The following is a 55,554-nucleotide window of genomic DNA, read 5'->3' on the forward strand; positions in this document are numbered from 1 at the left end:
ATGTTTTCTCACATTCCACAAAAAATTTTACTTTCTTCTGTAAGCCTAATACCAGAAACTGTATTGTATCCAAGAATCAAGGGACCCCATTCTCTCCAGATGTGCTCTAGAGTATTTTTCAGAAATAAAAAAATAATCATATCTGTTAGAAAAATAAAACTATATTTATAGGAGAGGCCAAGTGAAAAGTAAGACAATCTCATTTGCTTTTGGATCTATTTTTTTTCTATGGAAACATTTTGGCTTTAAAACTGGGCTGGTTCACATGAAATAACTACAGCTATACATAATTTTGGTGAGGAATCCTAATTTCAATAATCCTTTGATACAGTGATGACATTAATAGAATTATTATTCTGTAGAAAAAGTGAGCACACACAAATACTAACTTATAACTTGATGCTGCATAAAACAAGAAAAATAGTTATGGCCCTAATGTAGAAGTGGGATTGGAGACAAGGGGAATATAGGGACATTCATGAAACCTCCAAAAAAACCCTGCCAAACTTCCAGCATATAAAGATATTATTGGTTAACAGCAGAATCAGGAATTGTCCACATACTCATTGACTGGAGGTATAATATAGTGTATGTTCAAGTCATAATGTGACCACACTTTACATTAAAAGCATTATCTTGTACTTTTCTGTGGTCTTTCCCTCACCCTTATACTGCCATACAAGAGTGGTAATCAGCATTCTACTGCTGAAGGCTATGAGAAGGGCACAAGGACTTCCCACAGAGAGTACGTAACCAAAGATAAGCCAGGCTGCTGCTACAGACAAGCCATGTCATCAGAAAGTCTTTCATAATGTTTTCGTCCACAGTGGGTACAAACCTTGGGTCTACAAATGAAACTCACAAGGCTAGGAAAATAAGGTGAAAGCTTGCTAGCTTCACATAACTCATAGCAAAATTAAAATTAAAATTCTGCAGCAGTCTATTGGTTTGACACTAATAATGCTTTGCAAGAAAATTCAATGCTCAGAGACAAAAAAAAATCAATCGGAAAAAATATAACTAAAGAACATTTATTTGTTTTTCACTAAGACTTTATCTCAGGACATAATTAAACTGTGTCACCACCTCCCACTCCAACTTGAAGAAGGGTTAGTACAGTGAATGTTATAAAGCAGATACGAAGTTTTTAAAGGATTGTAACCAACATTAACTGACAAAGAAAAACTTCCTTCTAAATCATAACAATGTTTAAGTAAAAAAAGAGAGGAGAAAAAGGGGGGGATGGGAGTTCAGATTGAACAAGATCCTCACATTTCATCTAACACATTCAATCCTGGCTAGAGTGTACCAAAATGGAAACAGGGTTACTATAATACAAAACTTCCACTACAGATGGCTGTACACACCTGTGTTCCAAGCCCACCCCAACCCCCAATGCTTCCAACACAACTATTTCCCCGCCTGTTGGGCCTGCCGACGAAGGAGCACGTAGATCTTCTCTTTAATCCAATCTTTGTTATAAGGCTGGTATGTCTGGGTATCAGCTCGGTAACTGAGGAACAGAAAAGTAATAAGCAAAGTTATGATGACTGACTATTGTCATGTGTTGTTTTTTTTTTTTTAAAAAGAAAAAACCCAAATTACAGCTGCTAAATGCTGGCACAGATACACACATATTCATACATGAACTTAATAGAAATGTAAAAGAGCTGATTACATAACACATTAAATTTTTAAGCAATATCAACTGTAGATCACTTAGTACAATTTTTTTTTTTTTTAAACATGTCTTTATTGATTTCAGAGAGAAGAAGGGAGAGGGAGAGAGAGAGAGACAGAAACATCAATGATTAGAGAGTTGTCATTGATTGGCTGCCCGCAGCCCGGGCATGTGCCCTGACCAGGAATCAAACCTCCATCTCCTGGATCTTAGGTCCATGCTCAACCACCCGGGTGGGCACTTAGTACAATCTTAATAGCAGAAAAAGAAACCAAGGCCTGGAGATCCTGGAGATCTTAAATGAAATGCTCAATGCGTTTATCCATCTACTTCTTAAAAGAGTATGAAGAGTATTACCAGAAACAGTGTTCTTTCTCCTACCTAGTTACTATTTTTATGGTTCCTTTAGTGATTAAAAAATAAAAACCAAACAGTAGTACCACAACTTCAGATTTGCTAACTTTTTTCCAAATTAACTAACAACCCTTTAAAAACATGTTACTGCCACAAAGATTTCTTCCCCAAAAAGAATTAACAGAAGGAACCTCTTAACCTATATTTTAGGATTTGCTTTTCTAAATAAACAATGCTAGAGGCTGGCCAATAGGGAATTATTAGAAGACATGGCAAGCTCAAAAATGGCTCTTATCAGTAGAGAAGGGTCAGGAACAGCATTAGCAATGACACTCCAATGGGACTCTAGGGTTTTAGGAGTGCAAAGTATCACTTAATAGCCAATAAGGTATCTTTAGAGGACTCAAAAGATAGAAACATTCATCTGATCTACAACTGAAAACTAGCTGGGTAAGCAATAAATTCATTTTTGGAGTAAAAAACTAAAAAAGATTGCACAAATAAAAAGCATATCCCAGTGTTTCAAAGCCATGTATACCATCTGGTAGAAACACTGCATGGCATCCAAGAGAGGTAAAGGTGCAGTTTGCCTAAAAAAAAATACCATAGGGATACCTTAGGACAGCCATTTTTAACTGGTGTGCCGCAAGAATTTTTAGAACTTGCAATACCTGACTATTTTAGGGGCATTGACCTCTTTCCCCTTAGACTGTCAAATAAAAAAATGACAACAGCCAACAGTATAATAACCGTCTGGTGGGAATGAATCAAAATTATACTTTTTTTTTTTTTTGGTCAGATAAGCAAAAAGTATACTTTTTGGTGTGCCACAGAATTTCAGTTATTAGTTTATGTGTGCCATGAGATAAAAAAGGTCAAAAATCACGGCCCTAGGAAAACAAAAAATCTAATTTATCAATTATTGTTTCATTTTAGCCAGAAGTTTCATTTTTTACCTTCTTAGCAAAAAGTTACATAAATACCAATTAAGAAGTTGACAACTTGTGGGTATAGCTTTAAGTGCTTATCTGAATCAACTCAATCCTTTTTACAGCCCTGTGGGAGTAGATACAATTATTACCCTTTTATAAAGAAGAAACCAAGGCTCAAAGAAGTATAGTGACTTATTAGCTGACTTTGGGCAAGTAGTAGAAGATTCAATACTCCTGAGCAGAGTCCTCACTGATAACCACTGAACTCCAATTTTTGGTAAGAGAAACAAACTCCAAAGGCATTGTCATAGTCTTCCCCAGTGGGTTATTAAAAGTGCACAAGCTTTCTACTTTTACAAAACGCTTAATCAAATAAAAAGAAACATTTGGCTTTTTATTAATGCCTGTTTGTTACAATGAAAAAATTCTAAAAAGTAAAAAAACCAATTTTCTTTGAATATCTCTTTTTCATGCTTCCTAATTTAAAAAGTACTAATCTAGTCTACTTCAAGGAATGGTAAAATAGACAACAATATTTATATTAAAACTGGAAAAGAACTAAGATCACTTTAGTAGTGAACATTTAGGAATCCATCAACTTACGGGCTATTTTCCAACTCAAGAAAAAGCAATAATGCTTTCTTTATGGAAAGCTGTGTGTTGATGGCTGTTAACTGGTGCTTGAAAATGAGACAATTAAATGTTAAGTACATTTATAAAATCCCAAGCTGTTGACACAGATGAATCATTTAGCCTAGTGTTATGCTCAATGACCGCAGGTTCATAGAAGAACAGAAGCTATGAGGGCTAAGAGGTGAAACTAACCAGTGTCTTCACTGCTATCAGGTTGTCTTCCTCGTTAGGAGTACCTCCTCATTACAATAACTAAGACTAAAAATGTCCCTTTTATCTGTAAACAGATAAAAACAGCCTACATATTCAAACAGCTGTTATTTTCAGATGTCACCACCAAGTAAACTTAATAACAAGTACACAATAATTTACAAACCAAAATTGGACTTGCCCTGGCCAGTGTGGCTCAGTTGGTTGGGTCCAGTGCACCTAAAGGTTGCCGGTTCAATTCCCCATCAGGGCACATGCCTGGGTTACAGGCTCAATCCCCAGTAAGAGGGAGTATAGGAGGCAGCTGATGGATGTTTCTCTCTCCCTCTCCGTTCCTCTCTTTCTCTCTCTCTCTAAAAAAAAAAAGGAGTAATAAAAATAAAAATATATTTATTTTTTTTTAAAGTCTATTGATTTCAGAGAGAGGAAGGGAGGGGGGAGAGAGAAACATCAATGATGAGTCACTGATCGGCTGTCTCCTGCACGCCTCCTACTGGGGATTGAGCCAGCAACCCTCGCATGTGCTCTGACAAGGAATTGAACAGCCATCTCCTGGATCATAGGTTGATGCTCAACTGCTGAGCCACACTGGCTGGGCAATAAATATATTTTTAAAGAAACAACAATGAACAAACCAAAAATGGACTCAATTCCTGGTCTAAGGAGTAAACAGCTTAAGTCACAATCCCTGAAAAAGGGGAGGGGCAGGATGTGCTAATTATCATAATGACATACTTGCAGTGTATCTCTTAAAACCTTTTTTACTTTGTGATTTTCACTGTCAAAAAACCCCAACATAACTCCTCTTTATTAGTTAAAAGTACAATTTAACTCACTTGTGGCATTTGAAAACTATCATTCTAGTTGCGGCAAATTTTAAATAACCAATCGACCAGTAATTAAAAACCCTGCTCTGACTTTGTCACTCTATGTAAAAATAGAGTTCCTCCTATCTAGCCAATACTGCTGTGCTAAGCAAGCACTAGATCCTCACAGGTAGCCCTGTGAGGTAAATGTATCTAAATTTTCCCAATGAGCAAATTAAGGATTAGCAATATTAAATTAACTTGCCCCAGGCAGCCAGCCAAAGACAGAGTCAGCATTCAAACACAGCTATGGCTAATTATGAAACTCCAGCTAGCTCTTAACCAAAACCTCAAGGTGACTAAACCATCATCCTTAGCTTTAAGTAACTCATCACCCCATTCCCTGTTCTCAACATTAAATTCTAGAAAGTATGTATGTTATGGGTGATTTCATATTCAGTAGAGGAGTCTGCCTCTCAGTTCCTTGAACTCTTCTTTCAATGATCTTGTCCCTTTTCCTTCCTTGGTCAGGTTCCTATGCAGTGGAACCTTGGTTCTTGAATTTAATTCATTCTGGAAGGCTGTTCAAGAAGCGATTTGTTCAAAAATCGAATCACTTTTTCCCATTAAATAATGCAAATTGAATTAATCCATTCCAGACCCCCAAATGAGTCCGTTTTAACCTTTCTTGTATATAGTACATGTCTAATATACTGTTTATAATCTATAAACAACAGTTCTTTTCTTAAAATTATCGAACCCCAACCTACTAGCCTTAAACAAATCATTCAACACTCATTCCAGGGGTGTCTTTCAGGAGGTCAGCATGCAGCATTTTCACTTTTTCATATAACACTGCCTTCTGAATGCTATCACTAGTTGCTTTTCGTTTATCCAAACCAATTACTATTTTTCTACTTCAACTGCCAGTGATGTTTCATGAGGACTTTCACACCCTTAGCAACATCAGCACTCTTGATGGTTCTTTACCTTTTAAAATTGTGCCAATTGTCCATTTCTCCAGCAACAAAAAGAAAAAAAAAAAAAACAACCACGAAAATATTCACAGCACATTTCCTGAGATGTTAGTTTAGCGGCAAACCAACTTGCATCCTCTCCTTTGTGGCCTGAGAGATGCCTTTTGTCATGCTAACGTATCAGCATGAAAGAGTTGTCTGGTCTTGTCCCACAACCAACCCCAAGTGAGACATTTTTTTCCGTGAACTTGGTGGAGAATCGAAGAGATGGCAGACCTTCGAAGACAGAGATTTGACTACCTTGTCATTACTATCAATTTCAATATCCCAATTTCAATCATCTCACATTCAACAAACCTTTGACCCCACTGGGACCTATAATTAATTGATCCTACCTCTGTCTCCACCCCACCCCAACCCCCACTTACATTTATTTCATGGTCACTCAGTCCCTTGCATATACCCTCAACTTTTAACAATGTATTTGCTAATTATCTACCTGTAACTATCGGGTTAAGAGTCACTAGGCCCTGGCCAGATAGCTCAGTTGGTTCAAGTATGGTCCTGCTATGCAAAGGTTTCGGGTTCAATCCCCAGTCAGGGTACATACAAGAATCAACCAATGAATGACTAGGTGGAGCACCAAGTTGATGTTTCTCTCTCTCCCTAAAATCAATCAATAAATAAAAAAAAGTGACTAGGAAAAAAACCATTATCACAATGACTTATTTCATTTTAAATTCATTACCAGATACCTCATAAATCACACATTTCCCTAATCCCTCCACCCTCCTAGATTACTTCCTACCTCTTTTCACAAACCTGTAACACCTCCTCCCTCACCCTTAACTCTAAATGGTGTCCATGCTTCCTATTTTCCTGATAACTAATTAACAATCAGAAAATAATTTCCCCAAAGTTCCACATCTGCCTGCACTCCCTACTTTAGTATTAATTAACTGTCCAAGATCCTAACTAAAGCCATCAGTCTCTCACTATCTACTAGATCATATACCATCATTTCTCTGCTCTCCTTGTTGGCTGCCTACAATTCTACTTTTCTCATTAGCATAACTGCAGCTTTGCTGGCCTCTTACAGCTTTCTGAGCTTTTTATATTAAAATTAGGCCCTACATATTTTTCACCACTGAAAAACATTTACTTCTAGCACAGTATCTGGCCCGAAAAAATTTTAATTTGACAAATTTCTGAAAATAGAAAACACATGGGTTTAAAAAGTCTCTAACATACCAAAATATACACGGTTAACATTGGGTAGGATTAAAATTAAATTCCATATCAGTCCTGCATATACTTACATTTTAAAAATAGTGTTATGAAGACAAAATAACCTTAGTTTAAATCCAAAGTCAACTGTGTTAAGGACAAAGACTATAAGGCGGAAAAAAACTAAGAAAAAAGATTGTTTGGTTTAAGAAACAAAGAATCAGGACTTTGAACTTCTTAGTTTGTATCCTCTCTGCACACTAACTGTATTAATTAGCAAAGTTCTTTAGATTTTCCTGTGTCTTTATCATCTTTATATTGCCAACTTAACTTACGAGCCATATGTAGATGAAATATTAATTACTACCTAGCAGTCAAAATGCAAAGATCAGTGTCAGGCATAGAGTTAGCTCCCAATACCATAAACCACCTCAAACAGATGAATAAACAATAGAAAAATACAACTTAAGAGACATGGTGGTAAATACTTACACAAGACAGCTGAGGTCTGCCAGATCATCAATAAAATCAAACAACTGGCTGATATCGTATGTGATAGAGGGGCTGTTGGGATTCATTCTCTTCAGATGTTCTTCATACATTTTACAAACGCCTAAGAGAATGGGGGAGAAACCAAGATCTTACAATTGCATAGACTTTGGATATCAGTAGTGTTATATGATGGTATCACAATACTTATTTTGATAAACTTGGGCTGGGAAAAGAAAGTAAGCTGGTCACATCTGTTTTAACTGTTACTAGTAATTTTATAAAAAGTGTACAGTGCTTGCTTTGGCAGCATATATACTAAAATTGGAACGATACAGAGAAGGTTAGCATGGCCGCTGCGCAAGGATGAAACGCAAATTCATGAAGCATTCCATATTTAAAAAAAAAATTTATAAATTCACCAAAATGTTGGTATTTTGTGCCTTGATAATAAAATAAAATGATTACTTCGAGCCACTGGATCTAAAAGGACTTTAAAGACTTGTCATATGATGGTTCAAACAAGTGAGGACTAAATTATGGGTCTTATCAGGTTTTTCAATAAATAAACATTCCTAAAGCCTCAGAGTAGAGAAAATTACCACACTTGGGAATGATAGATATTTTTCTATTTTGCTTTCAAAATTTGATGCAATGCAAAAAAGATACCACACAGACAACAAAAAACAACCTCCCAAACAAAAAACAAAACAAAATTGGCAATGAGGAGATTATCGTAACAGTATCTAATATCCTTGATTCCAGATTCAGAGACTTGACTCCATTTCCTGAACCCTGTCAAACGAAGATAATAGTATCTTCATAGAGCTGTTGTGAAGAGTGTGAAATAATGCATAAAAAGCACTATCACATGGAATAAGCACGTAAGTATTCAAATATAAGTAATAAGACAAAATGAGCGAAGTCACTGATAGAAATCTTATAGTAATATAATTATCTAAAGAGTACATTAACTTTTTTACTCAGTGACACATTCCTCTCATTCCTACAAAATGCAAGCGTAACCTTTCAGTCCATTCCTACTTCAAACACTTACACTGTCCCACAGCTACTATCGTACTTAATGGTGAAAGACTAGATGCTTTCCCACTCAGATTAGGAAGAACACTACAATATCTATCTGTTCTTGCCGTTTGCATTCAACATTGTACTAGAGGTGTTGGTCAGGGTCATTTGACAAGAAAGAAGACAAAATAACAGGCATTCAGATGGGAAAGGAAGAAGTGCAAAGATCTCTGTTCACAAATGACATGATCTTGTATATAGAACATCCTAAGAAACCCACACACACACAAACCTATTCGAACTAATGAATGCAGCAAAATTGAAGGACCTTTTGTAAGATCAATACACAAAAATCAATTGTATTTCTATATCCAACAATAAACAATCTGAAAAGAAAATAGCTCCAGGCCCTAGCCGGGTAGCTCAGTTGGTTAGAATGTCGTCTCCATACACCAAGGTTGTGGGTTCAATCCCCAGTAAGGGCATATACAAGAATTAGCCAATGAATGCATAAATAAATGGAACAACAAATGGATGTTTCTCCCCAACCCCCGCTCCTCTCTAAAAAAAAAATAAATAAATAAAAAATAAAAAAAAATCAACAAATTTTTTTTAAAGAAAAGTTTCATGTATAATAGTATAAAAAATGAAACTCTTAAAAATGAATTTAATAAAAGAAACAAAACATACAAGAACTACAAACTGTCATTGAAAGTAAAGATTTAAATAAATGGAACAATATCTTGTGCTCAGGGATTGAGAGACTTAATGAATATTATGATGGTAATACTCCCCAAAATGATCTATAGCTTCAATGCAACCCCTATCAAAAGTCTAGCTATTTTTGTAGAAATAGACAAGCTGACACTAAGTTTGATAGGAAATAAAAGGGACTCAGGATAGCCAAAACAATTTGTTCCAAGAACAAAGTTGGAAGACTCAAACTTCCTGATTCCTAAACTTACTATAAAACTACAGTAAAAGTTGGAAGACTCAAACTTCCTGATTCCTAAACTTACTATAAAACTACAGTAATCAAGACAGCATGGTAATACTTATGCATAAATACAGGCATAGAGATCAATGGAATAAAAACAAGAGTTCACAAATAAACCCATATACTTATGGTCAACTGCTTTTTCACAAGGATACCAAGATAATTCAATGGAGAAAGAATGCCTTTTCAACAAAAGGTGCTGGGACAACTGTATGTTCACATACAAAAGAATGAAGTTGGGCTCATATCTCACAGCATATATAAATATTCACTCCAAATGGCTCAGACTCCTAAATGTAACAGCCAAAACTATAAAACCTTTGCAAGAATCCTCATGACTGAGTAAGGCAATGGCTTCTTAGCTATGATAGCAAAACCACAAGTAATAAGAAAAAAATATATAAATTGGAGTTCATCAAAATTTAAACCTTTGGTGCTTCTAAGACACTATAAACTGGTGAACAAAACAGATCCAGAGACATTGAAGCATGCAACAGACTGATGTATTGGGCGGGTGGGGGGCCTCAGGCAAGAGATTAACCAAAGAACTTATAGGCATATATGCATAACCCATGGACACAGACAATAGTATGATGAAAGCCTGGAGAGGGGGCAGGAGGGGAGGGTGTCACTGGGGGTGGTGGTGGCAGGACATCTGTAAAACTTTCAACAACAAATTTAAAAAAGAAAACCTTTGCAATAAATATATCTGATAAAGAACTGTTATCCAAAATATACAAAGGACTCCTAAAACTCAACAAAAAGAAAACAACTTGCTTGGCTGGTATGGCTCATGAACCAAGAGGTCACCGGTTAGATTTCCGGTCAGGGCACATGCCTGGGTTGCAGGCTCAATCGTGCAGGAGGCAGCCAGTGTTCAATGTCTCTTTCTCACTGATGTTTCTATTTCTCTGTCCCTTTCTCTTCCTCTCTAAAAGACCAATAAAAACATATTGAAAAGAAAACTCAATTAAAAAACTGGCAAAAGGCATGGTGCCAGCTACCTAGAAGCTGTCTCTAATTATTATAAGCAGCTTTTCCCCCATAGGTCTATCCATTGTTGGACCCCAATGAACAGATTTTAAGTAGAATCCAGTTAGCTTTGGATAGCAACAAATTCAGGACATGCCTAGCAACCCAGCAGCAGCAAAAACAGTGACTATAAAATCTTTATAGGAAAAGAATGGGCAATTTGTTAGGAAGGATGCAAGGCATACACAACTGGCTTAAGTGATGTAATGATTAAATATAAGAATGAATGCAATTAGTGATGATCTAATCTATGTGCTCTCATCTAATAGTTCACTAAGAGCTAATGGTTCTTTTCAGGATGGTGTAAGCTTATCAAATGCACAACAATTATACTAATTTGGTTCCATTTGCCTTTATTCTCTGATTTTTATTTTCTAACACCATTCCTAAATATCTACTTCCTTTGCTCAAATGAAGAATCCAAGAAATCTGAAGGAAAAAACAAACCCAGTTCCTAAATGAGATATATTCTAATAGTGAATGCCAGGAAAAAAAGATTTCTACCCCTTGACTAGTGTTTAAACTCACCTTCCATGCATTCATTCACTGATTCATAGTCAGCATAAGTTCTGCCTTCGGGCCTCTTCGTAGGCTGTACCAGTAAAATGGTGTGAGACTGCGAGGGAAAATGTTATTTCAATATAAGGTTCTAATTCATACTTGAGAAATGCATAGTATGATATAAAATCCTTCATGGCAAATTTCACTATTTTCAATATTTACTGCATAAAAGCAAGGATTATAAATTACTAAAAACAAATGACCAAATTTACAAAACTGTCGTCAAAATGATTATTTTTAAGTGGCAGTGCTTTCCTGTTACCAGTTTAAGATCATACTACTTTCCAAACCAGTTTTGGTTACTTTCTTCTTATTGGAGCTATTTTCAGAACATTTTGGTTTTATTAAAAATCCACATATACTTGTCTTACAGTTTTTTTCTTCTTCTGGACAGATTTAGTCCCTGATTTCCTTATGGTCCTCTTTCTTGGGAGAACAACCACTACAAAATATGTTTTAAAGTTATAAATATATGCACAAAATATAAGTACATTTAGGCAAATATACATATTTATATAAACTTATTTGCCACAATAGAAAAATAAGATTGTGAAACCTGGTTAGAAAAAATTTTTTTTGCAGAATTACCTTAATGAAATTCCTATTCTCAGGTTACCAATCAGCTGTGATTCACTCCAATGAATGTTAATCTGGCTGTTACCTTTTTTCAAGTCTCATAAACATGAACCCTATATTCTCAGTAGTTCCACTGAGGAAGAAATACTCCAACACATTTTGCTCATTAGCTTTGAAAGAACCTAAAAAGTAAAAGTATTTAAGACTTTTGAACCACTAATAGTTCATTTTTTAAAATGATTTTTAAAAAAGTTTTTATTGGTTTCAGAGAGAGGAAGGGAGAGAAACATCAATGATGAGAGTCATTGATCGGCTGCCTCCTGCACGTCCCCTACTGGGGATCTAGCCTGCAACCAAGCATGTGCCCTGACCGGAATCCAATCGTGACGTCCTCTCAGCCACTGAACCACGGTGGCCGGGCAGTAATAGTTCGTTTTACATACGAATTCTAATTTTTAATCCTATAAAGAATTATCACTGGTATTTATCCAATGAGAATGGGTTGATATTAACTGCTGTCACTTTCTCAGATTTTAATCTAAGCACTTTAACACAATACCAAACAGTGACACAAATGGCAAAGAAGGAAACTCAGAGATAAAATGACTTGCCCAACGTCACATAGCTAGTTATGACAAAACAGGAACTGGAAACAATTAGTAGTCCTCTTAGACTATGTTGGGTCAAATATTGAACTATCTTAATTTAGAAAAGTACAACCTGAAAAAGTGCCTTCTTAACAATAGCTGCATAACTTATGAACAGTAAGTAACTGCAGCAACCAGGAAACGAAAGTTGAAGTAACCTCTTCAAGCTGAAGATGCCCTATGAGCATCTCCTTTTTGTGGATTAAAAAAAAAAAAAAAAAAAAAAAAGAAGCCCCCTCACCCACCCACTCCACTAGTATTTGGGTCAGAGTCTAAGGAACCTGGGCCCTCAAGCTGAGCCTATCTTTTCAGCCTCCATTTCCAAAAGAATGCAAATACGGGTAAGAACAGGCTTGAGGGCTGAGAGTAACTCCACACCAGGCATCTAGGGAGTATTGGAAAAGAGAAAAAAACTGTGTGTGTGTGTGTGTGTGTATATATATATATATATATATATATTTATATATATATATTTATTTTTTTTTTAAAGGCAGAGCACAGAAAAGTGAATAGTTGCGAAAGCACACTACAAAGCAAAGACGACCTTTCCTGGCCCACACCCTGGGTGCAATAAATTCAAACTGTTAGCTTTGGGAACAGGTTTTCAGACATTCCCTGGGCCATTGTTTCCACAGGAGGCTAGGGCGTTTGAAAGGAAAGAACAGCATCCCTACGTGTGCCTCTACCAAGCAGCCATCGGGAGAAAGCGCATCCTTGGCACCGCACGCCCCGCCCGACCCAGCAGGAGGGCGCGCAACCATAGGGCGGACCCGGGCTCCAGGGCCTAGTGCCAGGCCCAGAGTCTCCGCGGCGGGAAGGGGAAGGGTCGACCCACAAGCCGGAGGGCCGGGAAGCAGCACGCTCGCGCTAGATGGGTTGGGTAAAAGATGTAAGGGGTAAGGGGTACCGGGGAGGTTAGGGGTTCGGGGAGCCGCAGCCCTTTCTCACCATCGCGCCAAACTCTTTCGCTACAGCCGCCGCCGACACCACCGCCACACACGAGCTTAACCACAACGCCGCCAACAGCCAACCCCCGCGAGAGGAGCCGACGGAAGTCGTCAGAAACGCGCCGTGAAAAGAGTCTTTGGACCATAGAGTCTCACATACTTCCGGCAGCTAGAGGAGATTCCGGCTCTGTTTCAGCCATCTTGGATAAGGGCGATGAGATACATAGGAAATCTTTCGGAACGTGAAAAATAATTTATTTTCAACACTCTTGTCTTCCGTACTCTCGTTGTTAAACAGACGGCTAAAGTGATCACCGATGTAGACAGTGGCGCAAGTCAGGTAACTGAAAGATTTCAGCAGCCCTGCTCCAAAATGGCGGCAGCATGAGACTCCCGGGCCATAGGTCGGTTGTTACCCGGAAGTACCTTGTTAAAGGAGGGGAGGGGAGGCAATCCGGAAGTGGATGTAATGAAGGGGTGCCACTTGGCGGCCATGGCTGCCGTAGTATCGGCGGCTCCGGGTCAAAGCCCAGCGGAGTGGAGTAATATGGGCAGCACCAGCTATAGGGCAGAGACAGCTTTGTATCGGATTCTCTGCTGAACCCCTAAGACCCTTCGTTAGAGACTTACAGGACTCCTTTCCTCATTCGAGACTCAAAGGAGAGTTTGCCGGGACTGGTGGGCTGGTCCCAGCCTGGGGGGGATCACCGGCAGGGTGCCCTAAAGAGCTAGGGGTGCCGGGAGAACGAACAAGTTCGCTTGGGTTTTCCTCCTTTTCCTGCTGCTACCTGCATCGTTGTCTGTGGGAAGAGTGGGTCCGTTGTGCCACCCTCATTCCGACCATAGAAGATAATCGTTCGCGTGTTTTCCCCATTGACTTTTCCCCATCTCTTTTAACCCACCGGAACCTAGTGACCGGCATCTGAAAACCCAGGGGCTGGGGACCTAAGGTTGCTGAAAGTTCTCTCTGGTGCTAATATCAGCAAAAAGGGGCTGTTCCCAGGTACGTTGAAGAGAAAGGTACCCCGTGAACACATCTGCTGTTGGAGAGGACGAAAGAACCGGAAAGCCCCTCCTGTTCTCTTGGAATCTACACACGCGTTTAAGAACCTTTTGAAACCACTGAAAATTTGTCCGGTGGTGGTGGGTGAATAAAGGAGGGCAGAATGGATGATTTCATCTCCATTAGTCTGCTGTCTCTGGCTATGTTGGTGGGATGTTACGTGGCTGGAATCATTCCCTTGGCTGTTAATTTCTCGGAGGTAAGAAATTCGCAATTTTTTGTCAGCTGTCAGGATGGCTGCTAGGAAGTAGTGACAGTTGTAAAGGGAAACTGCTTCCCTAACTGTATGTACTTGGGTTTGTCCAAGTACATACAGTTAGGGAAGCAGTTCCCTCTGATCTCAGAGCTAAAGGTCTTATTAAGGAAGACTGTCTTTTAAAAAGATGCGTAACATTTAATAATAGAAACAAACCTCATATACAGCATTAGAGTTCTTATTTTGGGTGGGTGGATCCACTACAGATCCTGGAGTACTCCCAACTCCCTGAAATTGCATACAAAAATTTGGAGCTCTGCATTTTCCTGGAGAGAGGCACCGTAACATTCTTTTGATTCTCAGAAGTTTCAAGGAATGAAGGTTCCGGATTGCTATGGAGACCTATAAATGGTTAATGTTGTTTGTTCATATGAATTAAAATCAATATAACTTCTCTTTGAGAAAATGAAGCATAGTATTTTTGGAGAAAGGTAGTTTTTTGGATACATGTATTAGGAAGAAGAAAAAGTGCTCTAGAAAACTTAAATTAGGGCCTGGCCGGGCATGGCTCAGTGGTTGAGCTTCGACCTGGGATCCAGGCGATCGGAGTTCGATTCCCGGTCAGTGCACATGCCCGGGTTGCGGGCTCGATCAATGACTCTCTCATCATTGATGTTTCTATCTCTCTCTCCCTCTCCTTTCCTTTCTCTGAAATCAATAAAGATATATTTTAAAAAAAAAAAATTAGGTTGTTCTTAACTCACATTTCCTTTTTGTTGTTGTTAATCCTCACCAGAGGATATTTTTTCTCTTGCTTTTTCTGAGAGAATGGAAGGGAGGGAGAAAGGGAGAGAGAGAGAACCACATGTGAGAGAGACACATCGATTGGTTGCCTCCCATACCAGCTCCTACTGGGGCAGGGAGGGAACCTGAAACCCAAGTACATACCCTTGACCGGGAATCGAACCCGAAACCCTTCTGTGCACAGGCCAAAGCTCCAACCACTGGGCAACACCACCCGGGCAACTCACATTACCTTTTAAAGAAGAGCATTAAAATGAATATTCATAGTTGTTTTCAAATCTATTTGCTTAGAAATGAAAGTTTTGTTAATGTGTTTTGACATTTTGGGTAATTATTATTACTTGAACAAACTTTAACTAAGTGGGGAAAGAAAGATAGATGAAAGCATTGTTCAATGAAAATGGAAATAGGTTCTTCAGGTTGCCATAAAGGGTGCACAGTGTGCACAGTGCTCAAGGATTTAGGGAGAAGAACTGCTACATTGGGGGAACAGGATTTCATGAGTATGACCTGGGTTCAGTAAAACATGCCCTGGTTTTACTGCCAGTCCTGAAAATGCTTTCACAGGACAGGGGGAAAGAGAATGGCCTGAAGTAGAAAGGAAAGGTATAGACTAGGTTGAGGTAGGCCTTGAAGATAGCCTGTGGATGGGAAAGGTGAGATGAGGCCAGATGATTTTGAGACATAGTTAAGCCCACAGGCAGATGGAAGGGAGGCTTGAATTGCTGCTGCTCCTTTTCCATTTCCTTTTTGTATCTTTATCCCTCAGCATCTAATACTAGCATTGAGCTAAATTTTTTGAGTACATACATTACCTAACTTCATTTTATTAATTAATTTATTTATTTAAAATAATATGTAATTCTCTTTCTCTCTCTCTCTCTCTTTCTTTCTTTCTTATTTCAGAGAGTGGAAGGGAGGGGGAGAGAGAGAGACATCAGTGATGAGAGAGAGTCATTGATTGGCTGCCTCCTGCACACCAGCCACCCTGCCATGTGCCCTGACTGGAAATCAAATTGTGATCTCCTGGTTCATGGGTCCACATTCAACCACTGAGCCACGCCGGCTGGACCCCTAACTTCATTTTAAAATTGCAACGAGATACAAATGAGGAAATTGAGACTCAGATTATGTAACTTGGATAAATTCATGAAATATGTTAGAGTCAGGGCTGTGTGTTGTGTTGTTGTTGTTTTTTACTTTTTTATTGAATTTATTGGGGTGACATTGGTTAATAAAATTATATATGTTTCAGGCATACAATTCTATAACACATCATCTGTATATTGTATTGTATATTCCCCACCCCAAGTCAAGTTTCCTTTCAGAGCTGTTTTTTTTAAATCTAGGTTTTTCAGACTCAGCAGTTTGTAGCTACTGTCCACTGTGGCAAAGGTAGCAGACTGGTAGCCCATGTACCGGATGTAGCTGGCAGACTTACTCTGTTAGATTAGCAAAGCATTTAAGTTTATTATTGTTGTTTTGTCTGTGTTCCCTCAAGACAACAGTTGGCTAGAGCTGAGTAGCGATAGATTTGTTGATGTACTCCTGTGAGGCCTGCTGAACTCCTTTCAGCTACCTGTCTGCCAAGTACTTTGTGAGCTGCTGTCCTTCCTCTCAAATGAACTATATTTTCTTATAACTACATTAGAATTGAATTGACATTAATAGGGCTGACATTTGTGAGCTTAAGTTGGTTCATATATTTAAAATTTATTGAGGTGACATTTATCAAGAATTATAATTCAGTCCTGGCCTGCGTGGTTCAGTGGTTAGAGCGTCAGCCCGAGCACCAAAGGGTGGAGGTTTCAATTCCCTGTCAAGGGCATGTACCTGGGTTGCAGGTACGATCCCCGCCCTGGTTGGGGAGCATGCAGGAGGCAACCTCTCAGTGAGTCTCACATCCATGGTTCTCTCTCCCTCTCTCTCTCTCCCTGCCCTCCTCTTTTTTTTCTCTCTCCCCCTCTCTCCCTCCCTTCCACTGTCTCTGAAAAGTAATGGAAAAAAGTATCCTCAGGTGAGGATTGACAAAACAACAACAAAAAATTATAATTCAAATAAGAAACTGAGAAAATTTCTTATTTCTGTAAAATGCTTAGTTGTTTTCCAATTTCAGTATTTTCTCTAACTATCTTGAGTGATTTTTGCAATATGCAGATATATGCTATTTTCTTTTCCACTGAAAGGAAATGTGTACATGAGTGGTATGATAAACCAGGCCATTAGTAAAGATAATTAGTGCATTATGTCATTCTAAATTGATGGTCCTGTGGTTTTTTCCAACTGTAGGTCTTAAAATGCTATAAATCAGCATTTGTAATATCTTTATTACAGCAGGAGCAATGCATTTTGAGCTGTTAGAATAAAATGAAAGTAATATATGTTGGAGACATTTTAGAACTTGTTTTCTATCTCCTAGGAATTAAGCATTTTTTCTAGATAAATTATACTATTATTATCGACCAAAGTATTGTGAGATTAGTGAGATGATAAATTTGTAAAAATAAACTTTGTTCATGAGTCTGGGAAGCACAATTTCTACCCTTAGAAAATAGCTCCCCAGATTCCTAGCATTTCTTAGGGATGAGTGTTATAAATAGGAAGACCAATAAACCTAATTTGTTTTACAGTTCACTTTCATTTACATGAAAAGATATGCTTTTTATTCATGTTCTTAAGCTAGACTCTAACCACTGAGCAACCCAGCCAGGGCAACCAGCACCTCAGTTTAAAACATGCAAATGTCTCAGCAACTTGTTTGTAATAGGAGAGGCCTTGCTGGGGCCTGGCATTCCTATCCATGAATGTTACATTTGCAGAGGCCAGGGCTAGTCCTCTAGTCTCCCTGCCTGATAGTGCTTTTCTTAGTATTTAACTTTATTTTCTTCATTATACTTATTCTCATTTTAAGCTGTGTTTTGTTTTTCATGTGTAATAGTTTTGTGTCTAATTACGTTAACTGATTCATTCATAGTAAATATTATTAGGGCTTTGAGTTACCACCAAATCAAAGGTTTTTGTCTAAAGAACAGATTTGTTCAGTATGCTTTTTTCTGGTATTTGGTTCATTTTAAAATAGGTTTGACAGAGTTGCACTTTTAAAGACTTTTGCATTGTCTGGTATGTTATCCTTTTATTCTCTTATGATCATGCAATAGATTTTACATCTGTTTGGAATTTGATTTCTAAATTCTAACATTTTAAAGTTTTCATTCTCTGTAGTTTACTCATTACTGGAAAGCAATCAGTAACTTTATGTCTTTTTTCAGATTATTTTCTTATAAGGTTATTGCTTCATAAGTATCTTTGCTTGATTAAGTTTGGATCAAATAAAATCTCAGTACAATCTGATTCAGTATTATTTTCCTGAAAAACTTTCTTTTCTCTAGGGTATTATATGGATAAACATCATTGAAACTTATGTGCACATTAGTATTAATAATAGTTATTGCTTATGGAGCTCCTTCTGTGCACCAGGCACTGATATGCATTATCTTATTTAAACCTCAGGATGAAACTGAGAGATACTTTTAAACCTCACCTTGCAAGTCAGCACACTTGGGGCTTGGAGAGATCACAAACACTAGTAGAGGTGGGATTAGAAAATAAGTCCGTTTGATTACCAATCCAAAGCACTTGACCATTAGATGACATTTCTTTTCCTAATGAACTCTTTGCAAAAAAGGAATGAAATGGATCTAAATTGGCACCTTTAGCTCCTCAAATTAGGAACTTTTAAAAAATATTCTAAAACCTTAAAAAAGGTTTTTTTGGAGGTTAGTAGCCTGAAATGTCCAAGTGTAATACATCTGAAGCCCAGTAGGAAAACAGTCATTGACATTTTGGAGTTGGAACAAAACAGCTGGTCATCTTCCCAGGCCATGATGAGAAAATTTTGGCTTACCCATCGGCTTAACCACAAATCTCCAAGCTGAAGCTGAGACCCAGGAGCCACATCTCCGTTTTTCTTAGTCGTTGCCTTTTCACTGAATTTAAGAGGCTCCAGAAACCTCAGTGGCGACCCCTTGTGGGCCTCGGTGCGCGATCACCGGTGGCGGGAACCAGGGCTCTAAACCACAGAGCCCATTTGCAGAGAAGACTGTGGGAAGCAGCTCCACGACCCAGATGCCTGGGGGTCCCAACTTAAGAATATTCTTAACATCACTATCATGTTATCTTTCACAATACCTCTTATGCGTTGTGCTTAGTGTAGCAGAATTGAAACTATAGAGGTAAGCAATCTTCAGTTAGCATTGAAGCCTGTAAGAAAGAACTGTCTTAAATGCCCTTTAAATTAACACCTGCCAAACTGGAATCTGAAGCAATTTCTGTTTTCAACTATCCAAGATTAATTTCACACTTTATATTTTCATAGTCTAGTCATTTTTAAATTGTGCTGTTTAAGAATTGACATACTTTTTGAGGGTAGAAGACCTGAAATGGATTCAGAATGCTTCTGTATGTGACAGTCTTAACCTTTCCTTTAATTGAAGAATTCAGATGTGAAACTTTATTAAATGATAAGGTTTATGATCCTCAATAGCTCATTTTGGAATTCTAGGTAACAAGTAGTAATGCTAAGTGTATTTTAATCCTCCTTGAATACTAATATCCAGTGTTTAACTTTATTGAAATAAAATAGAAACAGGTGTCAGTTGGTCTGGAAATTGAAATTCTTCCCCAATTACATGGATTTTTAAGTGACAGGGTTTGGGGGTTAACTACTAGATAATTACATCAAACTATTGCGAACCCTATATTTACCTGGGGGTTAATTTTCTATTAAGCAAAAAATTTTACTGTAGCTTCTGCACCTTGTTGTATATTCCTTTCATTAATTCTTTATGCATTTGACAAAGGCAAGTTGGGGAAAGAAGACAGGTGCTAAGAGCAAAAAATGAAAGTGAAATGGGTTTTATAGAGAAGCAGTTTAGCGTATTGCTTGAGAGTAAAGATTCTGGAGCTAGACTACCTAGGTTCAGATTGCGGCTCTGCCATTTGCTGGCTGTGTGAATCTGGGCAAATTACTTGAACTTCCTATGCCTCTGTTGTAAAGTAGGGATAATAGAAGTACCTACCTCATTGGATTGAGTTAATATATGTAAAGTGGTTATAATAGAACATGCTTGGCATAGTAAGTACTTAATAAATATTAGTTATTATAATAGAGATGAAGGAGAAGAATATTGTTAGCACCTCTCTTGTATAGAACTTGTTGATCAGAAACCTCATTAATCTAAAGGGCTAGAAAAGTCTGATTAGCTAAATAGCCTGAAGAGCAAGCGTTTTCTTGCTCTCTGCTGTCCTTGGCACTCACTTGGTTCCTGTATAACTTTTTATGTAATTACAGTAGGCTAGTATGCCAGTCATCAATTTATTGCCTCTCAGCTCCATGTTCACTCTCTATTAACTACTTTGTAAAAATAGATATGGGCCCTTTAAATATTTTTCCTTTGCCAAGTGACACAATGTTGAGCCTTATCAATAGAGGATACTGGAGAGGAAGGGGTTTTCCTTCTTAGTTCTGCCTGCTTGCTCAGCAGACTCCTAGACAGCTTCTCTGGCACCAGTTCCTTCATACAGGCAGCCTCTACAGTGTTCACCTTCCCCAGTGCAGGCTTCTGCAGCACATGTGGCTTCTCAAGCCTCCAGCTAGGCTTCTCCAGTGCCCAGCTCCTAGACTGCAGGCAGCTTTTCAAGCCCCTGACTCCTGCTGACAGTACCTGTCTTGGGAGGCATTATAGGAGTCTCTAGTAAGACATTTTACCATGAACAGCTTTCCCTGAAAGCCTAGAGTGCAGATTTCTAGCAAGTTCCATCACTGTGGCACCACAAAAACTTCTTTGCCTGTAATACTGTCACTTATAATAAGAAATATATATTTGGTCTTCATCCCTGATTTTGGCATGGAACATCTAACATCCTTGGAATTTCCTAAGTGATGAGCGCCGTGAAGGTGTCTTTAGTTATGTGAATGAGGTGACTTCTCAAAGGCCACTAGATAACCTAAGGATAAGGGCTGGTTGGAGGACTGGGAAACTTCAGTCCCACTGGGGAGGGAAGAGGGGCTGGAGGTTGACTTGATCTCCAGTGGCTAATGATTAAATTAATCTCACATATGTAATGAAGCCTCCATTAAAAAAACAACCAACCACCACCAAAAAATGGGGTTCAGAGAGCTTTCAGGTTGGTGAACACATGGAGGTCCTGGGGAGTTTCACACTTGGGGAGTACATAGAAGCTGTGTACCCTTTCCCCATACTTTGGCCAGTGCATCTCTCCCATCTGGATGTCCCTGAGTTATATCTTTTAATAGTGAACTAATGGCTAGTAAGTAAAATGTTTCTCTGAGTTCTGTGAGCCATTCTAGCAGATTAATCGAACTCAAGGAGAGGGGGTCATTGGGACCTCCAATATATAGCCAGTCAATCACAAACACAGTCGACAACCTGGACTTTTGACTGGCATCTGAAGTGGGGGGACTTGGGCAGTCCTTTAGGACTGAGTTCTTACCCTGTGGGATCTGATGCAGTCTCTAGGTAGGTAGTGTTAGAATTGAGTTGAATTGTAAGACCCCCAGCTGGTATCCCAGTGTTACTGGAAAGGGGACTGGAAAGAGGGTTGGCCTAAGGCTGGTGGTAGTGTGTGGGTTCTTGACTTCATGCAGGGAAGATTTCACAATACGAGTCCAGGTGATTTTGAGAGTATGTTTATTAAAGTTGGGGACAGTGAAACAAGGAAGGACCTAGGATAGAGGAAGCAACTGGAGAGAGCCTAGGCAGAGCTGCTTTGGCTCCCTAGAAATGCTATGGTAAAGAAGTGAGCTGAGGTGGGGCTGCTCTCAGCTCACTGGAGAGTCAAAGAAAAGGGGGCTTTGGGGACAGGTTTAGGAGGTTAGCCCAGGATAAACTGCCGCTGCCCGTTACTCCCCTGGTTGCAAGTCTTATGGGGTCCTTTAGAGTTTTGGAGATGAATTCCTGTGGAAGAAGACGGGGGAGGGAAAGGTGTGGGCCTGCTCCCAGGAGGGAGAACAGGAGGGAGAGGCTTGCTGGGTCCTTCATCTTGAGGGTTTTAAAGGCTGAGAGTTTGCCTGGCCAGGCAAGGCTCAGTGGATGAGCTTCAGCCTAGGATCCAGGAGATTGCAGTTCAATTCCTGGTCAGGGTACATGCCCAGGTTTCAGGCTCGATCCCTCGTCGGAGGCGTGCAGGAGGCAGCCGATCAATGACTCATCATTGATGTTTCTCTCTTTCCCTCTCCCTTCCTCTCCCTGAAATCAATGAAGATATATTAAAAATCAATCAATCAATCAATCAATCAATCAAATAAAGGCTGGGAGTTTAGGGGAGATCTTAGGGGAGGTTCTAAATAGAATATTCATCAGCTTTTCCAGGTGCCCCCTTTCAGGGTCATGGTATCCACTGATTGGTCAGCACCAGGGCAGGGAGTCTAAACCTCATGATCAGCAATATGCCAGGGGAGGAAAGGCCACTCGGGGGGGGTAAGGTCCAGCACCACTTTTGCCTGTTGCTAGGCACCCGGAGCTTTCTGCCCTGCTGACCTCCTTTATCTGGTTGTAAAATGCTTGGCCAGTTTGTACAGCTGCTCTGCCTCAGTTTCCCCATTCCACTTGCCAGGGAATTTTCCTAGTTTCTTACCTGCCTCACCAGCATTACTTGGTGTGGGGAAACATGCCCCTCACACGTGTCAGAATTGGTCCCAAAACCTTTCACTGCCGTTCGTTGAGCCCAGCCATGCCTTCTCCAGCAGGGTTTACACCTCAGCTCTGGTGGGATTTCTTTGAGCACTCTGTCTGGGCCCTAGGGTAGTCACTGCTCCTTTTATATGATACTCTTATATTCCTTAGAGTTCTCTCTTACAAGCTAATTTCTCATTACTTCACTCCCCAGTTACGGTTCTTTATATTAAATTTTCCCTGTTCAAATTACTTTATAATTTCTCTTTCTTGATTGGACCCTAATACAACTAGGTAATGGGTCATAAGATCAAATAACTACTGAGGCTAAACAGTGAATCAGGCCGGGAGTAAGATAAAACAGTTAAAGTTTAATCAAGATATGTGGTAATGCCCTAGCCAGTTTGGTTCAGTGGTTAGAGCGAGGGCCCGAGGACTGAAGGGTCCCGGGTTCATTTGCAGCCAAGGGCATGTACCTCAGTTGTAGGCTTGGCCCTGTTCAGGGTGCGTGCAGGAGGCAACCAATCCATGTGTCTCTCTCACTTCGATGTTTCTCTCTTTTGTGTCTCTCTTCTTTCTACTCTGTCTGGATAGCAATGGGTAAGGATTAAAAAAAAAAAATGTGGGAGTTGGCTATCAGTGTCAGTGCCTGGGAGTCATTAGGGAATAGTGAGAACTGTGGTCAACTGAAGAGCATATGCCATTTGATGACACCAGTCCTGCTGTTGCCAAATCTTCCTACTTTTCAGAAGCTGGAAATAATGGATTTTTACATGAAACAACCCATGACTACATGATTTCTAAGCTCTTTAAAAACTAGAAACAGCAAACTAGAAGGGATAGGGGAACAAGTAAAGTACATAACAAAAAGGGGGAGACTATAAAGCATTTCAAATTAGTACAAAAACTTACAAGTGCAGTTGTTTAGAACCACTTAATAAAGGGGACAACATCTCTGTTTACATAGGGGCCATTGTGCTCTCTAGTCCAACCACAGTACAATATTTAATGATAATAATAGCTGCAGTGTCAACTTAAGTGTTAAGTTCTGTGTTTCTCTTAGCAGTAACCTTGGAAGGGAAAAATTCTTGTCCTGTTTATAGATGAGGAAATTGAGCCTCAAAGTTTACCAAGTTCAAAGTCTCTATATAGCTTCTAATTAAATGATCATTCTGTTTTTTAATAACACCTGGTTATATAGTAGAAGCTCTTTGGAAAATTTAGAAAATATGATAATGGGTGAAAGAAAAATAAAATCATCTCCTATCCCACTGTCCAGTGAGAATCACTAGTAACATTTTTGTTTTCTTTCCATTCTTTTTTTTTCTGTGTATGCATTTTTAACATGGTTGGTTATGTGGCATATGTATAATTTTACATTCTCCCTTCTTTTACTTGGTAGTATATATAACATAAGCATTTTTCTTTATTTTGAATGTATTCTACGCATTTTTTTTTTTTTAATTCTCACCTAAGGATATTTTTTCCATTGCCTTTCAGAGAGAGAGAGGGAGAGAGAGACAGACAGACAGAGGAACATCAGTGTGAGAGAGACACATTGGTTGCCTCCTGCATGTGCCCTGACCGGGGCCAGGGACGAGCCTGCAACCGAGGTATGTGCCCTTGGCCAGAATCGAACCCGGGACTCTTCAGTCCACAGGCCAACGCTCTAACAACTGAGCAAAACTGGCTAGAGCTGTTCCAGGCATTTTTAATGCCTGCATTACACTCATTTATTTTATTGTGCACTTAATTCGTTTTCATAATAGTGTTGAATGAGTATTTTTGTGTCTGATGCTATCACCATATTTCAGATAATTTCTGTAGTGGTAGAATGACAGGATCAAAGGGCATAAATGTTCTCAAGAAGGTTCTTAATCTATATCACCAGGGGTTTTTTTAAATGTGTTTTTCCCCCCCAAAAGTGCAAATGACACTGTAGTCTCACTAACATTGGGTATTATCATTGTTAATTTTTAAAACTCTGTTTGCTAATTTGATAGAGAAAAATGTATTTTTGTTATTTTAATTTTCTCAGTTGAACATCTTATATATTAATAACACAATATTTGTTACTAGTGTTTTCCCAGGTTCTTTTCCAGTGGGCTTTTGTGTTTGTTTTTGTAGTCACATCGAACAGTCTTATGGCATTTCCATTTTTGTTTAGTTCTTTTATATTTAGAAAGGAGTCTTATACAAAAAGAAAAGGAATTAGTTTTGTTTTCCAAAATTGGAGGAAGTAGCATTAATAAAATATTGCTTGTTATTACCTCTATGTTAAATGAATTAGGAAAGGGGAAGCCTATTTGATGCTGGCAAAATGGCAGATATCATGGCGTTGTTCACTTGAACTTGTAGCCTAGTATCTGGGTTTTGTTTTGTTGTTGTTGTGGAGAAGGGGCTTAGAAGCTCTCCTCTTCACGCATGCTACTGATGGTGTTAAAGATTAGCAATAAAGGCAGTTAACTCTGTGCTAAGTGTGCTAATATCCTACTCCTACATGATGATAGTAGTAATAGTAGTCATCATCTCAGCTCCTTATAGAGAAGGACACTGAACTTGCTCAGGGTCACACATATGCTACCCAGAGGCAGGAAACTTTTGACGTCTTGTCTCAGTTGTAAGGAGTTGAAGAGCAAAGTTCATATTTGAGTTTCCTTCATTGCCCATTACTGACACTTAGCAGATAATGTAGTTAAGTTGACATTAGGAAGTATCTCCTTGAAGCAAGTTTGTGAGAATATGGAGAAAGCCTTTGTTGCTTCAACAAGAGTTCTCTGTACCCTATGTTTCATCTTTTCAGTGCCTAGAGCTTTGAAGGGATCAGTTTTATAACAAAAGATGCATCTTTAATTTTTTAGGAAACTACAGTTGATGATTTCAGTACTAAAGTGAGCATGGTACAAGGGGGGTTGAAATAAACTATTTTCAGTATTAAAAGCTTTAGAAATTATTTGCTTATACTTAGTGTAACCAAACAATTTACCGACTGTTTCTGTGAACAAGGAAAGAAAAACCACTTAACTATCTTGGTGTCTGCCGGAATAAACTGACTTCAAAGCTGCACTGATAGTTAACGGCAAGGAGTACAAGCTGTTGCTTTAAATAATACGTCTGGTCAGTCCTTTGGCTCAGTCAGGCTGCAGCTGTGAAGTTGTAAGATGAGATGCATAAAACCAATGCATTGCACAGTTCATACCTCTCTTGGGCAAATATTTCATTCCTCTGACAGAAGCCATCGCTCTGGGAACGCACTTTTCATCTTGAATTGCACTTGGAATTTGTAGTTTTTCCTTCAGATACACCCTTTTAGTGATTTACCATAAGCAAAGGAGAGACCCTGTCAGCATTTTAACTGTGACATACACACAGTTTTGAGATTGAGTCCCAAGTCGTGAAGTTGTATGAAAGAATACAGCTATACAAATAACATGGAGCCATGTCTGTAGTGCTTAAAATAAGTCTGATTGCAAATAAAATGATTTAGGTAGTTAAGAATTTTTTAAAAATATATCTCTATTGATTTAAAGGAGATGGGGGGAGAGAGGTAAAACATCAATGATGAAAGAGTCATTGATCAGCTGCCTCCTGCACTCCCTTGACAGGACTGAGCCTGCAACCCGGGCATGTGCCCTGACCGACAATTGAACTGCCATCTCCTGGATCCTAGGTTGATGCTCAACTTCTGAGCCACGCCCGGCCAGGCAGTAGTTAAGAAATGAAAAACAAAAACAAAAAACTGAAATGACAACCCATGACAATGATGTTTATTTTTTTGACTACTGATTCTCTTCATGAAAACTGTTGTCTGTAGTATTGGTCACTGTGAGGTTAGTAGACATTTACCAAGCTGATAAAAGTTAGATAAGATAAAAATGTTTTATATCACTTTGCTGAAGATTGAAACAGTGGCTGAACATGTTTTGAGCTCCTTGCCAAAATAGATGTCATTTAAGGTATTTGCATTAATGGGACAAAGGACAACACGTTTACTGTGATGGAATCCTGTAGTTCTTTATTATAAGTACTTGAATAAGCATAAATTCTAAATCAACCACTGAAAATTCTTGATATGATTATACTTAGAAGGAATATGTTTAGGCCTATTTTCCAGCACAAGTATTCTAAAGAGGTTCCACTATATTCATTTATCTCTTGATATCAGGGCCACTGAAGTGGTGGGTACCAAGTCCCTAGTGCCTTCCATGGTGCTGGGCATTTAATTCTTTTTGTGTGTGTGTGTGTTAATCCTCACCCAAGGCTATTTTTTCCATTGGTTTTTAGAGCAGAAGGGAGGGAGGGGGAAGAGAGAGAGATATGAGAGACACACATCGATTAGTTGCCTCCCACACATGCCCCGACTGGGGCCAGACATCAAACCTGCAATCCAGGTATGTGCCCTTGACCGGGAATCGATGCTCTAACCACTGGGCACACCGGCCAGGGCAGTTCATTCTTTTAGTAAATACTTAGGGAGAATCTGTTGTGCACCAGATACTATCCTATAAACTACGGGTTCAGCAGTAAATTCAAAACAAAAATCTCTGCCCTCACATAACTTAAAATTTTGGGGAAAGCTATTACAGGGACATAAAAACACAGTGTTCAGTGGATGTTTACCTTCATTTGGTAAATAACTGTGCTGTACTTAATTTCAGAATAAACTGAAAGCATAATACAGTAATTTTAGCTCACATTGCTTTCCTCCAAGGAAAAGATGATTCACTCATGTTTACCTTGATAATCTCTTCCTACAAATTCTTATATTCTTTGTTTATAAAATTTGCGTATTATAACACAGTTCATGCTTACATTGTAGATCAGGGTTTATAGACCAGTAATATTTTTGAAATTGGGCAGATAGGGTTGCCAGTTTTTAATTTTGCCAAATAAGGACGCTAAAAATAAAAACTATTCTCATTATTTTTTAAAAGAAAGGATATTTTCAGATGAAAAAGTAGGTAGGACAGACGTAATCTCAGAATGAGGAGGAGTCCTCTGCATTGAAAAAACAAAGCCTTGTGGAAAGCACATCACATTGTCCTTATTTCTCTTATTTTGCCATGGCCCTTTAGAAACTATCAATAGAGTACAATTATAACTAGTTAAATTTTGGTTTTCGTCTTGGTGTTGCTCAAGGATTCTGCTGACTCTCACTATTTAAAGAGGTTGTATGAGTGAGTGTTATCTTTTTTCAGAGGTAAATTTTATATGATGCATTGTATGTGTTGTGCCATGTGATGGACATTGTCTTGGAATGTACAGGGCAGCAGAGTGCAATGTCAAATCAAAATATGCCTCTACCTTTGAGTTTCCATCTATATATTGAGAAAGGATTATTTCTTACATTTTCTTCTAGTTCTTAAAAACTTGGATTCTATTTTGATAACTTTGCTAGTTAGTTTTTTTAAAATATGTGTCTAAAGATTAATAAAAATTTTTATTCTGTCTTTCTAAAAATTTGCATCAAACTCCTGTTCATGTTCCTTCAGCTTAGCATTTAATTGTTCACACATGATTAACAGTGTAATTTTATGACTATGTGTTCTAAAGATTTACCACTATCTGTAATGACATTAGCTCCATATAGAGATTCAACTATTTTCTAGTGTGCAAGGGCCTTTGAGAAATTCTTATGAAATCTGTTGCAGTAGATAATAGTGAAAATTTTTGGAGAGACTTTTAGTATTCTGTGTAAACCTCTGACCTTGGTTTTAAAGAGCTGCCATGAAGAAACTGTTAAAATTGAATCGTTTTAAAATGAATCCTTTCAGAGGTTTTAGCTGAGTAAATTTCTACCCAGGAAAATTTTTTTTTTGGTAGGTAATTTTGTAGAGTAAAAGGTACAAATCTTAATACAGTTTGATGAATTTTGACAAATGTATGGAGGGATAACTCACATTCCAATCAAGATTTAGAACATTTCCATCATCCTGATGAAACAACCTGGTGCCATTTTCCAGTTAATCCCCCCTGTGTCCCCTCACTCATCCCTCCTGCCACTGTTGAGATTTCTGTTGTCATAGATTCATTTGGCCTGCTTTTAAACTTCATGTAAATGAACACATACAATATGTATTTTTTTCCTGTAAGGCTTCTTTCATTCAAACAACAAGATAATGTTTTTGATCATTAATGTATTTGTATGTAGCAGTAATTTATTTCTTTTTGTTACTGAGTACCATTGCTTTGTGTAAGTATACACAATTTGTTTATCCATTCTCCTATTGATGGACATTTGATTCAGATAAAGCTTCTAGGAACATTTTATACAAGTTTTTTTTTGTGGGCACACATCTTCATTTCTCTTGGTAAATGCCCCAAAGTGGAATCTCTGCTTTAACTTTATAAAAGATTGGCAGTTTTTCAAAGTGGTGGTACCATTTTATGCTCCCATCAGCATTGAATGAGAGTTTTAGTTGCTCTGTATACTTGCTATCATTTAGTGTTGCCAAGTCTTTTTTTTCCATCCTCATTGAGGATATTTTTTCTTCAATTTTTTCATTGATTTTCAGAGAGTAAAAGGGGAGGGAGGAGGGGGAAAGAGAAGGGGGGGGCGGGGAGAGAGAAACATCCACTTGAGAGAGACACATCGGTTGGTTGCCTCCCGCACGAGCCCTGAGCACAAGCCCTCACCATCCAGGAATCGAACCTGAAACCCAAGTAGGTTTCCTTGAGTGGGAATCAAACTCTCGACCGTTCAGTGAATGGGCTGATGCTCTAGCCACTGAGCCACGCTGACCAGGGCTAGTGTTGTCAGTCTTATGAATTTTAGCCATTCTGGTAGGTGTGAAGGGATGTCTCATTGTAGTTTAAATTTGCATTTTCCTGATGACTAAATGATGTTGACTAAATGAAGCCTTTTCATGGGCTTATAAGCCATTCATATATCTTTTGTGAGGTATCTGTTCAATGTTTTACCTATTTTTCATTGTTTTAAATTTTTATTTTACTAAGTTGTAGACATTTTTTATATTTTGAATACAAGCCCCTCATCAGTGTCTTAGGTTGGGTTTCCAGGGAAACAGACTCTGACAAGGAGCTAAGGCATGTGGGAAGTTCACTGGGGAGTGCTTTTGGGGGTAACACCTGTGAAAGAACGAGCAGGATGAAGCGATGAAGTTGAACAATAGTTCCGTTGCGGTAGTGCCCTCAGCTCGCCCCACAGCAGGCTCTGGAGCTGGATAGCCCATCAGAGATATCCTGAATTAAGGCAAGGGGATCAGGCTTTGCACCTCCCTCCAGATAACCCAGTGGACTAGTCAGTGGATGCGGACTGCCCAGGGAGAGGGAAGTCACTTCTCTTTGGCCCAAGGTCAGTTCCTTAGAGGGATTCATCTGTGAGCCATCAACACTCCCAGCAGCTGGAGGAACAGGTGTCTCTGAACTGAAGGGGGCTGATGTGGACAGTGTTACCACAGCATCCACCCCAGATATATGTATTGCAGACATTTTCTTCCAATATGTATTGTCTGTTCATTTTCTTAATGGATCAGCAAACATTTTAAATTTCGTTGAATTTTTTTTCTTACTGTGTGTGTTTTTGTGTACTTGCTAACAAATTTTGCCAACCCAAGATTGCAAAGGTATTCTGTCTACATTTTCTCGAAGTTCTTGAGTTTTAGGTTTTATATTTAGGTGTATAATCTATCAAGAATTAAGTTTGTATATGATGTGAGCTACCATCAAAGTAATTCTTGAGGACAGTCAGCTTTTTCTCTTTCAGGTACATCATCACTTCCCTTAATTTGCAAGAGCAGGGGCATCTTTCATTTCCATTGCCCACAGTAGAGCATAGCCAAAATGCTGACAGGACAACTGTCTAGCAATTTATTCATTAGTTTGAATTGTGCAGTTCTGAAACTCAGTCCCTAAAATGAAACGCTGTGCTCAGTCCAGTTCAGTTTTATCATTTTTTTGTCCTTCCTTAGGAGTAAAACTTTACATTCATGAATTTTTTTTTAAAAAGTGACTTTATGAGTTGATTGGGGAGAATGATTAAAAGATTAATTACCCTATCACTCCACACAGAATGGAGCTGTTTCTCCGTCTTGTGTTGTTCATGCTCTGAAAGTTTGTCTGAAATGAATGCTGTGATTAGCAACATTGGTGAGTTCAGTAACTTGGAAAAGGCAAAGACTCTTAGGATAGCTCAGTATTAAATATTAAAATAGTAACACCAGTTGTTTGTTTTCGTTTTTCTGAAATGCTTTAATCACTTTCTTCTGTTTCCTCTTATATCTTCACAAGACATCTCGAAGTATTGTTACTTTACAGGAGAAAAGTTGAGGTACTGAGTTGTTAACCACGTTGGCTATGGAGTCAGTTGTATCTCCCACGCCAGTGCCCCAGCCACTGGATGCATTCAGAATACTCTCCATTTATTAGTTAATAATGGCCATCCTAAATGTATGAAGGGCTCACCTGGCCTGTGTGCTTGGATTGTGGGGATTCCTCTCTTGCTATATGGCAAGTGTTAGTTGGTGCTGACAAGCAACTGTAGTTCTCTGGTTTTCAATAGACACACAGTTAGCTGTAGATCCCTTCCTTCTTCCCAAACGAGGAGGGAGTATATTTCAACCAGCCTTTCAGTTAAGAACTCATTTTCCCATAAAGACTACATATATAGGGTGTCCCAAAAAATGCATACACACACTTTGAATCATTATAAAGGCGATGCTTATTAAAATACATTTCATTTTCAAAATTGAGCTATCAGCTATTAAAGTGTGTATACATTTTTTGAGACATCCTGTATATTTCCCCAGCTTCATAGACACAAGTTCAGTAGTACACCAGAGGTAATACAGCCACTATTATTTCTGCTAACCTCATAAAGGAAACTAAAACAGAGAAGTGAAGTACGTGATATACCATTAAATTATTGAAACTTTTTCATAAGCAGCATACATAATTACCTCATATAGTTTTTAATGTCATTTTTTACACTGCTAAAACTCCAGGAAGCCATATAGGCTGCACCATTGCTTCAAGAAATTTTGAAACGTAATCCTTTTTATTGTGTATATCAGATGGCAGTTCTCAAAGAAATCTGAATAAAAAGAAAACTTGGGATTAAGTTGGATTAAAACTCTAGATCATTTACCTCATTGCTTTTGATGACGGTTTTTTACATGTATCAAGTTGTTTGTCTTCATTAAATATCTGCAGCTTTTTGTATGTCAATCATACCTCAATAAACGTTTTTTTAAAAGACTTTGGAACATTTTAATATTGAACTAAATACAATTTTTTGTTGTGTGAGTAATACATGTTCATTTTAGATAAATTATAAATGTTTTATAAATTATGTTGTAGCCCTGGCCAACATGGCTCAGTGGTTAGAGCGTCAGCCTGCACACCGGAGGGTCAAGGGTTCGATTCCTGGTCAGGGGCGCTTACCTGGGTTGCAGGTTCGATCCCTGCCCCCAATCAGGGTGCATGTGGGAGACAACCAGTGGATGTGTCTCTCTTGCATCCATGTTTCTCCTTTCTCTCTCTTTCTCCCTCTCTTCCCTCCCTTCCATTCTTTAAAAATCATTGGAGCCCAGCCGGGCGTGGCTCAGCAGTTGAGCATCAACCTAGGATCCAGGTGATTGGGGTTCGATTCCCGGTCAGGGCACATGCCCGGGTTGCAGGCTCGATCCCCAGTCGGGGGCGTGCAGGAGGCAACTGATCAATGACTCTCTCATCGTTGATGTTTCTCTCTCTCTCCCTCTCCTTTCCTCTCTCTGAAATCAAGATATATTAAAAAAAAAAAATCAATGGAAAAAATATCCTCACTCCTCAGGTGAGGATTAAAAAGAAAAAAAGTTATGTTATAAATTATATTTACATATTATGTTTCTAAATTATAAAGAAATGTTAACATTTAGTTTACACTTGTACTTACATAAATACTTTTTGTTAAAAATACAAAAACCATGTTGTCTGCCACCAGCTTTTTCCTCATAGCAATACATTATGACTTTTTATAGCCATAAGTAGACCTATATCATAATTTTTAATGGCTGAGTTTTATAGTACTGTGATGAAATTTATTTAGCTAATCTCCTTTCTTAGACATTTAGGTTATTTTAGGGTTTGCACTCTTAATAAGTGTAGCGGTCATCTTTGCATAGTGATTTCTTCCTTAGGGCAAATTTCTAGAAGTGAAATTGCTAAATCCAAGAATTCACATTTTGAGACTTTAAATCTAAATTGCCAAATTGTGGTCCAGATAGGTTGCAGCAGTTTACATTCTTTCCAGTGTTAGACAAGTATGCTCATTTCTCCCTATCATGGATAGTAGACAAGTTTTCCTACATCATTGCCATCTGGTAAGTTTTAAAATAGCACCTCCATGTTTTTAACTGGCATTATTCATGAAACTGACCCTTTTTCATTTTCACTGGCCATTGTAGATTTTGGTCTCACAAATGAGCAGAACTCACAGTCTTGATTAGATACTTCAGAAACTTTTTTTTCCATGCATTCATCAATCTTTTCAACAGTTTCTTTTATTTTCTTTCCAGGAGCGACTAAAGCTGGTGACTGTTTTGGGTGCCGGCCTTCTCTGTGGAACTGCATTGGCAGTCATCGTGCCTGAAGGAGTACATGCACTTTATGAAGATATTCTTGAGGGTGAGAGGGAAAGGCCTTCTTTCAGATATGTTATTGACATTGAGGGTTGAAAGGAGCTTAATGATATTTTTTTCTGAAGTAGAATTGATATTTGCCATAAAAGTCTACCCTGAGAAGAGTTCTTAAAATATATCTTTTGATATCTTTGACATTGAACACATCCTTAGCAGTTTGTGATTTGAATGCCCCAATTCATGAGTAACATTTAAGATTTATTTGCAGTAATGCATGAATTTCAGGCTTTCAAAGTATGACTGACCTTTTTAAATGCCTACTCAAAAACTTCCCAAATCCTACATGATAGTTATTTTCAGTGTTTTTTAATTGAAAAACTATGTAGATATACACATTTGGATTTAAAGACTCTTTATAGTAAACTTTGCAGATAATTGGTGACGACCCCTGCAGTAAAGGACAACTGAAAAACTGAAGAGGACTCTCCTGACGCTAATAACAAGCAGAGAACAGTATAGCTGTGTGAGAGTAAATGCCGGACGGTCGGCTTGGTTCACTCACCTGCGAAATAATTTGGTCCTTCACACCAGCTTGAAAACATGACTTGATTCAAATTTGTGATTCAGCAAAATCAGGTTACTACTTGTCATGAACCTTCACAGATACCTGTGAAGGATTAGAAAGCAAAACTTTTAAATTGGTGAGCTGAATCTTCTAATGCCAAGAGTCTACTGGACTTTAAGAATAGTATAAAGAGGTATGCACCTTCCAAATTTTGTGCTAGATACCCTATAACAAATAGTTTTTCAGATCTCAGTTGAGGAAAAGACCTGTGTCCTTTATCCAGAGTGGTGATGCTCTTATACCTGGGGTATGCATGTGGGCATAGTGGTAAAGTGTAAGGATTTGGGGGATCTTACTGCAAAATAAGACTGAGGCTGAGGATTTGTCAGCTTTAGGGGGAGAGAAGTAACCAATCGGAAGCCTTGGAGCAGTGGTTTCCACTCTTTTTGATCACACATCCTACTGGGAAAAAATATATACATACACTATTCTATTGATTTACTGTGTACATTATAAAACACATGGCTAAAATTATAGAAAAATGTAAAGTATGAGATTTAAAGTAAATATGTATTGATCAGTATTTTCTTTCATATCCCAGTGGGTCAGCCTGACTTTTTCTGGGTGTGATTATTGCACTGTAGTGATCAGATCCTGGTGTACTAGGAAACAAAAAGGGGGAAAGGAAAAGAAGGGAAGGGACTTCCCTCCCCACCAATACCTCTCAGCAGCCCCTTTTCTTGGTCCTTGGGCCAGAAGGACAGGGTTTCTTTTTGCTGCCTTCTCTCCTCATGATATTGTTACTTTATGTAGTAGTCTTCAGGTACATTTTTTGAACACTTTTTGTCTTAATCAGTACATGATTGCGGCTATAGTGGATTTACTCCATTTGGACCAGCACCAAATGAGTCCCATCATTCTTTATTAAAAGTAAATACTAATACTCCACTCTATTAAAAAATTTTGAGGTAGCTCAGCCATGATACTAGCTTGCTTAAACTAAACTGTCTACAAATTTTTCACATCTCTCTTCATACTGATGAATTTAGTCACAATCATTTTCGTCTCTGCTACTTTATCTTTTTCTCACCCCACCTTTTCCCTCTCTTTATTTGTATATCAAACGAACTTTTCTCTAAACTACAAGAAAGGAGTTTGTTTATATGTTACAACAGCCTATGGTTTAGTTCTTCCGTGGACCTTGCAATTATGATAATTAACATTTTTTCAGAGCCCAGTATACCATGTTAATTAACTGAGTGTTCTGACACTTTAATAAGCACTATTAAATACTAATTTATGTAAAAAGGAATCTCTCACATGTTCTTCTCATAATTATAGTTCTAAAGCCACTGGAATTAGGTGATTATCATCATTCATGTGAGAAAACTGTTTTTTTATAGAAACAATTTTTAAGAACACAGTTTCTTGAGTACTGCAGTGCTTGTTTACTGTGGAGCTAAAATTTGAAACCACCATAATTCTTTGCAATGGGTTTAGGAAGGCAGGCTTTTGGGTCAAAGATCTACATATAAATGTGATGTATTCGTAAATAGATAATCATCAAAACTGTTGTCGTCAGGAATGATTCAACAGTCCCACTAACTTCTCCAAGAATGCCACATACCAGATTCTTTAGAGAGGTACATTTACCATCTTATGGCTTTTCTTTTTTTTTTTTTTAGAAGTATGTGTCCATCAATTTACTTTTTTTGTCTTTATATATATCTTTATTGATTTCAGAGAGAGGGAGGGAGAGAAAGAAATAGAAACATCAATGATGAGAGAGTCATTGATTGGCTGCCTAGCCCACAACCGGGGCATGTGCCCTGACCAGGAATTGAACCGCGACCTCCTGGATCCTAGGTCGATGCTCAACCGCTGAGCCACGCCAGCTGGGCCATTCTTACCGCTTTTCTATGTCATTTTGCTCTACACTTAAAAGGATTGGGTTATATTTGCAATTGTATTTCATTCTTATCCTATCATTCATTAATAAAAATGGAGCTCTTTAAGAATCTTGTTATACTCTGCTCCAGCAGTTTTCTTTTTTCCCCCCGTCTTCACCTGAGGATATGTTTTCATTGATTTTAGAGAGAGAGGAAGCGGGGAGAGAAAAAGGGAGAGAGAGCGAGAAACATTGGTTGGTTGCCTCCCGTATCGTAGGTTCCCTGACTGGGGATTGAACCTGCAAGCTGGGCATGCGCCCTGCCTGGGAATCGAACCTGCACCCTTTTGGTGAACAGGACAACACTCCAGTCAACTGAGCTACCCAACCAGGGCTACTCCAGTGATTTTCAACCTTTTTCATCTCATGTCACACATAAATTCATTACTAAAATTCTGCAGCACACCAAAAAATTTATTACATTTTTTGCCAATTTAACAAAAAGAATAGTTATAATTTTGATTCACACCAGATGGTTATTGTTATGTTGGCTGTTGTCATTTTTTAAATTTGACAGTCTAAGGGAAAAGAGGTCAGTGCCTTTGACTAAATAGGTATTGCATGTTTTATAAGTTCTTGCAGCACACCAGTTGAAGATAGCTGCTCTACTCTCAGGATGCTGAAACATGGATGATCATGGGCTAATAAGATCTATCTCCTCTACCTCTTATTTTGTCTGCTAAAATGTCTGGTGCCTGCTTTTACCCTGTCCACTCCTCTTCCTTTCCCCCAGCATTATTTTGTTGCTCAGTATTATATGTGACCAGATATTCAGGTGAAATATTTAACATAAAATATTTAAAGATGATTCTCCCAAATGAGTTCCATTTAATAATAACTATGTTCCTGAACATTTAGTGAGCACTTAACATTTACTACATACCATACTGATTGGAGATAGATGGTGGTGATGGTTGCAGAACAGTCTGAATGTACGTAATACTAGACACTGCACACTTATGTTAAAATAGTAAATTTTGTTATGTATATTTACCACATTAAAATAAGTTTTTTTTAAAAAAAGCTATGGAAACAAATCAAAAATATCTTACAGGAATTAGAAAAATATATAGGTTTTTATTATCTTCAGATGACATGTACTTTGGTGCCCCTCAAAAATGACTTTTAAAGAATTAAGACAGGGTCTAAAATATTACAACAGACTTGTTCAATTTCTTTGATTAAAGGTAAAAATGCTTAATCTAATTATAACTGATAAATGTCTAGTATGTTGGTCTCTATTCATGAAACACAGCAAAGATGAGGATTCTTGCCTGGAAGCATTTTTCAAATATGAACTAGTAGTATTACTTGGCCAGGTGTTACTTACTATAATTCCAGATCTCCCAACAATCATAAGAATTCTAGAACTGAATTTAGATTGCAGGATGTCCCTTTAAAAAAAAAAAAGTTTTTATTGATTTTAGAGAGAGAGGAAGGGAGAGAGAGATGCCTCTGTTTTGGGGGTTTTTTAAATATGTTTTTATTGATTTTAGAGAGAGAAAAACATCCATGTAAGAGAGAAACATCGATTGGCGGCCTTCTGCACACCCCCTACTGGGGATGGAGCCCACAACCCCGGGCATGTGCCCTGACCTGGAATCCACCTGGCAGCCTTTTGGTCCATGGGATGATGCTCAACCAACTGAGCTCCATCATTCAGGGCACATGATGTGCCTCTTGTAAACTGCTCTTCCCATTTGGTTTCTAGTTAGTGATTGCCCCCTGATATTTTTTAAAACTAAAAGTTTTACATTCGGTTTGCTCTTTGTTTGCAATTTTTATATTGACCTAGGTATAAAACTAGATGAATTTTATTGTAATTATTTTTGTTACTGCTCTTCATTCACCTGTTTTCATCAGAATAAAACTTACTGTGGTTTCTGATGAGATTGGCATGAATTTCTCAGCCAAAAAGGAGGATTTGGGATTATGATTGCTTTCTTGCTTGGTGATTTGCTTCCATTTCCAAGGTTTTGAGATAATAGGCAGCTGAAAGGTCTGCATGCCAAAAGCAGGAGCTTGGGAATTTTTCATCTTGAGCTTTAAGTTGGAGGAGTTTATGACCAGCTGGATTACAATATAGGAAATGGATGATTTTGCGGTAAAGTAAGTAGAGCTTGAAATATAAAACAGTGGAAGCTTCTACATGAAAATGTTTTAAAAGGAAAACATTTTTTTCTCTTTATGGTTCATTCTGCTCTAGGAAAACCCCACCAAGCAAGTGAAACACAGAATGTGATTGCATCAGACAAAGCAGCAGTAATACCAGTTGCCCACGAACATGAACACAGCCATGACCACACACAGCTGCATGCCTACATTGGTGTTTCCCTCGTTCTGGGCTTTGTTTTCATGTTGCTGGTGGACCAGATTGGCAGCTCCCATGTGCATTCTACTGATGGTAAGTGATTCCAAGGCTTTCTGGGTAGTGCAGTAAATATGCAGTTTAGAAAATCACAAATGATTGAAAATTTTAATGTGTCACTGGCCTGATTTAGTGCTAAAACTTGTCTTCTTCAGGTTCCTGTGAACGTTTTACTCAGTTGGGGGAGCTGGTGAGTTGTGTGAACATTTTATTCAGTTGGGGGAGCTAGTGAGTTGTGACATGTAACACAAGAGAGTGTTTATTGACTATTACCCCCATTATCTTAAAACTGTCAAGTTTATTTAAGAGTCTGGGGCAGAAGCTCTTAGATAGTCTAGAGCTTATGGACCTTTTTTTGGAATAATGTTTTTAAGTATGCAAAGCATAGTTCATAGGGTTACAGAGAAAACCAATTATATTGAAATATAGTTACCAAAACATTACATTTGTGACCTGTTAATGTATGTCTTTTTTACCAATGCATTAAATAATGAGATAATTTAAATCAGCAGCAAGATTAAGTTTTATTTTTTTAGGCTATCTGTATGATAGCTACTACTGTTGCTTAGCTTGATTGAGAACATTAAATTGTGAGATGGGCTTTAACAAGGCAATATGAGTGTCAAGTTGAACATCCATTTCATTTGGGTGTGTTTTCATGGTTACTAGTGTAGAAAATTCTGATTCACAAGGATATTTTCTTACAAATATATGTAAGCACATTTGTAGCTTGCTTATCAGGGAAAGATAAGCTTCTTTCAAGGACAACTGGAATTCCCTAGGACTTTTTAAATTTACTCCAGTAATAGTAACTTTTTTGTCTTAAGATCACTGAATTCATCTTTGGTGAGGTCAACATCTTTGATCTGTGATACAACTTTGAATCCATCATAATATAAATAAATTTGAAAGAGTTATAATAGACATGGGGGTTTACAAATACCTCTTTTCAAATACACTGACAGAATTTTGCCGATAGGAACTGCTGGAAAGCAGCATAGATATCTTGATCCCCAGTGGGCAGCTATCCCATGACTTTTACTGTTTGGCGGCTGAATGACTGTTAGGTACAGAGATGCCTGATAGTTGCTCCGTTCTGTCACATGAGCATCCGCAGACAGGAAGACTAATCATGCAATATGGTGGCAGTTCTTTAAGCCCTTAATTTAAAGTAGTGATGAGTGAAAGCAATAATATCAAGAAATCTACAACAACTGTAAAATAATATGAAATTACCTGGGTTCTGGCAATAAAGTATAAGTAGTACAAATATTATTTATGGATTATTGTCTCTGCTCATAATGAAAGGAAATGCTAATTTTTAGTTAAAGGTTAGTAAAAATAAAAATGCATTTTTTTCCCAAGGTGAGGTTGCAGTCACCCCTGCATTCTATCTTTTTTCTCCTTTGTTGACCCCAGGCTAAGAATCCTTGAACTAAAAAGAACTGTAGAAAGTCAGGCAAACAGATAGTTCATAAAAAGATAGAAAAATGATCCTTAAGCATATGAAGAAATGAGATGCTCACTTTCACTTATAATAAGAAGAATGCAAATCAAAACTTGACTGAGATGCCACTTGCTACCTGCCAGGCAAAAATTCAAAAGCCTGACAAACAGTTTATTGGCAAAGCTGTGGTTGAACAGAGGCTTTTACCTACTGCTGTGGGAATGCACAACGACAGTCCCTGTACCGGGGAATTTGGCAATATCTAAGAAAACTACATATGCATTTACCCAAAAATCTCACTTTAGGAATTTAATCTGACCATGTGGCTCCAATATGAAAGCACTTATGCACAAGATTACTCAGTGCAGCACTATTTATCATTGTAAAACCACTAACCGTCTAATCCTGGAGACCAGCGGAGTGAAGCGCAGTGTGTACGTGTAAGGGAGTTCTGTGCAGCTGTGAAGAAGATGAGGCATCAGCCCTCTGAACCGATAGGGAAAGATGTCTAGGAGAGATTGTTAAGTGAATAAAAAGCAAAACTGTAAATTCACTTCTATTATATACTGTATTTTGTGTAAGAAAGAAGGGAAATTAAGAATATATATGTTTGTTTTTATGAAAAAGGGAAAGGATCAGCTAGAAAACAGTTGGTTACCTGTGTGGGGTGGGGTGGGGCAGGGGGCATGATAGGGCAGAAGGGTTTTAGGAGGATGTGACACTTCCTGGCATGCCTTTTTGATATAGTTTTTAGTTTTGGAAACATTAATATTCTCCATATTAATAAAATGAAATCATATATATATACACACGTGTACATATATACATATATATTTTATATATATATGTTTATGTATACATGTATGTGTCTCCTAGCTCTGTCTGCAGGGAGGGTTTAGAGGGAGAGACACCCCACTAGCAATGAGCATACTAGGGCTCTTCATAGAAATGGCAATTCCAGGACAGGGGAAAGGTAGGTACAAAATGAGCTTGGAACATCTAGGGCTCAAAGAAAGCAGGAACGAAGAAGTTGGAAGCTTGTCACAGAATATATGAACTGGCTTGAAGGAGCTTCCACTTCCACTGGCCAGGTATAAGACAATTAGAGCACCAAAATAATGAGGAATAGTAATTAAGAAATGTAAAGCACTGAAAAAATGGGACTCAATGAGCACATCTGAGGGGGTGGGGATAGGTAGGTAGGAGATTGGTGGGGAGGAAAGGAAATCAAAGGAGGAGGGAGGGTATTTGCTCACAGTGGAATGCTACATGTGAACTGGTAAGTGTAGAAGGAATGCTCGAGTTGGAAAATCATTTTTGCAGTCTTCATAGTAAAAATTGTCTCAGGAAATTATCACCAGTGCATATTAAATCTAGGGGGTACATTTTTATTTGCTTATTAGTTGTAAGGGAAAAAGAAGTAACTAAATCAAGAAATCAGACAGTACCTTAACTAGATGAGCAAAATTAATGGCATTGGTGTTCTGCGCTCGGTGTGGGCAAGTAAAGTCCCATCAGACCAACCTCCCCACAGATAACTTTGAACTCTGGACAAAATTAAAAAACAACTTCCTAGAGACACAGGAGAATGACCTAAAGCAGGCAAATTCTGGGGGGGAGTCAACACTTGAAACGGTGAGCAGTTTTTATAGCTTTGAGCAGTCAGCATGTGGGAGGTAGCTGGGTCAACTGAAGACTTTCCCCGTATACACCTCTTCAGGACAGGGGAAGCTTCTAAGTGTGTGAAGCAGAAGGAAAAAGACAGGAGTGAGAAAAATAATATACTTTAACAGCTTTCAAAGAATTCTTCCACCTCCAGGTCCATGGTCTAATAGTTTTTGTTTCACATTGCTTAATGGCTGCCTTGCTTATTTTTACCTCAGATCCAGAAGCAGCAAGGCCCAGCAATTCCAAAATCACCACCACGCTGGGTCTGGTCGTCCATGCTGCAGGTAGGGAACCCTTTTCTTTTCTGTTGCACAGTGGGAGGCTTAGTGTTTACATCACAGGGACCATCCACATGAACCACTCTTGGGCTGGCCTTCAGGGAAAGGATTGGTTAATGAAGTCCTCCAACATAAGCACAAGCCCTGGTGTACTTAGTGTCAGGTCTATAAGTTAAGAATGGTTTTTACATTTTTTAATGGTTAAGAAAAAAGATGATTTCATAGCACATGAAAATTACATAAAATTCAAATTTCAGTGTCCATACATAAAGTTTTATTGTAACAAAACCATGCCCACTTGTTTACATATTATCCGTGGCTACTTTCATACAATAATGGCAGAGTTGAGTAGTTGCAGGAGACCAAATGGCCCGCAAAGCCTAAAATATTTCCTACCTGGCCCTTTACAGAAAGTTTGCTGATCTCTGCCCAAGTATCTCATCTCAGAGAGAGCCCCAGCACTTTTGTAATGAACAGCACTGCTGACCAGTGTATACCCAAAGTGTCAGTTTAGGCAAAGGCAGGCTTTAGAGTGCAGAAGTCTCAGCATTGCTGACTGGGCATGCCTTAGAATCATAACCCAAAACTGACAGTAGGATTCTGTCAGTGACAAAGACTGAAAGGTGGCAAACTATTATCTGGACCTTTCTAGTGTCACATGCTTTTCTAACAAAAAATTCACTCATCCAACCAACATTTACTCATTATGTATATATCAGCTATGCAGAGTCCTGTGTCTTTATTTTGTTTTTGCATCTGCAAGATGCAGAGATGCTTCCTTTGAAAGTCTTTGATATTTCTCTTATTACAATTTGATTATCATTGGATATTAAAAAATTGACTTTAGAAAGAGAGGGGAAGGAAGAGTGAAAGAGAAACATCGATTTCTTGTTCCACTCATTTATGCATTTATTGGTTGATTCTTGTATGTGCCCCGACCAGGGATTGAACCAGCAACCTCGGTGCATCAGGACGATGCCCTAACCAACTGAGCTACCTGACCAGGGCCTATCAGTGGATTTTTTGAGCATCATACTTTTTTCCAATAACATCAACAGTAGTGGGTAACATATTAATATTCTGGGCCAGGTGCTAAGCTCTTTATATATGTTATCTCATTTAACCCTCAGGAAAACCCTAAGAATAGGGTGTCCCAAAAAAATGTGTACCTACTTTAACAACTGATAGCTCAATTTTGAAAATGAATGGTATTTTAAAATACGTTTTTATTGATTTCAGAGAGTGGAAGGGAGAGGGAGAGAGATAGAAACATCAGTGATGAGAGAGAGTCATTGATTGGCTCCCTCCTGCACGCCCCCCGCTGGGCATCTAGCCTGCAATCCGGGCACATGCCCTGACCAGGAATCGAACCGAGATCTGGATTATAGGTCGATGCTCAACCCTGAGCCATACCGTCTGGGCGAAAATGAAATGTATTTTAACTTTTTTTAAAAGCCTTACCCGAGGATATTTTTTTTTCTAGAGAGAGAAACATTGATGTGAAAGAGACACATTGATTGGTTGCCTCCCGCATGCGCCTTGACCCAGGGCCAGGGATTGAGCCTGCAACCGAGGTATATGCCCTTGGTCAGAATCGCACCCGGCACCCTTCAGCCCATGGGCTGATGCTCTAACCACTGAGCCACACCGGCTAGGGCAAAAATGAAATGTATTTTTATAAGCACTCCCTTTATAATTATTCAAAGTGTGTGTTTACATTTTTTGGGACACCCTATATACTTTATTGAGCCCATTTTAGAGATTAGAAGGCTAAGATTCAGAAAGGTTAAGTAACCTTTCCAGAGGCAAATCCAGCTCTACTTAACTCTGTAGCCCACACAGTCAGCAGTGCACTGTTGTTGTTATTTATAGTTGTTGTTATAGTGTTTTATGTTTTGCTTTTTTCAAATTTAGCTGATGGTGTTGCTTTGGGAGCAGCAGCTTCTACTTCACAAACTAGCGTCCAGTTAATTGTGTTTGTGGCAATAATGCTACATAAGGTAAGCAAAATTTTGGTGTAAGGTTTAATATTGAATATATCTATAATTAAAATTTCTCTTTGATCATGATGTTTTTCTGGAATGGGAAATTTGCTTAGTTATTTTTATGATTGCTGTTCATTTTAGAGAATCAAAGTCTGTCTTAGCTGGTTTTTTGCTATAATTTTCTTAAGCTTTTACTTGAAAGGGTTTTATTTTTTATGGTCATACACAAACTGTTCAAGTCTCTCTAGATTTCTATATTTTATGGTAATTTTGGTTTATAAATATTTTTTCTTATACCTTTTTCTTGACTATTTCTTTTTCTACTATCCAAGAAACGCACATACACACACACATACACACACACACACAGAGGATATTTTCTTAGCTTAGAACATTAATTCCTAAAAGGCAGAGTCAGTCTTGGTACTATGCTTTTTTTTTCTTTTTTTGTACAAAAATTCAGTCAAATGACATGTTTTTCTTAATGTAGAAGCAGTTCACATTTCTGGAGTAATAAGGGGTAATTTTTCTTTTCCAGGCACCAGCTGCTTTTGGGCTGGTTTCGTTCTTAATGCATGCTGGCCTAGAGCGGAATCGAATCAGAAAGCACTTACTGGTCTTTGCACTGGCAGCACCAGTTATGTCCATGGTGACATTCTTAGGACTAAGTAAAGTAAGTCTGACTCTTTTCTAGCTTATCTGGACAAGTATCTAATTCTTTTGTGATCTACTAGAACTTATGGTCTCTTACATTGAATTTTTTAAAAATATGTTTTTATTGCTTTTTAGAGAGAGAGGAAGGGGGAGAGAGAGAGAGAAATGTCAATGAGAGAAAGATCAGTCAACTGCCTCATGCACGATCCCCAGTAGGGAATCAAGCCCGAAGCTTGGGCATGTGCCTCAACCTGGAATTGAACCAGCAACCACTTGGTGTTTGGGACATCGCTCATCCAACTGAGTCACACCAGCTGGGCTACAATGAATTTTTAATTTAATTATTCCCTCAAACTAAAGATGCAGTTAGGCCCTGGCTGGTGTGGCTCAATTGGTTAGAGTGTTGTCCCATACACCCAAAGGTTTCGGGTTTGATTCCCTGTCAAGGCACATACCCAGGTTGCGGGTTCAATCCCTGGTCATGTGTATAGGAGGCAACTGATTGATGTTTCTCTCTCACATCAATGTTTTTCTCTTTCTCTCTCAAATCAGTAAAATCAATCAATAAAAAAGATAAAATTAGGAGTAAAACCCTATACAAAGTAAATGTCTTAATTCCAAGTTAATCCTCTTTGTAAATTTAGCATTTCCTTAATTCACTTAATTTGAAAACTTTTTTACATCCGTTCCAAAAATATTTGCACAAATATATGACCTTTAAAGTAATATAAGTCAAACCTAACGAGACATGCTAATTTTATTTGACAGATACATAATAAGTCACAGTGCATATTTAATGTTTAAGTAGGCACATGAAGCGTGAGTGACAGGCATGCAGTAGCTTTGAGAAGAGTAGGGGATGAGCAGAGATACCTACATTCAGCTAAGACTCAGATTCTTCTACTCCTAGCACTCATATCACTGAATATTAAATATCCAGTTTCTTGGGATCTAAAAAAAAACAAAAACAAATGAACAAACAAAACAAAAACAGACTCATAGAAACAGAGCTCAAACTGATGGTTGCCGGAGAAGAAGGGGTAGGTGGAGTGGTGAAAAAGGTGACGGGCAATATAAAGTCAATAATAATGTGATAAGTTTGCATGGTGACAGATGATTACTAGTCTTAGTGAGGTGATCATATTGTAAGCTGTATAAATGTTGAATCACTATATTGTACACCAAAACGAATACAATATTGTACACCAATTATACTTAAATAATAAATAAATATCCAGTTCTTTTATCACTGTACTGAACGTAGCTCCACACCTGAAGTGGCATGAGCCATTTGTCAGCTCACACCCTGTTGTTCAAGATGGACCTTCCCATGCCTTATAATCCTGTCTACTAGGGCTGTAGTTCTTAGCAGCTACCCTCCCCATTTTACTGAAATGTCAACTGACAGGCAATAGGAGGAAAATCTTAGAACCAAACTGACTCAGGGCTGGTTCATGGGAACTGCTTTCCCCCATACTCCCTCTGAAGGTCATTGATTCTTCTGAGTATCATTTGATTCATACTTGATATAGTAAAACTTACATTAAAAGGAACATGAGATGGTTAAAGAATGGTTAAGCTCCAGTTAATCAAGTTTGTTGATCTGGATTGCCATCAAATGAGGTGCTATAAAACCCTTTTCTATTCACCTGAAGAGCCTTATCTTTTTTTCAGTCAATGAACAACATATAGTTCCTTTTAAAAGAGTACCCTATTTATCACTTCATTGATCAGCGTAAATTTTCAGAACTTTTGACAGGAATGTACAATAATTCTGGAGGCATGGGGTTACATTTATGGCATGATCTTTTCTTAATAATTTTTTCCTTTTAATTTTTTTTTTCCTCACCAGAGGCTATTTTTTCCATTGATTTTTCAGAGAGAGTGGAACGTGTGGAGAGAGAGAAACATCGATGTGAGAGGGACCCATCGATTGGTTGCCTCCCATATACACACTGATCGGTGTGAGCTTGCATCCCAGGTGCATGCCCTTGACCAGAATCAAACCTGAAACCCTTCAATCTGCAAGCCAATGCTCTAATCACTGAGGCTAAATGGCTATGGTTAAAATTTTAATTCGTTATCTCAGTCCATCGGTCCACTTTTTAAATAGAAAAGTTGAAATTAGCTTATGAGATGTTTCTAATCTCTGTGAGGGCGGGTGGACATCTTGATTACCACTGTGTCTCAAGCACCTAGCCTGGTACATAGGCAGTATTTGTTAAATATTAGTAGCCTAAATGAATGAATGTATGAAAATTTTTTTATAAAGTTGTTTATAATATTCCCTTATTTTTTTAATATGTCTTTATTGATTTCAGAGAGAGGAAGGGAGAGGGAGAGAGATAGAAACATCAATGATGAGTCATTGATTGGCTGCTTCCTGCACGTCCCCTACTGGGGATCGAGCCCACAACCTGGGCATGTACCCTTACTGGGAATCCAACCGAGATCCCCTGGATCATATGTCAATGCTCAACCACTGAGCCACGCCAGCTGGGCTGAATGTATGAAATTTAGTATCTGCATTAGTAATGCTGTTGATTCCATCTTACAAATAATACAGGCCAAACCTGTTCAACCAGGCTTGAAGTTTGTACATCACTAGTAGTCTTAAATCCTTATTTGGAAGTTTCCCATAAATAACATAAAATTGCTCTGATCTCAAGATGTCTCCAGTGTCCCAGATAGCACTAGTTGTGAATATTGAGTATTTTTTGATTGGGACGTCTTCCTAACCCTGAATTATACTTGACTTAATTTTTCTTCTCTCTCTCTTTCTGAATTCACAGAGCAGTAAAGAAGCCCTTTCAGAGGTCAATGCCACTGGAGTGGCCATGCTTTTCTCTGCCGGGACATTTCTTTATGTTGCCACAGTACATGTCCTCCCTGAGGTGGGCGGAATTGGGCACAATCACAAACCCGACCCCACAGGAGGGAAAGGCCTCAGCCGCCTGGAGGTGGCAGCCCTGGTTCTGGGTTGCGTCATCCCACTCATCCTGTCAATAGGACACCAGCATTAAATGTTCAGGTTCCAGCCTCAGTCCATGGCCGCTTGCCATCCAGTGAGAACAACCAGCACGACAGCTGCTCAGTTTCTCAGTCTCTTGTCTCACCTTGCCCATCTCCACCTGTATTCCTAGAGTCCGGAAGGAGGTGAGATTAAAACCTGGATAATGGAAAGCTTTTAGAGTAGAAACAACGTATCGCGACTGGATAGAGACATTCCATTGTGTTGTCTTTTAAAGGGCCCTGGCATTTGAAGTTTCGATGTTTCTCTTAACCCTATTCTCAGGGAAGATGGAATTCAGTTTTAAGGAAAAGTGGAGAACTTCATGCTCACAATGAAATAGTAATTATGACAGTACAATGTTCTGTAATTAAGCGAAATCTCTTAGTTTAGAGGCTCTCCCACTTTATCCATTGATTTTTAACATGGTTCTCACCGTGTAAAACTGGTGCTTTAGCATCTATGCCACATGCCTTGATAGAAGATCATAACGCCTGCTGTCTTAGATGCTAAAGATAACTGTAATTAATTTGGGGCTAGAGTCGGGAAAATGATGGCAAGACACATTGAAAGTTGACTATATACTCGAGAGAGATCCCCTGCAAAGGGGATGTCTGGAGGACTTTTACACCTCCTTCTGCGTATGCCTCTTTGAAGAGAGCCTGCCATTCCACCAAATGGAGCAGCAGCAGTGGACTGGCTTCTAAAGAGGTGACTAGTATTTAGTAGCATTTCTTTCAAGTTCTCCTTTGCAGAACACCTGCCTCCGACACATTCTTATGAGGAGCCAAGTTCTAGTAGGTTCAGGCCTAGGCTTTCCTTCAAGAACAGTCAGATCCCAAAGTATCTTTGGAAATTAAGTGGTGTTAAATTTTAAGCGAATATGGATAGCTATTGATACCTTTGTAATAACCTTTTTAAAAGTAAGATTACCAAAACCGATGTCCTTTGATTTCTTTTTAAGTATTTATCTTAGCAGACCAGCAGTCCCTCTGGCAAAGTATTTGGTGTCTCTTGGGGGGTGCTCGGTCAGTGTCACCTAAGCACCTGTAGCAGTGAAGAAAGTCAAGATGTATCACCAGTGGGAAATATTTTCCTGTTCATTTAAAGCTTATTGAAATCATGTATTTTGTCTCTTCATCTTTTCCATGCTTTTCTCCTAACTTTTCCCTCCAGTCCCTCCTCCCTACAATTTGCTGCTTACTGCTGGTGGCAATGTTAGTATTTGTGTGAGTTGAGTTCTCATCAGAACAACCACTTCTCGAGCTGTGATAATGAAGATAATATTGTCTCCATTCCTGTTCCCTTCAATGAAGTTCTTTTGTGTCAAATGCAGCTTCATCAAGCCCCTTAAAATAGCACTTTCTCATAGATGACATGACACAATCACTAATATTCTGGTAACTTAAACAATTGAGATAGTAAAAGTGTTTAACAAACTAGGATGATTTTTTTCTTTTTTGCCAATATCCCTGTAAACCTTATGTTAACAAACAAGTGTATAATATTGTAGTATTTATTTTGATTTTCTGTACCATTTCAAAACATTACAAAAAGAAGGAACCAGACTGTTTTCTTCAGGGCAGTGGATTTAGGAGTTTGTAAAATGTTTTATATGATGCATATGCCAGCATGCCTATGATTTCTTTATTTCCTCCCTAGATTTGTCACTGAGTCAGCAGCTGTGGAAATAGAACTCGTGAGCCCTCTGCTGGCTGTAGACCAAAGTAGCAGGAATAGGACTAGGTTCTGTGTAGCGGCTGGCAGCCATTGCATACAATATCAAAACCAACGGGAGATACAGTATGGAAGCCTAAGTGACTTTCCTGGTAACAACTCTGACTTATGAGAGTCATGGGGTTTCACTTGGTCCTTCAAAATGACACGGTTGCCTTGATTCTCCCTGGATATTAATTCATAAAATGAGTAGCATATTTTAGTGTCTGATTTGGATAGTAGCACTTTCTATCATATTGTTGTGTGCAATGACAAGAGATGTGTTCTGCTGGCCAAAGCCTCTTTCAGCAGTGCCTTGCCATCACGCTTAAAGGTTTGGCTAGAATATCTTGCTGGTTAAAGCCTTGAACTCTGGCAAGGATTGAACCATCTAACTTCCAAATTTGCCTTCCTCTCTTGACCTCACATTAACAGGCAAACCTTTCAAGGCCTATCAGCTCTCTGAAGCCATGGGCTTTCCCAAATTTTAAGCTGCTGCCTTAGGAACTACTCATTTCTCTCCTGGTCAGCAGACAGAAATAGCCATACTAACCTAATAGGGCTCAAATGCATCTTCAGGCAGCAGGGGACGGAGCAGCGTGGCAGAGGCCTCCCTTCCGGGGGGGGGGGGGGCGGATGGACTTGCTCATGGTGGGCAGTGTCCCAGGAGAGCCACATCAATGGTCACTTACTGACACACTTCAGTTCCATTTCTGTCTTGTTTAAAACTGCCTCCGTAGATGTGGATGCCTTAATGCTCTCACATATTTGAAAACATTTGTGATACTTAAGTGGCTGCCATGATTACAGATGGAATTATTGGCTACCAAAGATGCAATTGATGAAAAGCATAGTCCTTCCTCATAACCAAAGTTAATCTTAATTGCAATTTGACTCCCTTTTCTTGGTAGGGATAGACTTTCTTCAGATTCTTCGTACCCTCTTAAATGGCACGTTAAGTTGAAAAATACTACTGATTCATTCCCCTCAGCTGTTCTCCAGTGAGTTGTTTATCAGGCCCTGTTTCTTCTGAGCAGCAGTGTTTCGGGTCTGGTAGCTTTCCTGTACACTCTGTTGCCACATTTCTTTTCTTTAGGCAAAGGTTCTGCACTGGAGGTTAGAGTTAGAAATGGTACCGTCTACAGAGGCTACATGTTCTCTCTTCCCACCCCACCCCAAATCATTACCTTTTTATTTCCCTTTTCAAATCAGCTGAGTCAGCCCTGTTCCTGTAGTTTGAATCATCTTTAGGAAAAAAGAGAGAGGTGGCCATTTTGTGTGGTCAGGTCTTTGTAGAAAGGAGAAATTGTTTTTTTACTGGCCTACTATGTGTCATTGCCTGGTTTTTCTCTTTTTCAAGGATTAGAACTAGGAGGACACACCAGCATCGAGTGTATTAAGCCCCTAGACACATGGTAGCTAGGTACTGAACATGGGAACTGTATGTCAACAGCACAAGCCCCCAAAGAATGTTCTTGTATATGGGGCCCCGGGACCCCTTGGGAGACCGAGAATAATGACCAGATTCATCCAAAACTGCCACAGTGCCAGGTGAGGACCCTCTGGGTGTTCTACAGGGGAATTTCTGCTCAATACAACATGGTTCGCCTCACCCGCAGAACACTTTTGGAGATGCTGTGAATTGAAATCAATAATGTGGCCCCTTTGTACCTGAGACATCTAGATTCACCTCGGAGACCTGAGGGAAATTTGTGGCTTGTCGGAAAGGACAAGACAACCATTAGGAGTATGCTCAGATATTCTCAGCCTAACATAAGGACATTGGCTTTGATCTTTTGTCTGATAGCATCTTCTAGCAAGTTGGAAGACTCATGAGATAACACTGCAGTTCCCCTGGTTCAGTAGCCTGAACAGTGATTTAAATGTCCCATTTTCTGGGTCCTTTGTAAACATGAAATCATTCCATGGATGGCTGCCTTATAATTTTGTCTCTTTCCACTTTAATTGTGAATGGTTAAAAATTTTTTTTGCTGTTTTCTGATATTAAAATTTTAATAGTTGCATACCATATGTGAGTAGCTCATTAATTATCCTCTTAGCAGTTTGTTTTTTCTGTTTGGTGACCAGACTCGACCCACATTTGAACAGCAGATAAAGGTAATGAAAAGCTTTGAAGGGCAGCAGAAAGATGTACCCACTGTGTGCATGTCCTTTAGAGAAGGAGGGAAGGAAAGGAGGAGGGGACATTAAGGATTCCATACACTACCTGCCCCAAACGATACCAGTTCATTGATGGTTTTTCTTTCCTTTTTTTTTGTTATTTATGAAGGTTGCTATCTACTCCCAGAAAGGAGAAGCAGGCAAATTCCCAGTCACAGGGAATTTGTTTCAAAGGGCAAAGTTGCTATATGAGTACGTGGAGGCTGTGGACAATTGACCCTGGGAACAGAGATTTATATAAAAGTGAAATTTGTAATTTGATGTTTTCTTTCTCTGTGGACTTTAGTATTGCAGCTCATTTTTATTTTTATTTATTTATTTAATATATCTTTATTGATTTCAGAGAGAGGAAGGGAGAGGGAGAGAGAGTTGAAATATCAGTGATGAGTCATCATTGATCAGCTGCCTCCTGCACACCCCCAACTGGGGATCAAGCCCACAACCCGGGCATGTGCCCTGACCAGGAATCAAACTGTGATCTCCTGGATCCTAAGTCGATGCTCAACTGCTGAGGCACACCTGGCTGGGCATGCGGCTCATTTTGAAACTCATACAGATAAGCATTATATACAGCAATATATCACTTAAATACAGTTTGTATGTTTAGTCATTAGATTCCATTATTTATTACTGGTCCACTTTGTGCTAGTTTTCTTTATATATCACATGTGCTACAGTAAGTTACAAAGATCGTGCCAAGAGTTATATGTTTTCTGAAAACCTCTCCTCACAGATAGATGAAAAGGACATGTACTTATGATTCCTGCCATCTCCTACAGAAGCCTTTGGGTGAAGTGCCTACATCCCTCCTGTGCCTTGAGCAGTGGCCTTTGAAATCTTAGAGAGCCAGCATTATTAAATAACAGCCCTTGCATCCTGCTCCCTTGAGGTCAAAATGTATATACAATATATAGGTTTAGCTCAAATAGCCAGCAGTCCTTATTCTGTTTAATTTCTCATCTAAGGTAAAGCTGTGTCTGACAGTGTGGTTTCTATGTAAGTAATAAGCAACCTTGTGTCTTATTGCCCCTATGTCTAGTATGCCTTTCTCCCAGCTCCCTCCCCTCCTTTAGGTCTGGATCCAAAGTCGTCTCCCATTAGGCCCCCTGAGACTGCCTTATTTATTTATTAATCCTCACCCGAGGATATTTTTTCTATTGCTTTTCAGAGAGAGTGGAAGGGAGAGAGAGAAACATCGATGTGAGAGAGACACACAGATTGGTTGCCTCCTGCATGCACCCATTCCAGGGCTGGGTGGGGATAGAGCCTGCAACTGAGGTACGTGCCCTTGGCCGGCATCAAACCTGGAACCGTTCAGTCCTTGGGGTTCAGTCCTTAGGCCAACGCTGTAACCACTGTGCCAAACTGGCTAGGGCATGACTGCCTTATTTAAATTGCAATCTGGCCCAGCCGGGTGTGGCTCAGCGGTTAAGCATCGACCTAGGATCCAGGTGATCAGGGTTCGATTTCCAGTCAGGGCACATGCCAGGGTTGTGGGCTGCAGCTGATCAGTGACTCTCTCATCATTGATGTTTCTATCTCTCTCTCCCTCTCCTTTCCTCTCTCTGAAATCAATAAAGATATATTTTAAAAAAATAAATTGCAATCTGCCCCACCCCCACCCCAATGCTCCTCACCGTTTCATTTATGTTTCTATAGCACTGAAGGCCTTTTAATGTGCTTTATAATAGCTTTACCTTGTCCCTCTTCCTTGATAAAATATGAGCTCCTGGAAGCTAGTTCTCAACAAATACATGTTAAATGAATTGGTCTACCCTGAGGAGGCACTTCCTCCGTTCTGTGCGCCTCCCCCCCCCCCCCCCCAGCTGGTACCCTGATGCTTGGTGGAACCAGCTGCTGGCCTTAAGGGGCTGCTCCACCTTTGTCTCACACTGGGGTGAGGGCTGCTTGGGTATTAGCAAGGAGGTTGGGAGTCAGAAAAGACATGGGACTGAGTGTACAGGTGGAAAATTAACTGGTTTCATTTACTACTGCAGTACCAACTAACTATTGTAAGGTACTGTGAACTGATTTAGGAATCAGGAAATCTGGACTCCATTTTTGGCCCAGCTACTGCTCAGTTTTATAAATATTGGATAGGAATGTGAGCAAAAGCCTATGTCCTACTCTGATTGCCTCATTTATAGAGGGATCCTGACAAATTCAAGAGTCACCAGAGGAGGGAGCCCAGTGGAGAGGGGGTGGAAAGCCAGGACACTGGAGGAGGCCTGGAAGGAACTGGACTGTTTGCCTATATCTGGAAGGCTCTTGGGGTGCAGAATTTGATAGCTATCATCAGATCCTTAAAAACTGTCAGGTACAGGAGAGCACAGATCCTGTATTCTCCAGAGGGTAGAATGGGAAGCAGCCCCATACCTCCTCCACTTACTGTTCACCTCTTCATTCAGTTCACTGAGCCCTCCCTATGGACCAGGCCCTCCTGGGTGCTGAGTGTATGTACAACAGGGAGTGAGGATCAGCACCGGTCCTTAAAGAGCTTGTGGTTCAGTGAGGGATTCAGACAAGAATTGCCAATAGGTAAGTACTGGGAGACAAGGTGCTCCGAGAACACCTGGGGGTAAGGAACCCAGAGTAGGGGGTCTTCAGGGAGAACATCCCGAGGGAGATGAGACCAGAGCTGGATTCAAGAAGGAGCCCACGAAGGTGGGAAGGGTTCTCTGAGCAGGAGGACCTGTGTGGTCAGAGGCTGGTGGCACAAGGTGGATTCTGCATAAAAGTGCCATTGGCTGAAGGAGATGGGAGGCAAGAAGTGGTGTGCAGGCCGAGCCGGTTCCCTGGATGACATCTAAGTTTCCAGATTTAAAATCCTGCAGATAACTAGACCCCCAGATAACTGGATCCCCTTCCCAGGCGTAGTCTTGGCTGGCCTCTGAGTTCCTGTCCCCGCATGGAAGATTCATGGATGTAGTAGTTCAGTTTCCAGATCCTTGCACTCCAGTCGCTCCTCTGGCACCCCGAGGTGGAGATTGGTGACTTTTCTCCCTTATCCCTGTTTGTCTCCCCCAAGGACTCCCCTCATTCCACTTCTGAACACCCGTATTGCACTTGTATACAGAGGACCAGACCTGGCCTGGGAGGGGTGCCCACTCTTCTTCTATCCTCTGGTTCTCCCTCCCCAACACTCCTGTCCCTCTGGTCTCCTTTATGTAAAGGGACTTGCTCTCCTTTGGCCTCCCATCCCCTTAGTCTTTAGGCCTGCTGGCTTTGCACCTGTGTATGGCGCGTTCTACTCCACCCCCTCCCCTTCTTAGGTTCCCCTGGGGGCAGCCAAGCTCCCCAACAGATACAGGAGCCTAAGACCTACTCCTGGGCTTAGGAAATGAGCATGGTGGCTTCTCAGACCATTAGACCCAGTGTGGCTGGGGTAGATGGGGGCAGCAACAGGCAGGGGGGAGCCCTGGCAATGGGTCGGTACCAGATTGTGGAGGGTGTTACAGGCAAAGGTCAGGAGTTGGGAGCTGGAGTCGAAGGAATGGAGACCCAGCCATGGCTTTTAAACAGGAAGCTCACATGATCACCTTTGGGCCTTGAAAAGATCCCCTGAGTGATGGTGAGGAACGGGGGTTCCTTGGGGGAGCCTGCTGTAGATAGATGGGAGAGTCATTTGAACAGTGGAAGAGGGCTACATGAAGCACATCGGAAGGCTCAGGGACGTCCAGCAACTGTCCTCAGTTCACACAGTTAATGGCAGAGCCTGGACTTAAACCCATCTTAAGGTGAAAAGCAGGTGACAAGTCTGCCATCTAAAGTTTTCTCATAAATTCTCAGCCACCTCACAGATTCTGTTTTGTAGATGAGGGAAAACTGAGGGCCTGAGAGGGAAGTCTCCATTTGGTTGGCAAACAAACAAGAAACCGCAGCACCTGAACAGGGGCCCAGTGAAGACAATGTGGTTAAGCATTTGTTGAGCATCTACTACATGCCCTGGACCCCGACCTCAAGGAGCTCAGTCTGGAAGGGACGTAAACACATAGCTAAGTGAAAAGCCAGAAACAGAAAGACAAATACTGTATGATCTCACATGTGGAGTCTAAAAAAGTCAAACTCATAGAACCCAAGAGTAGAACGGGGGTTATCAGGGGCTGGGGAATGGGGAGATGTTGGTCAAAGGGTACAAACTTTCAGTTATAAGTTTTGGAGATGTACAGTTAATACTGTACTGCATACTTGAAATGTGCTAAGAGAGCAGATCTTAAGTGTTCTCAACACCCAAAAACTATAAGAGGCGATGGATATGTTAACTTGATTGTGGTAAGCATTTCCCAATGTATACGTATATTAAAT

The 55,554-nt window shown here is 39.4% G+C and overlaps 2 protein-coding genes across 4 annotated transcripts; one reads left to right on the plus strand and one right to left on the minus strand.

Moving 5' to 3' along the window:
* Positions 1-1,015: 1,015 nt before the first annotated feature.
* On the minus strand, positions 1,016-13,256 carry ERH (ERH mRNA splicing and mitosis factor). 2 transcript variants are annotated; one of them, XM_081118049.1, is made up of 5 exons: positions 13,097-13,256; positions 11,297-11,367; positions 10,893-10,980; positions 7,313-7,433; positions 1,016-1,513 (listed from the first exon to the last, which is right to left on the minus strand). In XM_081118049.1, the coding sequence occupies exons 1-5, from the start codon at positions 13,239-13,241 to the stop codon at positions 1,411-1,413; spliced, it is 528 nt and encodes a 175-aa protein (XP_080974175.1). In that variant the 5' UTR covers positions 13,242-13,256; the 3' UTR covers positions 1,016-1,410. The 2 variants fall into 2 exon arrangements, with proteins under 2 accessions (XP_080974175.1, XP_080974176.1); XM_081118050.1 differs by lacking the exon at positions 11,297-11,367 and having other exon boundaries at positions 13,097-13,208.
* A 285-nt stretch (positions 13,257-13,541) lies between these two features.
* On the plus strand, positions 13,542-51,096 carry SLC39A9 (solute carrier family 39 member 9). 2 transcript variants are annotated; one of them, XM_081151981.1, is made up of 7 exons: positions 13,542-14,357; positions 33,367-33,475; positions 38,149-38,346; positions 41,641-41,709; positions 43,618-43,703; positions 44,227-44,361; positions 47,135-51,096. In XM_081151981.1, the coding sequence occupies exons 1-7, from the start codon at positions 14,262-14,264 to the stop codon at positions 47,363-47,365; spliced, it is 924 nt and encodes a 307-aa protein (XP_081008107.1). In that variant the 5' UTR covers positions 13,542-14,261; the 3' UTR covers positions 47,366-51,096. The 2 variants fall into 2 exon arrangements, with proteins under 2 accessions (XP_081008107.1, XP_081008108.1); XM_081151982.1 differs by lacking the exon at positions 44,227-44,361 and having other exon boundaries at positions 13,576-14,357; positions 47,135-51,090.
* Positions 51,097-55,554: the final 4,458 nt, after the last annotated feature.

This window comes from Miniopterus schreibersii (assembly GCF_964146895.1).
Source record: "Miniopterus schreibersii genome assembly, chromosome: 1".
In the NCBI taxonomy this organism is placed as follows: domain Eukaryota; kingdom Metazoa; phylum Chordata; class Mammalia; order Chiroptera; family Miniopteridae; genus Miniopterus; species Miniopterus schreibersii.

What these genes read in the sequence shown, in the direction of transcription:
- ERH (XM_081118049.1), bottom strand. Translation starts at nt 13,241, where the DNA reads ATGGTCCAAAGACTCTTTTCACGGCGCGTTTCTGACGACTTCCGTCGG. An exon ending in CGAAAGAGTTTGGCGCGATG is followed by an intron (nt 11,368 to 13,096) that starts GTGAGAAAGGGC and finishes CATATTTTGTAG; the next exon opens with TGGTTGTTCTCCCAAGAAAG. An exon ending in GCAGACCTCAGCTGTCTTGT is followed by an intron (nt 1,514 to 7,312) that starts GTAAGTATTTAC and finishes TCTGTTCCTCAG; the next exon opens with TTACCGAGCTGATACCCAGA.
- SLC39A9 (XM_081151981.1), top strand. Translation starts at nt 14,262, where the DNA reads ATGGATGATTTCATCTCCATTAGTCTGCTGTCTCTGGCTATGTTGGTG. An exon ending in TTATGAAGATATTCTTGAGG is followed by an intron (nt 33,476 to 38,148) that starts GTGAGAGGGAAA and finishes ATTCTGCTCTAG; the next exon opens with GAAAACCCCACCAAGCAAGT. An exon ending in CCATGTGCATTCTACTGATG is followed by an intron (nt 38,347 to 41,640) that starts GTAAGTGATTCC and finishes TTTTTACCTCAG; the next exon opens with ATCCAGAAGCAGCAAGGCCC.